Source organism: Uloborus diversus, chromosome 10 (assembly GCF_026930045.1).
Source record: "Uloborus diversus isolate 005 chromosome 10, Udiv.v.3.1, whole genome shotgun sequence".
Taxonomy (NCBI): domain Eukaryota; kingdom Metazoa; phylum Arthropoda; class Arachnida; order Araneae; family Uloboridae; genus Uloborus; species Uloborus diversus.
In genome coordinates, this window is record NC_072740.1 from 120,255,835 (window position 1) to 120,327,923 (window position 72,089).

Consider the following 72,089-nt stretch of genomic DNA (forward strand, 5'->3'; position numbering starts at 1 on the left):
GGACCCTACTCATTGGTTCCTACCCCATTCGCTTGTTTCTAGAAACGGTTCCTGTCCCTGCTCTTGGGCGGTTACGTGTGTATAGTTGTGTATGTGTAGGTTTGTGTGTGTGCGTAGACCTGCGTGTATGCACGCTGGCGTGTGTGTATGTGTGTAAAGGCATGTGTGTAAGGGCGCGCGTGTGTGTGTGTGTGTATGAGCGTGCGTGTGGGTAGGACATGGACGCCACCGACCAGGAGCAGCGGCTACCGGGAGGATTCGCACCTGCAGAGGACGGTGGGGTTGAAAAAGGAACCGGACATCAAGGACGGTCAAATGAAAACAATTAACAATCGTGATTGCTCAAAAATAGAAAAAAAAAATCTACATGCACATAAAATGAGAGGCGTCACGGAAACGTCATTCTGTAACTGCACTTGAAAACAATCGTGGAGACATGAACGTTCAACGGTATGTGAAATGAACGATGTCTTGCCGACGTCATTATATGTTTAAGGTTTAAAGTTATTGCAATATTATTGCAGCTGAAACCGACTTTATTAATATGTTCAATGGGTTAGCAACAAAATTAAAGGTCTATATAAAATTTTCAAATTCATGTGATATTCTAAATTTTCCCAGTTATGATTAAATGGGCTCCAACTAAATCAGAGAATCACAGAGATGTCATTCTCTAACGTCATTTGAAAAGGCTGAGGAGACATGAAAGTCTACAATGGCACACGAAATAAACGACATCTCACTGACGTCATTGCCGTTAAAGGGTTAACGTTATTGCAAGTTATCGTAACTGAAAGTGATTTTATTAGTATGCCAAAGGTTGATAACAAAATTAAAGATTCATATAAAATTTTCCCGACAAAAACATTGGTTCAATTTATGTATTTTAAAATGTCCTGGTTATAATTTAAAGGGCTTCAAGAAATGCAGGAGAAACACAGAAACAATGCCTCTGTGTCAATCAGAAAGTTCTAGCCGGAAACAATGTTCTCGATAAAGAATCTAAGAATAACATTAGATAATTCTTAGCTACTATACTACTTTAGTTGTGTGTTTCGAAGTTTCTTATCTGCATAACAGATACCGAATGAAATCTTCCGGCAGATGGCGCATCTAAGAGCAGTTTCAGAGGACATGACGCGTCGTACGTTTTACATCAAACACGTTAACTTGTTGGGTCATTTCACAGTATTTTGGACAAGTGTAGAGTCCGTAATATGACGCGCTTTTTTTGCCATTATTATTTAAATTACTGTTTGATTAGCATATTATTTTAATTTGAGTCTGTATGTTGGTAGGGCAAACTCAAAATAAAATAATATGCTAATTAAACAGTAAATTAAATAGTTGCGGAAAAAAAAGTCATGTTACGGACTCTACATAATTGTCCAAAATACTGTGAAATGACCCTATTGTAATTTTGTACATTGTATGAGTATAAATCGAAGAGTTTTGTTTCTTTGAATTCAAAGTACAAGAATCGTTTTGCATAATTTGCTTAATCTATTTACACAAGCATGACAGTTTTACACATATATTAACCGAAATTTTAAGCCTTAGCTTTTTGCTGTAATGTATTCGAATATAAGAAACGATTATGTACTCTCTTAAAAAATTCCAGCGATTTTAACTCAGACTGAGTAAATTTTCACTCCTTTCCAGTGTCTAAAACGCACTTTCCTTATAGGAGTGAATTTCATTCCTTTTGCGGAGCGGTTATTTTCACTCCTTTTGGATAAGCTAATTTCACTCCCTTTTGATAAGTGTTTTTCACTCTTTTTAAGACTAAATTAATATCCTAAATGAGTGGTTGCTTTCCGTTTTGGAAAGCCGCTATTTCACTCTTTTTTTAGAATAAAATAGGTAAAATCATTTCACTCTCCTTTGGTGAAATTGTTTTTTAAACGTGTTTTCATGTGCTTATGCTGTGTCTTTGAATTTAAAACTGTTTTTAAAACTTATTTCATTTGAAAAAAAAATTAGTTTTTCAATTTAAAAAATGAAAAAAAAAAAAATGTTTTTAGTGTTTCCGAAGAGGATGCACAAGAACTGTATGGTAAGTACGAAGAATTTTCTTTTTTATTAAAACTTTAACTGGTAATATTTCTTGAACTACTCATATATCGTTACAAATCACCCACGTGCAATATTACGTACATTTCCGAATCTAAAGATTAAAATGAAACTAAAAAACCCACACAGTTCCAAATAAATAGATTTAAAATTTTGAAACTCTATATTGATATTCTCGGTATGCCTTTTAACATTAATAATGTTTTAAAAGTTACATCAGTTCAAATTAATTTAAAAAGTCACTCATAAATTGTGACAAGATACGTTTGAATTCAATTTTGTTTCTTCGAGGCCATTCATTAATTACGTAAGGACAATTTTGGCAATTTTTGACCTTCCCTTCCCCCTATGTAAGGGTATGTTAGACTCCCCCCCCCCCATCTTACGTAAGATTCTTTTTTTTCTTCACAATAATAACAAATATTACATCACTGGGATTGTTCTTAAATTAACTATCATTTTTTTTTTTAAATTTTTTCAAAAACATTTTTGAGTAAAGAAATGTTTACTGTAAGGAATCTAGACCGAATGTTTTTCGACAAATAATTTTTGTATATGATGCGATAATAATTAAAAATAAGACATGCAAAACACAGTGCGATTCTTTTATTATATTTTACACGTTTCATTCTTTGAAACACAAGTAAAAAACAGCTCATCCTATAATACATACTTTTACCTTCCTGAAGCAAATGAAATATAATATTTGCCAAACCACTTGACCGCGGATTTCTAATATAAAATATCGGCTTGGAAAATATTACGTAAGAATGGATCCACCAACCCCCCTCTCCAAGCAAGGGTATGTAGAGAATTCCCCCCTCCCCCTCAGGACCCTGAATTAATGAATGGCCCGTTACACATATGAATGAGTGTATTATACAAAGTTTATGATACTCTTTAAAGTTTATTATACACAAAAACAATGTTTGATTAATTTAAAATATACGCAGTGGTTGGAGCTCCGACCATCGGGAGCGGATTCGGTATCCGACCTATAGATTTGCGCATGGTCGGGTCTGTAACACCTGCCTAAAATATATATACTGTACACATACACCAAAGATGGTAACGACTGTTTCAAATGTCATATTTTTTATTCGATGACCGAAATAAAATTGTTGATAACAGTTTCATTAATTTGGAAGAAAAAGTTACAAAAAGTTCGCCGTAGCATTGCACGTGGGTGATTTGTAACGATATAGCAGTTCAAGAAATATTAACAGTTACAAGTTTTAATAAAAAGGAAAATTCTTCGCACTTACCATTCAGTTTTTGTGCATTTCCTTCAGAATCCTCATTCGGCAACAAATAGTGTTTTAATTCATTAAATGAAGACATTCAAATAGCGACATCCACTTGGTATTCGCGACCAACGTTAGTTAAGCCTAACGTGGAGGTACAGAAGATTTTCTCTAAACAAAATCACGTGACAGAATCGAACCAATGAAAATGCTTTTGAGTCCTTCTTTTGAAGAATGTTTTTATTTTTCGCTCTTCAAAAGAGTGTTTCCGAATTTCACGCCAATAAGGAAAAGTTTTAGTCTTGGTTTTTTTCGCAAACCGTCTTTTTTCGATAAAGCTAGCACTCAGAAAGAATGAATGCACCCGCAATAGATTTCACTCTTTTTAAGAGTTATTTTTTCGTTCTTTTGAATTAAGAGTGTAGCATAATATGAAGTATCAACATTCAAAAAGAAAATATTTGTACTTAAAAACAATGTTGCGGGCGTGACCGTAATGTTACGTCCGCAAAACTTTCAAGTCATTTTTTCAGTGCTAGAAGATTTTTTAGGAAGTTTATTATCCAGATTATAATACAATATGGTTATAAAAAACAATTAAGAACCAAAGTTTAAAATTCCAGTAATAAAGTACATACACACAGGGACAAAGAGGTGCCCAGAACTAAAACTTTTGGGACGGAAGGAATTTTCGTTTGCCGAATGATACTCTGAATATCGTCGAATGATATATGAGCATAGCATCATTATAACGTTTTATTTAAATTGCAATTTTGGAACGTTGTCTCCAAATTTTTTCGAATCGTCTAAAAAAAGGATTGCCGAATAAGTACATTTTCAGTGACCTCCCATCGAAAAGCCCCCGCATACAAAATTAAGCCTCGTTAACGCGAACTCGATGGAGACGTCTAAGTTTTTCGCGTTAACCAATTCCCACATTCACCGGATTTGAGCAAACAGACAAAAATATTTGTTTCTGCGACATAGAAGATATAGGGACCAAAGTACATTCATACAGAAATGCGCACACAAGCATTTATATTTAGTTCAAAACTTATATCAAGTTTAATAAACTATAAGGTTTATTCAAATTAAACCCGGTCAGTGCGCCTAACTTCACATTAGACGCCAGAGGGTGTCACGTAACTGTGTGAATGGAGGCACCATCTATTGGTCGGCGCAGTATAGCACTCAAGGGCTCTTGCGCCATAAAAATCAAATAAACCAGCACCATCTAATATTGGTAGAGAGACTGACGCATGGCGCAACGTTTGATATTGAACAGCGACAGTGTGGTTTCACACCGAAGACAAGGAAGTTACACAAGTTATCGTCCACTACGGAACATGTCGTTGTTTTGACTACAAGGGCCCACTGCTTCTCGAGTTCTTGGAACGGGGAATCATCATCAATGCCCAGCGTTCTCAAGCCACTTTACAGAATCTTAGACTGTGTCCAAAGGTGCCCCACACACGGCCAATGAGGTGAAAATGACATTGCAGCAGTTTTGGTGGGAAAGGCTGGAAGATCCACAGTACAGTCCAAAACTTTCACTGTGTGACATTCATTGGTCAGATGTTTCAGAGCTCAGATGTTTTTGAACTTACAAGCTATTCTCGGACATCGATTCACAACGGACGACGAAGTGTGTGACTGGGTTCAGGCCTGGGTCCGATATCAGCCTACTATAGCTTCTATGGAATCGATCGACTAATGTCGCAAAGGGATAAATGTACCAACAGTGGCAACTATTTTTGAGCTAATAAAATCGTTACCGTTACTTTACACTAGTGACCGGGTTTCATTTAAATGCCCCTTATAGAATGAAACAAAATTGATCAGAATGGAAGAATCAGCCTTCTAAAGTTAGTAAGAAAATTTCATGTAAAAATATGGTCTCTTCTTTCCTTTTTTATTTTCTTTTCTTTTTGAAGCTATACTTCTTATCGCAAGTTGGCGTCAGGAGTGAACTGAAAACAAAAAATATAAAAAAGGGTCCCACACATGCTACCTCCCAAGTTAACTAGTTCAAAAATCCAACAGAAATGAATCCTCCGGGGCGCAGTTGGCGAACATGTTCGGCTGTTAACTGACGGGTTGGTGGTTCAAACCCCCTCGAGAAAGTGATACGATTATTAACTTTTTTACAAAGGCAGTCGCGAGACTGGCCAACAGAAGCTATGATTTTAATAGCATAAGTTTATGTGTTGAGTTAAGTTTGGACAATATAAGTTTATAACTCTTAAATTGATAATCTGGAATTGATAAATTTAACTGTATTACCAAAAACTGAATTCAAATTGTTGTTTCAATATTTTTATTTTATTTTTAGTCTTTCTTGATTTTTCTAATATTTTTACGTGTCCTATCTACTTAAAAATTTGTTTTTATGTATAATGTAAGCAACGTATACTTGAAACCTGTACAAAAATTTTTCACGGATATCTTTTAATTAAAAATGTCAGTTTTTATAATTTGTTTAAAATCTCGTTTTTACTTGAATGTAAAACAGGTGTTCCAGTTGAGGAATTTCCGGAACCCTTTCTGTTGTTGCAAGGTGTTTTGTTACAACGTAAGTATATTTAGGGGGAGTAGGTTTAAAATACCTTGCATTTTTCAGTCAAGTAGCTATGAACAAAAACCAAATCACAATTCGAAGTACATTTTATTACAAAAAATACAAAAACTGAAGATAACCATCGCATTCTAATATTTGATTGAAGTTGTTAAAATTTAATCCGTTTTTAGTTTTGACAACTCAATTTAAAATGGCTGCCAAAAGAAAAAAATAGTATATGGTTGATTACCCGAGTAACAAGAGAGCTAACATTTCTGAAAAAGGAAACAACTAAAAAAAAAAGACAGTCGCGGGACTATACGTCAGAAGCGATGGTTTTACTGAATAAGAAGCTTATGTTTTAGTTGATAATGTTGAATTAATAAATTTAACTGTATTAACTGAAAGCTGATTCAATTTGTTGTTTCAATATAACTTCAACCTTATCAGCTTACGTTATTTCTTACATTTAATCGCTGAACAGTTCATCTGCAGCGCAATCGGATGCTAACTGAAAGGTAGGATAGGTTCAGGTCCACCAGGGAGAGGAATGCGTTTTGTAATACCAAATAAAAAGGGGACATACGCGGGACTGGATGACAGAAGCTACACTTTTGTTGAATATCATAGGCTAATAATGTTGAAAAAACAAATAGAATTACGTTTCAGTTAAATTTATCTATTTAACATTATCAACTTCAATATTGTAAGCTTATTTTTAAAAAAAGCTTCCGTCGGCCAATCCTGTCAACTGTCATTTCTTTTTGTCTATTTCTTTTCTTTCTTTCCTTCTTGCATTTTTTTTTTCTTTTTTGCGTAATCACGATTATTATCTCCACTTAATTTATCATCTTCACTTGACCAAAGTTGATGTTGCTCTGATTTTATGCCTTAGATTATGTCCAATCTGTCTTTGTCTTAAACGACTGATGTAACCCTAATCCTAGCTTTATCTGATGAGGAATGGCATTTTTTTTGCGCACAAAATTGTTTCATTTCTGCGAATGGATTTAGCAGAGTGCCAATTGTTTTCTCATTCCTTTTTATACGTATTAGATATAATTTATTTATTTCAATTAAAAAAAATACGTCTTAGGCTCTTGATTTCATAGTCAAAATTGAAAAAAAAAAAGTTAGATGACTTGTCCACGAAAAGAAACTAATTTCAGAAGCGCAAGTAAGAAAAAAACAAATTGGGAATAAGAAAAGGATGGGAAGATCAAAAACATAGAAAATGTTACAGTGACTACTGTTGCTTTTAAATTTTTATTTAAGTAATCACATTATGTAGTTATAACTACATTGCTAAATATTTTGAAGAATGGTCCGTCTATCAACATTTAATTTCGATTTAACCATTAGTCTTTGAGAAAAGTATAATCATCCTAAGTAGATGCCTAGGAGTTAGGGATTAACTTTTACCAAAAGAAGTGTCCTATTCTGCCGTGGGTTGGTAAACGGCAGTACCTGCAAAATGAGTTTTTCAGACAACTGAAGAAACGTGTTTTTTATTCCCCAATATAACTGTTGACAAATGTTGGATGCTTTATTTTCAGCGGAAACCAAATGCAAAAGTTTTCACAACAAAACTGCAGTTCAAAAAAAAAAAAAAAAAATTGCATGCTCTTTACCTTTCTAAAGCAGTATAGTCCCCGTAACTTATTTTCAAGCGTAAATAGCCTAACTTTCGTCTAAAATGTTAAAATATTTATTGTATCGTACACAGTCATACAAGACAGAAAAAGATAGAGTTTTGAGCGGTCATTTCCCCACAAAGACCACAACACTTCCAGTACTTGCGAAGACGGAGTCGTACTTTTCTCTGCATTACCGTCCGGAGAGTCCGCGTAGTGGGCCTCCCGAACGGCTGGGATCTGCGGTAGGAAGTCGAAGTTATATTGATTTCGGGGTCAGTAAAGGAGTCGGAGTCGGAGGATCAAAACTCCCGGAGTCGGAGTCAGTCATTTTCCCTCCAACTTCACAGCCTTGGCTATATGTGCTCTAGTTTTTCATTCATTTCAAGGATTCACCATCCGGCGTTTTAACTGTTTTTCTTTTTTAATCTAATAAAAGAAAAGAACCAAGATAAGGCAAACATTTGAGATAATTCCGTTGGATATTTTACCGTCAAACCGTAGCTCATTGTTCTTTCGACAATAGTTTTGAAATAAACAATTCCTTTCATTCACATGAAAGCACACAATCAGCTCCTCTACGACCCATTTTAGATAAAGTTAGATCAAAGAGATATTTCAAGCAAGTTATCGATGGGGCATTTTACAACCGATACACCTCTCTTTTTAATACATCACGAAGAGCGAAAAATTGAAGAAAAAAAATGATAGATGTTAGATAGTTTTTTGAGAAAAAGATGGAACAAAACTCAAAACCAAGAGGAGTTTCGACGACCAGCTCCACCAGCTCCGTAACAGAATTTGTGAATGAAGCATTCGTTGATTCTGAATTGGAATTGAGTAAAGTAGTGAGTCTCGATGTATCGAATGACGACCAGTACATAAAAAGGCCACTTCCGGGCAGCAAGGAACTGGTTTCTCAGCCCGCCTCTAAAGATGACGCGGAAAAGGATCTACAAAAAGGCACAGGATTTAGGAAAATGTACATCGCAGCATTTACAGCTTTACTTTTTGCCGTTTGCATGGGATATACAGCGGCATATTCAGCAACAGCAACGGTTGATATGCTGGAACCACACAGCCGCATCGATCCAACGGATGATGATGTCTCATGGATTGCAAGTCTAGTAGCAGTCGGAGCCCTCTTAGGAGGAACCGCTGGCGGTAAGTTGACGAGAATGAAACAATTTCGAATGATTATCTTCGCAGTGACTAGTGATTGCAATTCTGGTAAGTCGGAAAACCAAATGCCAGTCTTCGTGCAATTTCAAAAAACTGGTATTAGCTAAGTTAAAATACCGGTATTTTCGGTATTGAGTGCAAGTAATATATTTTTTAAAAATTTAGATTTATAATGCATCTACTGTTGTTTAAACGTGTATTATTTTCATCGATGGGACAATACTAATAATTAATCATTTGATACTAAAATTCAGCTTTCAAAACACGAACTAATAGAGCATAAACGGAAACAAAAGCACAAGAAGAATGCAAAAAGACATTATCATCAATACGTATATAGCAATAGACAACAAACACATCAAGTTTTTTATATGCTACTCTGTTAACTCTTCTTCTCAATAATATTTTACCTTTATCTCCTTTATTGTAATACTAAAATGTGTAATTTTAATTTTTATTTTTTGCTTCTAATGTCATTAGATAATAATTCCTTTCCCTATAAAATTGTTGAACGTGGCAGAGAAGCAATCAATGTTTTTCTTCCTGTTTGAAAATTTTCTTACACCGGAATCAATAGTGGTATCCAGGTATCACGTTTTATAAAATACCAAGTACGGGCATTGCGTTTTAGGTCCAGTTTTGCAATCCCTCAGTACCTGTATACCGGAACACCGAATACCGGTATTTCACGCAGCTTTTCTATTTCGTAAACCGGTAATTGCTCCGGTAAAATACCCGTACTTTCGGTATCCGCTGAAAATAGTAGGTTAATTCCGGAAGAGATGAACCACGCATTTTCTTCGTTCTCTAAAATTTGTTCATTTATATATATTTTACTTTTCATTGTACATACATATAGTGTATGATATTTCTTACGAAAATTTTAATGTAGATGTTCATATCTTTAAAGGAATTCCTGTTATGATTTTTTGAAATTTTTGTTATACTGTCCATCTCACCCGAAGAGTCCGGGTCAGATGGACCATTTGAAAGGGAGGGACGGCCCACAGTAAAATTATGAAATAATTGCACATTTATTATACTTATAAGTGTTTATTTTCATTACATTTTTTTTAACCAATCCTAAAATGTATCAGAATTTACGTAAGCAGTCTGTGGCGATTTTTTTAATGTGTGCTCCAAGAGGCATTCCATCTAGCAACTCAGCTTTTAAATAATTGTTTCCTTTCAAACTACAATAAGGAGGAAAAAATGTTCAAAAAAATGCTAAAAGTGAAATTGTGTCTCCTTTTACTCCAAATATAATGAATACTTTTAGATTTTTTAATAACCACTATTTCTCCGGGCTTATTATCCAACTATAAAACAGTTTCATCCACATTGAAGAAACAAAGGAGCTTTTCAAAATAATAATATACCTTAAGTAAATCTTTAAACACCCATATTCGTTTCTTAAACCACTTTAACAGCATTTTTCAAATTAGCTATAGTCCATTCCCCGTGTATTTACGAACTTTTTCTAATATAAGTATCGGACATATTCGAAAAACAGAAAAATACTATCCTACAGTATTATCAATTCAGTTCTATGAAAATAATACTTAAACGAGCTGATGTGTGCATCACATGACTTCCTTTTACTCCAATTTTATGTCATTTCCCCATTATTCGCTATTTTAATGTGATTCAATATTTATTCTCTAAATATCACCAACAATGGCCAAATTGAAACCAAAAAAAAAAAAAAAAAACTCCGCCAAATTTGTCGCCAAGTTGGCGACAAAACTTGGCGACCAAAAGACTGGCGATATATCGCCAAGTGTCCGACAAATTATAACGCCACTTGAGTTTACATCGAAATTAGCAATGATTTCCCCCCAAAAAGGTGCAAAAGACCCCCTTAGGAACATCCGAAAGCAACCAAAAGGGGAGGTGCACAACTAGACCCCACTACGAGTCTATGTACCAAATTTCAACTTTCTAGGACATACCATTTTTGAGTTATGCGAGATACATACGCACATACGCACATACGCACATACACACATACGCACATACATACAGACGTCACGAGAAAAGTCGTTGTAATTACCTCGGTGATGGTCAAAATGGATATTTCGCGTGTCTATACATTCTTAGGCACTTTTCCGCATGTGGTCGAATCGAAAAAAAAAAACTCAACATTCATTTGGGGGTGAGCAAAATGGAAATTAAGGGCGATTTTTGAGTGAAAATTTTTTCGCGAATACAATACTTCCTTTTTTGTAAAAGGAAGTAAAAACTCAAGGTTGTATTCAAGGTCAATCTCTCCTGTATAGACGTGGTCCATCTGTCCCGTTTTAACGTGGTCCATCCTCCCGAGTGTCTGGGTGAGAAGTACAATCCCCCCTAATCTTTCACTGTGGATTTCACGTCGCCATTTTAGGTTATTAGGAAGTCGACATGTACCAAGGCATTACAGAATCAAAACATTTAAATTACATTTAATACAATATCTCAGATTTTGTAATTATAATTATGTAAAAAAAAATATCCGGCTTACAGAAAGAAACAATGATTTTTAGCTAAAAACATATTTTGTTTTTTGAGAAGCAAACAGCAGAATGTCATACAAAATGTCTTTATATACCTTTACTGAAATAGTGGTTTCATCTATAGAGAGGCGCAATAACGAAATTTTTGACTGGTCCATCTCACATGGTGGTCCATCGCTCCCGGAATTGCCCTAATCGTTTTTTAATTGAAGATTTTTTAGTTGAAATTAGTAGATGTCTACTGTTATTTAAAATGTTTTTTTCTTCACAATATGACTGCTTGTACCCATCAGTTGAAGCCAAAATTTGTTTCAAAAACATAAAATAATAGAGTAGTGAAGAAAAAAAAGGGAGAATATAAAAAGATATTTAAAATCTCACACAACTTCTTTATGTCTGAAAATAAACAAGGGGGCTCCCTTGTATCATGGAAAATAAAGTTTGATGTTATTACTGCCACGTGTTAATGAGGAATGCATTTTGTGTTTTAGGTAACGGAGGTGAGAGTTTATTGTGTGACATGACTCTCTATCCTACTCAAACAATTTAAAACACAATAATAAAAAATTAAATATACTTAAATAAATAGCATTAGAGACACTTGTGAAGGAATAATAATTAAATAAGTTTACACTTTTAATTAAACAAGTTAGTAAGCAACATAAACAGTCACACAAGGTGTGTGATATGCCACGGAGGTGAGAATTGACATGTTGTGAACCAAAAATATACTCAAATAAAAATTATTATTTAAAAGTTGTTGCCAGATTTAAACAGATATATTTTTGATAAAATTAAAAAGCATTGTTAAATGAATTGTTCCTTAAAGTTTTTTCTGTAAAAGGCGTGTGACAGAAAAGTTACTTTTTGAAGAATGACCCATGTATGACGTCTTTATGTACGTATGAACTTCGCATAACTCAAAACGGTAGGCCGTAGATGGTTGAAATTTCATGTGTAAGGCCTTTCCGGGGTCTAATTGTGCACTTTCCAATTTCGGTTGTATTTCGATGTCCCAAATGGGGTCTTGACAAGCGATTTTGCGGAATCGACGTTTATGTCAATTCAGATTTTGTCACCCAAGAAAACTTACTAATTTAATAGAGATTTAATTGATTTATCGGGTTTAAATGCCTTGTCAAAACGTGGCAAGTGGCTCGATAGCTTAGACCTTATCAATTTCGGCATAGTACTGAAAGGGATGGAAAGTCGGTAATACCTAGCTAATGACCGACACCAGGACTTTTGGTTCCACGGATTTCACAAGGACGTACACCGAGAGTCCTTGACAGGTATTTGGCGAAGTCAGGCTCCGAATCCGGAACCCTCCGATTCCGAGTCCCCTATTCAATTAGGCTACCTATGGCTCTGTCAAAATGCAGACAGAGGAATGCATGGTGACCACCGAGGCTGAAGAGTCGGAGGGAAAATGACTCACTAGTTTACCTCAAAATCTGTCTGACTCTGATTTTTACTGCGCGCAATCCTAGCAGAGTTGGAGTGAAAATGGACAATTCCAACTCCGACCCTTGCAATTTTAAAGCTTTTGACTCCTGACTCCGTTACCCTAAAATCAGTCCCACTCTGACTTCACGATCTGAATCCGTAGCCCTGGTGACCACTTGGCGATATACGTATATCCAGTGGCGGCTCATGGGAGGGGCCAGAGGGGGCCCGGGCCCCCTCACTTTTTTCAGACAATAATTTAAAACTTTATTTATTTTCCTTTTTTTTTTCCTTCGCCGAGACCGTTACCCAGCCTGTATGTTGTTTATTTTACATAGCTTGAATATGTTTCTCACACGATTCAGGTTATGTAAAATAAACAACATACAGTAAAGGAAGAAGCCTTCATTTGCACAAGATTAGACCGTTTGCTCCTTTCTTGACTCTTTATCTTCAAGTAATTAGCGTACTATAATGACAATTTAGAGAAGAAATCGTTATTTTTTCGATTGGGGAATAGTCCTCATACTATCATAGAATATTGTGCTTAAGTTTTTAGGATTTCAATTTTGGAAAACATTCCAGGGGAAAGCTCCAGAACCCCTTCACGTAACCCATCTTCAAAGTTTGTCTACACTTGCGTTTTTGGAACAGAAATTTCAAGCAATTGGAGGGGAGGCGGAATTGATTTCCATTTATTTTTCAAAAAAAGAAAAACAAAAAACAAAAAACGATTGGGGAGAGTCCCTGAGCTTCATTCCTTACCCTAACGTCAATAAATATGGCCTATATCCCCGTTTTAAAGCTTCAATCTCTACAAATTTCCGCGTAGTCCGCTGTACCATTCTTTCCCCTGACATCACCAAAGAATGATGTGTAAATTGCGTTTTTATAACTACAAATTTCCAAATTGAGAGGTTTGATGAGCAAATCAAAATCAAATTGATGAGATTTTTTTCGTATTGTGCCTCCCCCCTCCCCTTAAGAATTATTTTCTAGTTGCGCCACTGTTGTGCGTTGGGTTGTATGTACGTATGTGCATATATCGTTACAAGAGTATTTTTTTAATTCAAAAAATATCGCCCCATAGTTACACAGAAATTATTACTTGAGTTAAATTACTGCTCATGTAGCTTTAAAGAAAATGTGACAAGTTATCAATAATTTGAAGAAAATAAAAAAGAGTTAGATAATTTTTTTTCTTTATCTTTGGTTTTTTTTAAATTTAGTATATCTGTTTTTATTTTATTTATTATAAAGCGAATATATTGATATTTATTTTTATCTTTGTCAAATTGATTAATTTATAATTTTTACACATTTCTCTGATCTTAATATTTTTGCACTTTAGTAATTTGGTCTTGCTTAAAATAAAATTAATTTTACTCACTCAATATAATTAGTTATTAAAAGATTAAAAATACTATTACTATTAAAAATGCTACATTAATATTGCTTTAAAAAATTTATTTATTTATTTTGAAAAGCCAGAGGGTGAAAGTCTCCCTTGCAGCCCCTTTTACCGGTGCTGCTAGGGAGACGTACTGCAGCGCTGGAAAGCTTGCTGGATATAAACGTGAGATTAATAATTTTCGTGAAGTATTTTGTAGCTTTTCCCTAGCTGATTAATTATTAAATTTTATTTTTGAAAAACAGGGGGGGGGGGGGGAGTGCGCCACCCTGCCGGCAACCACGGACATAAACATGAGATTAATTTCTTTTGCTATTTACTTAGTAGTTTTAGTATTTTGCAGCTTGTCCTGTGTTTAAAATGAATTTAATTTTATTTATTATAATTATTTTAAGAAAGTTTAAGTATTAAAAGAATTAAAAAAAATTTAAACCAGAGGGGGGGGGGGGAGTTCGATTATACCCATGATCTGGCCCCCTCATTTTTTCAAGGCACGAGCCGCCACTTCGTATATCGCCAAAACTTTTGCCGACATTTTTTTTATCAACTTGGTGATGTGTCGCCAATTTTTTAGTCTCCAAGTTTTGGTCTCCATGTTCGCTAAGTTCCGAACTTGGCGGAGTATTACTAAGTTGGCGAGGAAAATGATATTCTAAACCGTCAGTTTGGCGGTATTGATGGTATTTAGCGAAATCCAAGCAGAATTAACGTTAAAACTCTAAGAGGCCAATTACATTAATTTTCAAACTTATTGTAACAGTTATTGGCCACTCAAAAATGCTTAGGTTATACAAAGATTTTAAGTAATTGCATCTCAAATCACTTTATTAGGCATCCCATCTGTATATTATATAGGATTTTAGTAACTGTACTACATTACGTTATTTTCGAAAGACTATATGAAAAAAATCGAGAGTATTACGTTTTCTTAAGAAACGACCTGTTTTTCTTTTCGTGCCAAGAACCCACAAATCACAAAACGACCAAACCACCGTGCGCAAATTCCTTGAAATAGTTTTAACACTTTGCAGCCATTAGCCATTATAGACGGTTTTTACCAAGCTTTAGATCAGACGGTTGCTAGCATCAAAGTCAAAAAACAGCAACGAATTAGGTCCTCGCACAGAAGGAAGGACATTTGATAAAAAAAATCTTTAGGTGAATCAACCAAAAAGGCACTTAATCGCCCGCCTAGTGATTATTTTCTTAGGTGCAGTCACAAAAACAAGTGCGGGAAAAGTTCATTTTTCTATAAGATAGAATCACTTACCAAAAAACAGCATAAGTGTGCATATTTGAATCTCGAAATGTCTCAACAGTAAAGCTTCACCGCGAAGAGAAGGCGGTTGACCTTGATGCATACACATCATTTGTATCGTTTGTAATAGATTGATTGTAATTATTTTGTGATAGATAGGATCAATGAAAACGACTCTCACTTTTAGGTGCTTTCTGGTTGATTCTACCTATTACAAATGATACAAAATGAGGTCATCCGCCTTCTCTTCGTAGTCAAGCTATAACTATAAATAGCGCTTGGTATAAACAATATGATCTCAAATTGTAAACCTGACAGTTATCAATAGGGACAATCATCACTTTCAGTTTTGGAATTCTTAGCAATCAGTTCGATTCTTGTACGCAACGAATTAAATTCACTTTCATTTTTGAATGAGTGATGTGACGAATTTCATACCAGATAGGTGATTCGGATGTGGTTTCGTGCATATGCCTAATCGAAAACGTGAGGCAAAGAGTTCGACTGGAGCGAGAATTCGAACTCAATATTTCTCGGAATTCTTGGTTGAACGTTTTAAGCAACATAAAATCAAAAATAAATCAGCAAGTTTTGTTTACAATAATAACTCAACTTGATTAAAGCAAAAATGTTGCGACACTTGTTTTTCGTTTACAAGAAACTATTCTTTTTTTTTTATTTTTTTTTTTTACCATACAGGAATAATTTTGAGCTTGTGACTAAGTATTAGTCACAGGAAGCTGAAGAAACCAAGTTTCTTTAGTTTCTTCTCTGTTAGGATGAGAATAAGTAAATGATTGAAGAAAACTTTTGATCTTTGTTGGGCATTCTCAAATTGCAGAATATAACTCCAAGTTTTACCTAATTATAAAATATGGGTATGCACACGCAAGTAAACCTAAAAAGGACAATCGGGGCTCTAAAAATTGCAATGTTCCAGTTAGGTCTTCAAATTTCCCGAATCGTCTGACAAATAAGAGCTTTTTGGGGAAATTACAGTGACATCCCATCGGTGCGCCCCTGCATACAGTTTGATGTCGTAATATTTTATTACTAGGGGAATGTGAGGCAAAGTAAAATGGTGAAATATTTACTCTGTCACATATATCATAATATTTTATTATTGGGGGAATGTGGGACAAAGTGAAATGGGGAAATATTTTTTCTCCCTATCTGGTAACATTTTAACTATGTAGTAACACATGTCGTCGATTCCAGTCTGGAAAAAGTTACCTCAGAAAATCAAAGTATGATATTACAAGCAGTTTTTAAAAAATGGGTACTGATATTGTAATATTTTGTTGTCAGTAAAAAAATATTTTTGTAATAATTAAATGATAATTTTCTTGTTATTAACATTTTAAGTAATAATTAAGATCTATTCGTATTCGGTGCAGTATTTATTTGAAATACACTGCTCGACATTGAAAATGCAACACCAAAGAAGGAGTGGTCAGAAAGTGATGAAATTTGAAAAAATGACGGAGACAGCAAGGAATAATAAATGATCTTGATTTCAAAATGATAGGCAGAATACAGAGCGAGAACGGCGTCGGCTCAGTAGGATGTAGGACCACCGGGGACAGCGATACACGAAGAATCACGTCTAGGCATAGAGCCAATAAGGGTGCGGATGGTGTCCAGAGGGATGGCTCTCCATTCCCTTTCAACCATTTGCCACAGTTCATCTTCTGGACGAGGCAGGGACAGAGTCTGCAAACGGCGCCCAATCACATCCCACACATATTCGATTGGTGACAGGTCAGGAGAGTATGGTGGCCAGGGAAGCATCTGTGTGCCTTGGAGAACATGTTGGCAGATGCGAGCACTTGTGTGGTCGGGCGTTATCCTGCTGAAAAACTGCATTAGGTAGCCCTTGAAGGTAAGGGATTGCCACCGGCAGCAGCACATTATCCAAGTGTCGTTGGACCGTCATAGTGCCCTGAATACGAACTAGAGGTGATATGGAATGGTACGCAATTGCGCCCCAAACCATTATGCCACGTTGTCGTGCAGTGGGACGTTCCACAGTTACTGCCGGATTAGATCTGCCTCCACGTCGACACCACACACGTATGCGGCGACTATCACTGGATAAACAGAAGCGGGATTCATCTGAGAACACGACATTTCGCCATTCTGTCATTCATGTCGCTCTAGTCCGGCACCATACTAAATGCTGCTGTCTATGTTGTGGGGTCAATGGCAGTCTTCTTAGCGGACGCCGTGATTGCAGACCACGTGCGACCAAGCAGCGGGAAATGGTTCTGGTTGACACGGGAACATTCAGGATATCTTGCACCAGCCGCAGAATCGAGGAACAAGTGACTTGTGGGTATGCTACAGCTTGTCGGTGGATGCGTCGATCCACGCGTTCTGACGTCACTCTGGCTCCCCTGCACCCCTCATCTTGCCACATTTCGTTGTTCCAACCATCTTCGGCACGGCCGATGCACCGTGCTCGCATCCATGTGGGTATCAGCTGCGATTTGACGTACGGACCAACCTCCCCTTCTCAGTCCGATCACCATACCCCTCGTAAAATCGTCTATCTGCTGGAAGTGCCTTCGTTGACGGCGGCCTGGCATTCTCTCGTGTTACACGTATCCTCCACAACAAAAACAAAATTTCTTCGATGATTCTCCAGTCAGAAATAACGAAACGAATATCGTCCATTCTGCAAGTTCATTCCCTTATATCTTACTTCACATGCGTCGGTGAGCTGCGCATTTCACATCATTTACATAACTCAGTGATACACGTTTACTGTAAAATTTGCATAAATTTCTGAACACTCCTTCTTGGTGTTGCATTTTCAATGTCGAGCAGTGTATATTAAGCTGATTTACATTTTAAATAATTGGGGCAAAGTGAAACAGCTCATTTCCTTTACTTATTCAGTCCTCCATCAAATCACTTACGTATTCATTTATTAATTATTTCATTAACATTCCTTCATTCAATAATCCCTAATTTATTTATTCATTCACCTGATTTCTTATTCATTCACTATTTTATTCACTCATTTATTTTTTCTCAGCTATAAATTAATTATTTTATTTAGTTACTTTTCATTTATTTATTCATTCGTTTATTCAGTCATTGATTTGATCAAAAATGTCTCGATTATACGAATCGAAGATACTTCGATAGGAAAATGTTTTACTTTTCACTTTGCCCCATGAAAATAAGGTGAAAAATTCCTACCTTTTTTTTAGGTAAAAATTTACTGCCAAAAATAAAAAATGAAGTTTCAATCGAAGTTTTATTTAAAAATATAAAGTTCTTTCTTTATGTACCGTAGTTTTCAAAACAAATTTCTATTTTGTTCATTTTTGAAAAAGTAAGTTATCTTAAATATTTCACTTTGCCCCACATTCCCCTACATTTTATCATTCTTTTCATTAAAAAAAAAAAAAAAAAAGATCACACAAATCCCCACAAAGTATTTCATTATCAACGTAAGCTCTTATCGTTTTCAAAATGATTTGAACTAGTTGGTATTTACTCTATTAGACATATACATTACACATCAATAGAAAATTAAAATCTTTAAAACTAAGTATAATAAAGTAATAGTTACTTTCTTTTCTTACCTTACTAAGTAGTAGGTTAGTTAGTAGTAATAGTTAGTAGTAATAGTTACTTTCTAATCTTACCTACTTATAATAAAGTAATAGTTACTTTCTTATTTATACTAAATATGTGTCGATGTATGTCAAAAAATATATATTTGGTTTGCACAATGTAATTGTCAGTAATTTTTGAGAAAACAATGTTAACCAAAACATACTTCAAGAGTAAATTGCTCAATCCATTTGCACTGGTGTCTCATTTGTAACCGACTTCAAAAAGGAGGCGGTTATCAGTTCATACCGTATTCATAATTGCCGTTTTCATAAAGCCCCGATTCATTCCTTTTTCTTTTTAAGCAAAAATGCATCTTTTATGTGTCACAAAAGAAAGGTTACATGCATCGTTTTCCCTTTCCCAAAAGTCGAAAAAATTCTGCTTCTTAGTCTTTTCTTGGTTTTTACTGAGGAAATAATCTTCTCAATCGTGGGCTGCAAAATTAAGGGTAGGAAAGCTTATTTTGTTTATCAAAACGTTTAATGAATGTAATTCAATTCATAATGCCCAAGTCGGTAGGCAAATGAAATCAACACGTAGGACGATTACTTTTTGTTTTTGTGAAACACTTGCCATGTACAATGTACAGACACCGAATAAAAATGATATAAATACATTAATACATATACATAAATCAGCATAGATTGTTGCAGAGAAACTATACTACATAGTAACTAAAATACTTTCTAAAGCATTGAAACTAATATCCGTAAGTTTGTATTAGTAGGGTTAAACCCTTAAAAATCTGCGTTGTTTGTTAATGCTTCCGCTGTACGTCTTTTTCATTAATGCGTTCTTTCAGGTCAGCTCATTGAAAGACGCATAAAAGGTGCTTTACTATATCTTTAAATTTTATTCTCGAAGTTTTAAACTTAAGGTTTACATATTTAAAACATTGAATATAAGTAACAATTATGTATCATAATATGAAGTACAATAACTTAACATAATAACTTGGATGGAAAGTCTTCTTCAGAACTGCTTAGATGGAGTTTAGCCAAGGAACCAAACACAAAGTAAAATAACCACAAAGTCTGGATTTTTGAATGGGATTCCCATTTTTTTATCACATAAAAATGATTTTTTGTGCCAAAAAGAAACCATGGTACAAACTTTCATTCAATTCCGACCTGCAGAACAAAAGATAGCTTTTCGAAAAACGATTCTGGGAGCACCACTACATATAAAACCATTTTTTCGAGATCAAAGTTTACCGATCAAAAGCAAAAGAATTGAACTTGAATTATGAGAAGAACAAAAGATAGCTTTTCGAAAAACGATTCTGGGAGCACCACTACATATAAAACCATTTTTTCGAGATCAAAGTTTACCGATCAAAAGCAAAAGAATTGAACTTGATTTATGAGAAGAACAAAAGATAGCTTTTCGAAAAACGATTCTGGGAGCACCACCACATATAAAACCATTTTTTCGAGATCAAAGTTTACCGATCAAAAGCAAAAGAATTGAACTTGATTTATGAGACTAATTTACTTGAAAAAGTGTTTCCTTTGTTTCATGTAAATGTACTTAGTATCATGATGCAGAAATAATAATACAGCAAGTATTTCAAGTATTGGATTTTAAGTATTTGGTGAAATAAGTGAATGGTATACAAAATAAAGGGGAAGGGAGCAGGAATTTAGTTTTTCTCCCTCTCATGGTACAGGTACCTTTACCTGTAGCGTGGCTTCATTGCTAGATTGCTGAGTAGTCGTGGAGTCAGGTATACAAAATAAAGGGGAAGGGAGCAGGAATTTAGTTTTTCTCCCTCTCATGGTACAGATTCCTTTACCTGTAGCGTGGCTTCATTGCTAGATTGCTGAGTAGTCGTGGAGTCAGGTATACAAAATAAAGGGGAAGGGAGCAGGAATTTAGTTTTTCTCCCTCTCATGGTACAGGTACCTTTACCTGTAGCGTGGCTTCATTGCTAGATTGCTGAGTAGTCGTGGAGTCAGGTATACAAAATAAAGGGGAAGGGAGCAGGAATTTAGTTTTTCTCCCTCTCATGGTACAGGTACCTTTACCTGTAGCGTGGCTTCATTGCTAGATTGCTGAGTAGTCGTGGAGTCAGGTATACAAAATAAAGGGGAAGGGAGCAGGAATTTAGTTTTTCTCCCTCTCATGGTACAGGTACCTTTACCTGTAGCGTGGCTTCATTGCTAGATTGCTGAGTAGTCGTGGAGTCAGGTATACAAAATAAAGGGGAAGGGAGCAGGAATTTAGTTTTTCTCCCTCTCATGGTACAGGTACCTTTACCTGTAGCGTGGCTTCATTGCTAGATTGCTGAGTAGTCGTGGAGTCAAAGTCGGACTGATTTAGGGGTAAAGGAGATGGAGTCAGAGGCTTTAAAATTCCGGAGTTTTTGTCGGTCATTTTCACTCCGACTCTGCAACAATAGTAGTTTTGTTAATTCGGTTGTATCTCCTGCACATAAAACTTGCACATAACACTATAGTGTAGCTCTGGTTAGCTGAGCTGTGACCTTGACTATGTTTACCTGTTTTAGGGGAGTTAAGTGAAAAATAGACGTGTTATTGACTAGGATTCTAGTTGGAATATTTTTGAAAAACTACTAAGAAATTTTCTCAACTGAACTAGTGCCAATTACCCCTCCCTATGTTGTATCTCCTGCACATAAAACTTGCACATAACACTATAGTGTAGCTCTGGTTAGCTGAGCTGTGACCTTGACTAGTTTACCTGTTTTAGGGGAGTTAAGTGAAAAACAGACGTGTTATTGACTAGGATTCTAGTTGGAATATTTTTGAAAAACTACTAAGAAATTTTCTCAACTGAACTTGTGCCAATTACCCCTCCCTATTTTCCGAAACAGAGAGGTAAACATTGTCAGAGTCGGAGCTCAACTTCTCAGAGCCTCACAATAATCTTTTTTTGTTGTTGTTGTTGTCGTGTGCCTGCCGGGCAGGCAATTTGGTGCGCGCTGCTTCACTTTTCCAACTCTACCGTAATTTGGTGTGAAGTTCGACTTCCACAGCACACACATACCACAAGGACCCGTTTATAGGAAAGGAAACCATTCACAGCATAACAACACATTCACACAAAGAATGGACAAAGACGGGAGAGAGAAAGTACATTCAGGCCCGAGCCAGGATTCGAGCCCGGACCTCCCCATCGAAGTCAAACTGCTCTGACCACTAGACAAGGCGGCCAGCACCAAATTTCTTTCGGAAAAAATATTTATTTTTTTTTTCTTTTAATTAGAAGGAATTGAGATTTTTTAAACAGTACTTATAAAAATGTTTTTGCTTCAGAAAAAGTGCAAGAAACCATTTAAACAGTTGAGAAAGATTTGCAATGGTATCACTTTTGGCAATGTTACTTTTTTAAAAGGTTTCCTTTATTAAAATGGGGATTTGTAATTTATTTATTATTATTATTATTATTATTATTATTATTATTATTATTATTATTATTATTATTTTGAAATAACTTTTGTGAGAGGTACACCTTTATCTATAAAAGCAAAAGAAAATCGTAACGTTAATCTAAATTAGTTTATTATATATACATTATAGAAGTAAGCACAGTAAATAAGCGGAGTCAACGGCACCCAAATAAGTCAATTGAACTAGATCTGAAGAAACAGTCTCCATATTAAAAGCTACCGTTGTAAGCGGCAAGCTTTTCCGGCAGTTCGTTTCGGCTATTACCAACTCGTCGAAGCCTTTTTAGGTGCTCCACCATATCTGAATTCGTATCTATGATGACTGACCAACCCGCAGCGAAGGAGTGTTCATGAAAAATGATAATGTAAGACCACACTGCTCAAGGTGAACCCTTAAAAAATTAATGAGCTGTGGTGGTCTGCTTCACTCGTCATACTACTTACCTGGCATTGCACCATTTGATTTCACTTTATTCCGATCTATATGTGACGAAAAAATTTGAAAAAAATTTCCGATTTCCAAAATGCCATCTCCAGATATTTTGTTCAAAAACCAGTTCATTTCTATTCATCTCGGGTTGAAAATTTGTTCACTACACGGCAAAGGGTTGTTGATAACGAAGGTATTTACATCGTCGGTTAAAAAACATTTTTTAAATGTTTTTTAACCGACACACATTTAAAAACATTTAAAAATTTGTTTGTCCCACAAATGTATGATTCTGTATTTTTTTGTTCTTTCAGGTTATTTAACGAACCGCTTGGGTCGCAAGGGTACGCTGGTCATGAACGTGGTGCCTTACGTCACTGGTTGGGTACTGATTGCATATGCTAACACAACCATACTTATCTTCATAGGAAGAGTTGTGACAGGTTTCAGCACGGGACTAGTATCCGTTGCCACGCCCATGTATCTAGTCGAAATTGCTACGCCCGATGTTCGTGGTTTGCTTGGTGCATCTTTCCAATTATTCGTCGTCCTTGGAGTCCTACTCATCTCTGGAGTAGGCTCTGCGCTGACTTGGCAGTGGTCGGCGGTGAGTGGTGCATGCCTCTGTCTCTTTGCAACATTTCTCATGCTGCTGGTCCCCGAATCACCGCGTTGGCTCATCGGACAAAAGCGGCAAAAAGAAGCTAAAGAAGCCATGAGGTTTTTACAAGGACCCATGCTGGACGTCGAAGCAGAATGCCACGCGCTCGAAGAAGACCTTCGACAACAGCCATCCGGGGGCGTGCATTATCAGGAGTTCACTGCTCCAACTGTCTACAAGCCGTTCTTGCTGTCGATTGCGCTCATGTTTTTCCAGCAGTTCAGCGGCATTAACGCAGTATTGTTTTACACGACGCAAATATTCAAATCTTCTGGTAGTTCTTTAGAACCAGCAGTTGCCACCATACTTGTTGCGGTAGTTCAGGTGGTAGCTACCTTGGTCAGTAGCTTGTTGATGGACAAGGCGGGCAGAAAGCCGTTGCTTCTTCTCTCGGGAGCATGGATGGCTATCAGTTTATTCTGTTTCGGTGGCTTTGATTTTGCTAAGACAAAGGACGCAAGTATTCTCAACACCTTTGGATGGGTTCCATTAGTGTGTCTTATGTCCTTCGTTGCAGCGTTTTCAATTGGCTACGGCCCAACTCCGTGGTTGATGGTAGCAGAAATGACCCCAATTCGTTTTCGTAGTGTTGTGAGCGGCGTTGCGACAGCTCTCAATTGGACTTTTGCTTTTATCGTCACGAAATCATTCAAGGCGATGGAGAAGGGTATAAAAGGATATGGAGTGTATTATTATTATGGATCTATATGTTTTGCGAGCCTTTTCTTGGCTATATTCTTCCTCCCAGAAACCAAAGGAAAGAAAGAATCAGAAATAAAAGAGTTCTTCGATAAGTGATATGATTTATGCATCTGAAGGTGGACCTAGTTTCATTTTTAACTCATACATCAATAAAAAGACATTCTGATGAATACGTATGCTATTTTTCCATTTACAATCATTTGCTTGCGTTGTACTGCGTGTTTCGAAAAATATGAAAAACCTTAGAAGCAAGAAGTACATGCGAAGCGTTTTTTTGTTTAAACAATATACCGAGTCAAAAATGAAACTGAATCTTATTAGTTAACGACTGATCATGAAAATTATGATATAAAGAGATAACAAAGGACCACTTTAAAGTCACGGAATGAATTTATTAAACAATAACTACTGTGTGTAGTAATGTTCATTAGAGTAACAGGAATATTTGAAAGAAAAGTTCACCACAGGTAATTTTGGTAATATACATATATCTTCCATATTTAAAAAATATGTACCGAGAGGTCGTTTGTATTTTAGTTTAATATCGACATGAATTGCTTTGTTCAAGCAACAGATAACAACTACGGTATAATCTGGTTCTGATAAGTCTACTTCTCCGATCCACTGAGGCTTAAATGCCCCCTTTAATTATAGGGGCAAGAAAATTATTATAGGGTCGGTTTAAGTAGTGATAACGATCATTGGCGTTGTACCAATCTAAAAATTCCTTCCTTTTCATCCTAAACATGAATGAGATCGTCCAAGGTCAAGTACCAAGCTACTAGAGCCGCACTATAAAGCTTTTAAAACTGTAGACTTTGTTTTGAAACGCATAAATGTCATTTTAATGTATTAACAATCTCAGTGAACAGAGTTTCACACTACTATCGGAGAAGAGCATGGTTCACTCGCTGATCACCTGACTTATGGGCTGCCAGAGAGCAACAGGAGCTTGGTTTGCTAAACGCCTTTTTTTAATCTATAATTACACCCCCCCCCCTTTTTTTTTAACTAGGCAGACAGTCATTAGAGACTTTTTTTTTTGTTAAAGTTAGTTATTGCTTTGAATTTTTATCATTAGCTCTGAAGAACATTTTCCATTTATAGTCTGACTCTGATAAGTTGACTTCCGATAGGTTGAGGTTTAATGATTTCATTTGTTGAAATAGGGGCGAGAGGAGCCGGTTTGAGTTGATCTTAACGATTGCTGACGTTGTGTCAATATAAAGTTTTCTCCTATTTCAAACCGCAGATAAATGAACTCGTCCAAAGTCGAATTTCTTTTTACCAAAACCAGATTATACTTTATTCTATTCATAAATAAACATTTAAAGGGAAAGGAAAAAATCTTTTGAATGCCATGCAAAAGAAGAAGTCCTAATTATGCGAATCAGCCTAACGTACAACATCATAGTTCAGTGGTGCACAATCGGTATTTTCCAGAAGGCCACATCTCTTAATAAGATCAATCTGGCGATCCTGAGCCCATATAAAAGTTAAATATACTAGTGGGCAGAAGTAGCTGAAAATTACGCCAAAATATTTCACAGCTGGCTACCAATACGCTCTTTTGGATTCAGATAGTACACGGGTAGACGAGTCCAAAAAGCCCGGGACACAAATTTTTCTAGCCCTCTGGCGGTAGATGCCGTCGTTAATATGGCCGCCGAGTTTAGCGATGCGAGTCTACATTTCTCTCTGTGACTCGGATTTGTATTTTGATATTAACATATAGTATTAGTGGTTCTTAATCAGGAGAAAACGTGCTCTTTGACGGTATATTTGACATTATCATTCATGTTGAAAAAAGAACAGAAATACTTGAAAGCTTTTTAAACAATCTGATTTTTTTTTTTTTTTTTTTTTTTTGAGACATTTTGCAAGATAACTTAGAATCCGGTAGATTAAACTGAAAAGTATTTTACTTTTTGTTCATCAAAAAATGACCTTTCGAATGGTACATATGAGTTTTATTATATTACAAAGAGTTGCTGTTTACAAAACGATAAAGCATAACACATAAAGTCAATATGGCAGGAATGAAATTAATAGTTTTCAAGAAGTAATAGAGTAACTTCAATAATGCTTAAGTAACAAATGTAATTATTGTAACTTTTGCTGTATATGTAAATAAATTCCAGCTTTTTTAGGGGTATTTGTAGGATTGGTTTCAAACTATTGGTGCAAGAATAAGAAACAAAAGAATGTACACTATTATCCAGAATCAACAATACATTATCAAAAACAGAAATGTAAGACATCCACATAAAATAACATCTTGCTGATACATGCAACAATAAAAGAAGTTAAAATAACGTACAAGGCACAAATTAACAGGAAAATTTTATACACGTGTGTTTCGGGGTTACAAGGAATGCTTTTCAACGCTAACGCCGGCTCTACACTCTCCAACGAGAGCACAAGACAAGACAAGGGGTAGAGTGTGGATGGGGAACTCGGCGCCTCTTGGTATCTCTCGCGAATGTCTCGCGTTGCCTCCAGTAAATGTCGGTAAATTGTTCCCGAGTCAAAGGAGCGCGAGAGGCTACTGCAGCGCCATCTGTCCGTCGCGCGGAATTTGCTTTGTTTTGGTTTTCAGAAAGCAAATCGCAGTTCGCCATGTCTAATAATTAGGTTTGGAACAACTCTTTGGAGTTGAAATTTTTGGAAAATTTTCAAACAGAGCCTATAATTTGGAACGCAAAGCACACGGATCATAAAAATAAGTAAAAGGTTTGATGCATGGAATCGCATTTCTTCTGGCTGCTTCTTATGTAAAATGACTCCTTGTTTCCAAATACGACCACCTTTCCCCCATCTCGCCCCCCTTTTAGATTTTCCCCCACCCCTTCTTTAAATCAGAGCCATTTTTTTAAAACTTGGAGTGGGAAAAGAGCATTACAATAACCGTAAACATTACCCTGAATGACTAGAGATGTGCAAAGCTCAAAATTTTGTGCATATGTAGCAACAAATAAAACTTGCTCCCCCCCCCCAAATTCAAAAAGGGGGGATTTTCTACAAAAATCTGTACGTGTAGGAGGAAAACGGAGATCATATTTGGATTCAGGGGGTCAATTAGCAGAAGAATCAGGCGGAATAGCCTCAGAATCATTTGAAAATTTTTTTTTGCTGCGCAGTGTGTTTTGGGGGGGGGGGAGGAGTGCCCCCATGTTTTCCTTTTTGCCACATATGCACAAGATTTTGAGCTTTGGACATCTCTTACGGTTAATGTTTATAGTTAATATAATGCTCTTTTCCCCTTCCAAATTAAAAAAAAAATGGCTCTGAATTAGAGGAGGGGTATGGGAAGTTCTAAAAAGGGGGGCGAGATGGGGGGAAAGTGGTCGTATTTGGAAACAAGGGGTCATTTTACCTTAGAATCAGCCAGAAGAATGTCTTTTCGAAAGAAAACCTGCGATTCAATCGTATGCAACGTGCCACATGCACAAGACACTTTTTTTTTTTAAATTTCTTTTACATCGCGAAAATTTTTTTGGATATAGGAGTCATTCATAGAAGAGTCTTATAACTCTCATTCTGCACCGAAATTTTTTTTACAAACATCTTTTTTAAAAAAGCAGAATAAAAAGATCGTTTTTCGTTATTTTTCTAATATTGGGGGGGGGGGGGTATACACCCCAAGTCCCCCTTTTTGCGATCGGTGTCCATAATCTTGAACTGTGAACTTCTCTTGCCCATCAAAACTATTATTAGCAGTTAATATAAAGCTCCTTTCACTTCCAAAAAAAAAAAAATACGGGACGTATAGGAGGAAAACGGAGGTCATATTCGGATTCAGGGAGGCATTTTACATAAGAATCAGCCGACAAAATGTCAGAAGCATTTCGAAGGTTTTTTTTTTTTTTTTTTTTTTTTTGCCGCACAGTGTAATTCAATGCTATGAAAATCATGAGTACAGATCTTTATATTTTATTTTTATAACTAAATTGTATAATATTGTGGCCATTTTTGGTTGTAATCTTAATTTTTTAATTCACATTTGTTGTCATAAAACAGTTTCATAAAAATAGCGGATAAACATATTTGTCAACCACCATCTCTTCTTCCTCGACTTCTTTTTTGCCTTCTTGGTGTTGTAAATGTGTAGGTAGTTGTATGTAAAAAGAATACAGGCACATCGCAAAATCTGCATCTACTTCGTGGTCCATTTTGTAAACAAACAAGCGGATTGACAGTTGAAACGCGCGCGAATGCTCGTGACATCACCGGCTTCTGCGTGCGCAAACACCTCGCCCGAGAGTGTGAACGGCTCTCTCGTTCAACGCTTCCCTCGCCATGACGTCACAGATCTCTCGGCAAAAAAAACCTCTCGTGCTTTTCAGGGAGAGTGTGGAGCAGGCATAATGATGTAAGCCTGTGGAAGAAAAGACATAGGACAAAAATTTTGTCGGATAGGATGAAAAAAGAGTTCCTTGTAACCCTGAAACATCTTTATATGGTTTTCCTACTAATTCATGCGCTCATACGCTGTTTTATATTCTTTTATTTTTCAAGCAGAGAAGTATTTGTTTAATTTTATATACAATAATAACTGAATGATGTGTGAAAATTTTCTTGTAATCACCAATCGCTTTCGGAACACTGGCCTTCACATACACAGAGTTTCGTACATTGTATGCATCGCTTACGGCAGACACAGGAAGTAAGTTGTAAAGAGTGTTTTGAGATCTCTGGAATTGTTGTCCACACAGGTTGGTATGAACCTTCTGAAGTTAGCCCAATTCATGCCCAGTTGATTGGCGAAGGTATTGTATAATGAGAATCGAGACTGTTGTTCCAAATTGCTTGGAGGGCAGCTCGTTTGATATGTTGTATCAAAGCATCTGAAGTGGAAGAAATATTTTCAATTTCTCTATTGTTTCTTGTAAATGAAACTCGTTTGCAGTCATCGATATTCTGAAGACTTGGTGTTTTATAGTAGAGTAGAATAACAAAACTCTGCAACAGATCATGGTATTCATCAACAATATCAGAAGTGCATGTTGAATGTCGATGCCATACGCAATCAATTTTGTGAAATGGCATCCAGACCTTCCAAGTAATCTTCTTTTCAATACCACAAAATGGGGAAACTGTGACACAACCAGTTACAGAATGAAAAGCCCACAAATTTCTGCAAATCTCCGGTGAGAGTGTAACACAAATCTCGTGAATTTTAATGAGTTTTCTGTATTTTTCCAAACCATACACTGTCCATAGTTCACCAATACCTTGTATTTGTGAGAACAGTGATATTGAAATAACCACCACATTTGAGTTCACCGTTCGTATTAGGACGCGAGTATGTCCACACTCTACTGCATGCTGAACATGGAAAAGTAGACGGTCATCTGCTTCTTCGTGTGAGGCGGGAGAAATGCTTGAAACATCAATAGTTGTTGACGTCAGGACTTATCATAAATACAGACAACAAGTTTTCCCGGATACTGGTCTAGCACCATTTTCTTTGCTAGCAACTGGAACAATTGTGTTTTGTTTTCATTGACACATGGGAATGGTTTAATTTGTTTTGGAAATGCAGTTGCGTCTGAGACTTTAATATTAATGCCACTTCCTCTACTGTCTCCGGTACCGGCCTTCAAACTATTACTAACATATCTGTTGAATACGATATCGGTTCTTTAACTTTTTTTCCAGCTTATTATTGAGTAATAAAATAATATCTATCTCTACGATCAAACATCAAGTCTTCAGAATATCAATGACTGCAGACGTGTTTTGTTTACAAGAAACAATACAGCAAATGAAAATATTACTCCCCCCACTGCAGATGCTTTGATATAACGTATCAAATGAACTACCCTCCAAGCAAGAATTTGGAACAACAGTCTCAATTCTCACTATACAAAACCTGCGCCAACCAACTGGGAAACTTCAGAAGGTTCATGCCAACCTGTGTGGACAACAATTCCAGAGCTCTCAAAACACTCTATGCAACTTACCTCCTGTATCTGCCGCAAGCGATGCACATCTTGTAAATGTATTAAAATGGGCGTACGATGTACGAAACTATGTCTACTATGTCTATGTGACGGCCAGTGCTTCGAGAGTGATTGGTGATTACAAGAAATTTTTCACAAATCATTTATTTATTATTGCATATAAAAGATTAAGAAATACTTCTTTGCCTGAAAAATAAAAAAAAATATAAAACAGCGTATAAAGGCATGAATTAGTAGGAAAACCACATTTGGTATGTTTTTTTTTTTTAATCATTGAAAATGCGTAGTTAAGAATTTGAAGAACGTCGTGATGGCTGTTAAAACTTACCCAACAATATCTCAAAATAAATAAATGAAAGTAACACTCTTTTACTTTATTTTCATTCGAAATTTTCTGAAACACACTTTATACACAAAATCTATAGCGTGAAATATACTAAAAAACAAAAGCTGCTTCGGCAGTATTAATTTTGTACCTTCTTTAGGGCTCGTTTGACATTATTTCTGCCATCATTGCCAACTGATAGGTGTGCCTCATGAATTACGGTAAACATTTATTCAAAATATACGTAAAATCTGACAGGTTATAGCTTTATCAGGTTGTAGCTGTCTTACTTACGGGATAGATTAGTTTTTCAACATTGATAAACTTTCATTGCGTCTAATCTCTCAAGTCTATGATAAACTTTCGATTTTTCCCACAAATTTTGTTTTTACTATTAATCATCTTTGTTAAAAAATTTCTTTCGCTCACAAACAGTTGTTTACTTTTTTGGAGTTCATAACATTTACTTACTTGAAATTGAAACGCTGAAACATATCGGCCATTATTAGAAACTCGATTAATGCGAGAAAGCAAACATCGCGAAAAAAAAGTTTTGTGAGAACGACATCAGAAAAAATACAGTAGAATCTCATTAATCCAGACAAATAGGGAATCCATGTTGTACGAATTGATGAAAGTACGGTTTAAACTAGAGATGTGTCGTTCATGAACGAACGGGTCAAAAAGAACGAATCCCTAAAATGAACGGATCCGTTCGTTCACTTAAAAAATGAACGAACGTTCTTTTGAACGATGAGCAGTTTGGAACATTGTATTGATGCACTTGTTATAAAATCGCATATTGTGGATTCCAGCGGTAACAGAAGGACAGTTTGTACAAAATAATCGATGTATTTTTGTTCGTGAGGCCATCAAAATACATATTTATTGAAAAACTGATGCATAGACTTTGATACAGATCATGGTAAGTTGCTGAAAAAGCCAAAGCCAGGAATATTTTGTTAGTAACTTTTTTTTTTTTTAATTCAAATTTAAAAAACGGTAACGGAAGGACATTTTTGGAATATGATTTTCACGCTATCATGTTCTCCCCAAATGTTCAGCCAAACTGTAAAAGGGAAAATTCTACAAAAATTAGGGCACATACTAGAGTGTTCAATCATTACAATTTCAGCTCTAGTTAAAAAAAATATTTTAATTAGAGAAATTATGTATTTGTTGAGGGTAACGGAAGGACAAGAAGTCGAAAGCGATTAAACTTGGTAAATTTCAATTTACAAACATATTCAGCTAATACAGCAGTCTGAAACGATGCTATCGAATGCCTGAGTCATCTGTTACAATTCTGAATTCTGAAAATACTCAATAATTTTATCAAGACCCATAGAACATTTATCTTCTCTCTCAGGGAGTACAAAGATTATTCCGACATTATTATGCATTCTCAAATAAGATATTTCTATGTCTTCACCTTCTATATGAAGTACCTGTCCAACATTGCTCTTTGTTAATTTCTTTCCCTTCCATTCAACTGATAAAACTTGTCCAAACGTTAATGAATCCCTTGGCATATTCTCACGACTTAATGCTTTTGATTCAGCTTTATCTTCATTTTTAACTTTATTTATAACTGTCAGTCTGTTGACTTTGAAGTGAAAATCCTTCAATTTGTTGGAGTACTCACTATATTCAATAACAGAACTTGTTGCAGGGTTCAAATAGTGCATATTTTGAGTGCCAGGATGAGATTGATGGATATTACTTTATCTTTTTAACCGACTTCAAAAAGGAGGCGGTTATCAGTTCATACCGTATGTATGTTTTTTTTTTTTTGTTTGTCCACTCATAGCGTCTCACCTAGTGATCCGATATTGATGATTCTTTTTTTAATGGATAGGGGATGGCTCAACTTAGGTCCCATTACTTTGTTTGACCATATTTGTTCTTTAGAAAAAAAGTTATGGGCAAAAAACAAAAAATTTCATGCAATTTCCCTATTAAATGATTAAAATGATATTGTAGCGAAGTTCGCCCTATTCATCCGTGGAAAACGGTGGCTCAGTGGTAAAATTCTCGCCTCCCACACGAGCGATCCGGGTTCAAATCCCGACTAGGACAAAGTGAATTTTACTAAATTTTCGTTTCTACTGTTTCCCGTATTTTCTCGAATGTTCTATTAATTTCTGTATCTTTCCAAGTCGGGAAAGTTCCAGCACTTTCTCAAGTTGTATATAAGGAGACGTAACGTTCATTCCTGGTTCTGAATAAAGATCTCGAGTTGAGACTAACGAGTATTCGCTTCATTTGGCTTTCACATTGTCTTCGCTATCTTCATCTACGCGACAGTATGAAACTCATTGTTATAAAAGTTTGGTGCCATATAACAGTAATATTAATAGTAATTGTAATGATAATTTTGAATGAAGGCTTCTCTGAAGCAAGCATTAAATTTCTTCAAGGGATACTTCGATAATGAGGAATCTGGCGCTGTCGCCTCATTTTTGGCGTAAATAATTTTATTTTAGTAACCCTGCTGATTTATAGTAACCCTATGTGAATTATCAAAATCTTCCTTTCTTCAGTGCTATTGCTCCATAGTAGGGGTAAACCTAACTTGGAAGCGAGGTGATGCAGTAATTAGGATCTGCTTAGCCTTCACAATGCTACTATTAGGTTTGCCTCAACTACTCTGCAGTATTTTTATCGTTATCGTCTATGCCGATAACAGATGATCGGGGCTAAGTAAGAAAAGACAGGATTGCATCATGAGCAACTTAGATGCTGTGGAACGTAAATTAGTTAGGAAAACAGCAATACTTAAATGGTTATAATTAAATTAACTACGCATGATTTCCAGAGATTAACAAAGATAAGTTTTTAGTGCTAACCGCTTAAAGTTTAACGCGTGTCAAGAGTTTTTTTTTTTTTTTAGTATGGAGCATTTTTAAGAAAAAAATGTGAAGTTTCGTGATGGTAACTTCTTACTATTTCTGAAATACCTACATTTACACTAAAAAGAATGAAATAAAAAAATTTTGAAAAAAAATAGAACCGACTTCAAAATTGCTCTAAAAAGTGAAAAATAATTTTATTCTTTAAACACCATCGATAATGCTTTTAAACATAATTTTTGAAGTTGGCGCAAAAACGATGGATAAAATCATTCACAGCCATAACTCAAATACAACTATAAATTTAACCAGGCCCAGTTTCTTCCCTATCACATACATTATGCATTGATGACAGCAAATTTGAATAACGATATAAATGTTTCGTTCGTAACTTTGGATGCTTTTCTGAAAAAAAATATGAACGAAGCATGGTTACCCTGGATTTTACGTTTTGTTTTTGCGCCAACTTCAAAAATTATGTTTAAAAGCATTATCGATGGTGTTTAAAGAATAAAATTATTTTTCACTTTTTAGAGCAATTTTGAAGTCGGTTCTATTTTTTTTCAAAATTTTTTTTTGAAAGTTGATTTTTAAATTTACTGATCTCTTCGCAATACGTTTAAAGGTCAAACCAATGCTCTCAACAATCCTTTCCTGTGACTTGTGGCAGCAAATCGGAAAACACTTTCAATATTGTATTGTTCCAACATAAATATTAAGTTTGTAAGCAGCTGTTTCTGCTTAAATTGGCTTTTCATTTCAAGCATTTCAAAGCAAAATGATTTTCATAGGGATTTTTAAGTGTTGTTTTCATGATTTTCATCACATACAATAGAAGAAATAAAAACATGAAACTTTTTTTTTTTAAATATTTTTTTTTAATGAAAGCACACTTAATTTTTGTACGAATATTACTTACGAGGGACATGAGTCTGCTTAGCATGAAAAAACATTAGTTTCTATACAGAATATGTTTTTGGTGAACTAACTGAGATGTAGTATTTTGGTAACGGAATGACATCAAATTGTCACCTTAGAAATAGGCCTAGTTCATGGTTGAAAAAAAAAAGACATTTTAAAATACTTAACAAAAAGTTTAACTACACATTCAAAATATAAAAGTTAACCTAAATATTATATTCTGATAACAAGTTTAGTGAAAATACAGCATGTAACAAAAAATCCCTTGGCATATTTTTGTTCTGTAAACACACAAAGAGAAAACTTGATTTTGCCCATAGTTTTCTGAAAGTCATCAAACTACAGTAAAACCTGTAAAGTTGACCACCTTTGTAAGTTGACCACCTGTCTATATTGACCGCTTTTGTCAGGAACGGAATTAGTCCTATCTTATATAATGAAGGAAAACCTCTGTAACTTGACCACCTCTCTATCTTGACCACCTGTCTATCTTGACCACTTAAGAACACCAAGTTTGGTTTGGAGTATTGTAAAAAACCCTTTGTAAGTTGACCACTTGGTTTATTTTTTTAAATTTTATTTAGCAAATTATTTTTTTATAGCTTTCCAAGAATATTTTTGATGCTAGACCAGCATTTTACCAACTAAATGAAACAGCAGCATAACTAAATCTCCTTTTGAGTTTAACCACCTGGGAAAACTACTAAGAACCCCTTTATTCTCCAAACTTGTTTTTCTTTTGTTGTTAAGCGAAAAATTTGTAATTTTTGATCAGCTATAATTTTTTAGGAACTATTAATATAAAATGAGTAACTTTTCATAAACAATAAGACTTTTTCTTTTTTGATCAATTTACTGAAATTTTAAATTTGCATGACACATTATACGTCATTCTGGGAAAATAATAATTTAAGATATTATTCAAATATTTTTAGAGATTATTTCTAAGTAATGCTAAACAATGAAAGTGAGTTGAACAGAAAGAGTAGGTGTCAATTAGTCAAGAAATGAATACATGGTGTAAGAATTACAAAAAAAAAAAAAAAACCTTTCCCACTTTATAAGTTGACCACCTGTCTAAGTTGACCACCAAAGTACTGCACCGCAAGTGGTCAACTTACACAGGTTTCACTGTATATGGGAAAAGCAGGGTAAGATTCAAGAAATTCATTTATTTCTGAAGAGAATATGGTATATGGCAAGTGGCAGAATATTAAATTTAAAATTCAAGCTCATGCTCCTTTTTCCTGGAATTCCCCATTGAAAAAAATTACATTCATCTTCAAATTTTTAACAATCAATCAATCTCAAATTTCCTTTTTCTCAGTACATTACACTAAATTCATTTGAACCTTTTCGCTTTCTGCTTTATTCACCATTTTTCTTGAATCGTTGCAGTTCATTTGCAATTTTCCAGTGTATCCATTAGTAATGTTTTGTGTAACTTGTTTGGGCTACTAACAACATATTTGGACATTCAATTTCCTGTCCCACGCACTTGCTAAAATCCTTCTCACACTGCCGCCAAATTTTTTTCTAAAACTACCTTTCTTTTTGTCTTCTAAAACTTCCCTATCTTACTACCATCTATATTGATTTTGCTTTATTTTTAACTTGCTTGGCGACTTCCAAGTCACTTATTTTACATTCAATATTCAGAAATTTTTAATAAGTATTATTGCTGTGTATTTTTCCCCCATTAAAAAAAGTGTTACGTTTTTTTTTTTTTTTTTTCTATTTTTCCCCAGTTTGCATCGGTACTGTATGGTATTATTTTGATGCTCCCTAATATTTTTAGGCGAGTCTTTTTTTTTTTTTGAAGTAAGTTATCCGGTATTCCGACTGAGGTACCGATATTTTGTTGTTACCTTTTTTCGTTATACATGGTCTATTGGTAGTAATGTATGTATATTGTATATATACCAGTGCTGTAGCTGGAAAATCTTGTTGAAATGGAACCTGCGATTTTTGGAATGGAAAACATATCTTACCATTCGGCAACTGAGAAATATCTTACAAAATTAACTATAATTGGCTTTTTATCTAAACCTGAATAAAGTTTTTTTTTAAATTCATTTTTCATAGGCATATTTTCTTACTTTTAAGATGATTTTAGTTATTGTTCCTTCAAAGAATATTACTGATCTTATAAAACATTTCGAATGTACGTGAGTATGTCGGGCAGCGAGATCACCTGACACTTTTTTTTTTTAATGAACGAATTCGTTCAAATGAACGACTTAAATGAACGGATCAAAAGAATGAACGAACCTCTAATGAATGGATCATTAAAAAGAACGACATCGCCCACCTCTAGTTTAAACAAAGTAACTGAAAAAAAAATATTATTAAATAAAAACAAAAAACTCGACTGCGTAAAAACCAAAAAAACTAAAAAGAAAAAAATGTATAAGCCCAGTAGTTTAGAATGTTGTTAAGTAATACTGAATAACTACACAATTGAAATAGTTTCATAATCGATACACACATAAGACAAATCATAAATTCAAAAGTAAAATAAAATGATCAACAGTCGGGGCCGATTCCTTTTGACCATATCCTGTTGTACTATGGGAAAGTCTTCATGATTCAGGAAACAGCTATATAGTTGAACCTATTTTACATCAAAAAAAAAAAAAACCATTTCATAGTAATTAATAAAATTATAACGAATTGAATAATGAATTATTATCTAATATTAAATGTGTTTAAAAGACTACATAAGATTAGAACATTGTTTTATGTTCCTAAAAATATCTTTATTAAAAACCATGAATATGTTGTACCTTGAAAACACGGTAAAATATTTTTGACTGTCCCAAGGTACAATCACCACGCGGTTTAAGAAAAACCAAATTAATGGTCAATCTAGATGCACTGTCATTATTTTCTCAAAACCAAAATATTTAAAGTACTTCTCTTTAATAACAAAATGAAATTCAGTTGATTAGTTTCACAAATACAAATACAGAAAATGGAAAACAAAAATGAAGAAAATGTTTTGGAGTCATGAAATGTTCTTTCTCTCATAAAATCGTCAATTTTACTCATTTGATGCTAGTTTTTGAAACTGAAACAGACCAACCAAAATGTATATAATTGATGCTCAGATTGCTGATAAACGTAAAAAGTAGACTGTAGCTGATATTTTGAATCTACAAATTATAAAATTTTAGTTTTTGAAGCTACAATTAATTTTAAATGAAAATTAAACACACACCACACGCCTCTCTCTCTCTCTCTCTCTCTCTCTCACACACACACACACGCGCGCGCGCGCGCACACACATAAACATACCAAATTTATTTTGAAGTTTTAAGTTTTCACTTCTGTCGGCAGTCCCATGACTGACTATTTTTTTTTTTTAAATTGTTGCATTAAAACGCATTTTTAAACTTTTTATTTATTTATTTTTTTGGAATGACACGTAGAGGAAATTATATTTTACTGAAGGTATTGTAATCTCCCCGGAAAAGAAAAAACTATTTCAATTTCATTGAAAAGGATCCAATGTGGTAGTTTTCAAAAAGTAGTTACTGTCGTCATTTTCCCCCCTATATGGAACAGGGGAATGACAGTGCTTATTACAGAATTAAATTAACTTTCAGAGACAAGGTAGTGACAGTCATTAAAAATACATAACGAGATTTAATTAAGGAACATTCAACTAAACTTGACTCTCTTTATTTTAGAAAAGAGAACCAATTAAGATTATTTCTATAAAGAGCCCACAGTTCAAGGACTAATTATGGATTAATATAACTATTGCCGCATGTGAGAATCATTAATTCCATTCTTCGACGAAATAAAAGCAAAATCAAAGGACATTTTTTTTTGTCAGACCAGTGCAAACTTTGAAAAGTCTTTATTTCCATATTCTACAATATTACACTGTAGTTGTTAATGGATTGAACAAGAATTTCTTTGCAAATATATATGGACTTCTGACATTTTAGAACTGATTTTGGGTGTTAGGGACACACAGGAGGAATAACATTTATCATGCAAAAAAAATTACTGAAATGAATAATAATAACAGAGTTTTGTTTTAGCCAATTTCACATACATCAAAACATTTTATTAAAGCATTCTACCTTCAGTTTGTTTTTTAAACAATTTGACGTTTTTGGAGCAAGGAGAAGACTGTCGCAGTTTAGAGAAAATGACCCCTACATACAATATATGTACAAGCATTACGTACTTAATGGCTATTATGCCTTAAAAATAGGGTGGTTACTTGGTGCTTTAGCGGATTTAACGCTTTTCGACAAAACTGCATAAAAGATGTTTAATGCAGATTCGTTTTACGGGATTACAAAAACGGAAAAATGAGAGCTTAAAGATGGAAAGTTAAATATTTACCTTTTTTCTATCTTTGTATTGACGAAGTATTTAGAACTAAACGTATAATCATCTTTTTAACACAATCAATAAATAAGGTAGCTATTCTTCTCAATTAAGATTACTGACTAGTTTTGAGTCTGGAAACTGAAGGACACGATGCAAAAGTTGAATTAAGTTAAACAGCTCCGAGAAAAACAGTATACAGATTTCCTTCAAAAGAAGCTACTCCAACACCTTTCGAAGTTCTAAGCACTGTACTTAGCATTGGGGGGCTCCAAACATTGCCATTGTAAGAATACTGATAGATTCTTCTATCCCCATTTGCTTTATCTGAAAACAAAGCTTTCAAAAGCCCATTGTGCACCACAAATCCATTTCACGACACCAAAAAGCCGTCACCTTACCAACACCGGAACACTGCATGCGCTGCTTCTCTCTGCTCCTTTACGTGCGATTTTTTCGTTGAAACTATTTTGCTCTGTGGCACGATCGGCAGCGTACCAGTCTCAAGAATCAAACAAGCTGCCCGTCGTGAGTTCGGTCCTCCCCCTCATATAATATTTCTGAAGTGAAAACTTCTTTAAGCGCTGGGTATTTTTTGAGATGAGAAAAAACAATTTTTCTGATATCGGTGAGACATTGTGTTTACTGTTGCCACTCTGAAAATGGACAGCAAACTGTTATGGTTGCGGTTTATATTTCACCTGATAAGTCTTCTAGTGCAATACGAGAATTTCTGAATGAAAATTTATTTATTTATTCTAAAGACGCTTTTGCATTACTTCAAGATAAAATTGGGCAGAGCTTTGATGATATGCCAATAATTTTGAGTGGGGATTTCGCCATCAACTTTGCAGATGATAAAAATCTGCCATTAATTGAATTTTTAAATGGAGAATTTAATTTAACGATGTTCGATGATTGTAATCTTAGCTCAACGAGATACAAAAGTGCAGTTGATGCAGTCTTTAAACCATGGGCGTCGAGGCCGAGGGAGGGGGTCCAAGGGGTCCGGACCCCCTCAATAATTGAGAGTCAGACCCCCATAAAAATTTGAATTTGTTAAGATAAAATCCGTCATTTTGCGGGAACCTGTCGTCCTGTTTTAGTTCCAAAAAAAGGACGATAATGCACAGTTACATAACACATAATTTATTCTGTGAAATACAGTTGTGAAAAGTTTAATTATTACATAATTGAATCAAAATGAACTTTGCTTGTACAAAAGGAAAGCAACTGTCTGCAACAAAAACTCAGAAGCAAAGAATTGCTGCTGAAACGCTGCTAATTGCAAATTAAAATCAGAGGCCTAAACTACCTCGCAGTAGGGAAAAAAAAGCAAGTTTTTTTTTTTCCAAATCCCATTTCTTCCCCTAACGTCAGCAACGATAGCCTACAACTGCATATTTACAATTTCAATGTCGAAAAACTTCCAGGAGAGGGCGCTCACCGTATCCCGAAAAAATGTCCACTCCACACTATCAAAGATCGTCTTAACTTATGTCTTCAGGGCTTCAACTGTGAAAATATTCCAAAGATCCCTGAACCCTCCCAACCCAAGAGCGTCTAAAACTTTGTGTTTAGACCTCCACTTTCGAAAAAAGTTTGGGAAAGAAGCCTTTAAATTCCTTTTCCCTACACCACCGAAAGTCATCTAAATTCAACTTTTTCGGAGCTTCAACTTCAAAAAACTGTTTGTTCCCAAACATGGCCTACAATCGTGTTTTTAAAACTTCGATTTCGAAAAAATTGCGGAGACGGTCCCCAAATCTCTCTTCTCTCAAACATCACCAAAAATCGTCTAAAACTGAGTTTATAAAAGAATAATTTCGAACATTTTCCGGGGGGTAAACCCCCGGACCCTTCCATTTCTGAGCCAAAATTATGCTTCAGTAGGTTAATTAAGCTCAAAACAAATACACAAAAATGATTAAATCCTGTTGTCTTGTGTTAACACTTCATTAGAAAAAAATCGCAAAGAGGAAAATAAACACAGTTATTTTTATCACACGTGTTGGTTAGGAAAAGTTTCTTTATTTTGTGTGAAATATGCTGACCAAGATGTTTCAGTTTTTAAGATTCATGTATTAAATGATAATGCTGATCCATTTTTACTATGTTTACATAAATACATTCTTTTTTTTTGAAGCAGCTTGAAAGTATCAGTGTTAAAGTTGGTCCCCCCTCCCCCCAATAAATTTTATCTGACGACGCCAATGCTTTAAACGATATTTAAACAGATTCAAATCAAAGTTTTTTATTTCCTATTTTGGTTACCAAAAGCTTATAATATCAGTTTTGGAATATAATAATGATGATGATGATGATAATGGCGTAAAAACATCATGATATTGAATATGAATGATATACATAAATTTGAAAAAATAAAAAAAAACAGGAATTTTTTTATTTAAATCGTATTTTTTAAAATTTGAACCTGATTTTTTTTTTTTTTTGAAATGAACCCCGAATTATCAGGCATGCCTCAAAATTCGAATTTTCCGGCATGCTGGTCAGTCTCACGGCATATCGGCTTTTCCGCCAAGTCAGCTAAAGAGAGTTAATGCAGTAAATTGATTGCGTGGAAAGTTCAGTATGTGTATTGTTTGTTATTTTTATGCATGGGAAACTGAATAACACATACAAAGAATTTCTTTTCTAATATTTCCTATATTTGCATCAATATTTACTTTATAAACGAACAGAAATAGACCAACCAAAATGTATATAATTGATGCTCGCATTGCTAATAAACGCCAAAACTAATCTGTAGCTGATATTTTGAATCTACAAATTATAAAACTTTCATTTTTGAAACTACATTCAGTTTTAAATAAAAATTAAACAAACACCACGCACACGCGTGCGCGCGCGTACAAACAGACCAAATTTCTTTTTGTAATCGTATTATAAAGTTTTCACTTCTGTCGGCAGTCCCATGACTGCCTATTTTTATTTCTTTAAGTTAAAATCTCTCTCTCTCTCTCTCTCGCCCATGCACGTGTGTTTGTGTGTGCATCAGGGGGGAATTGGTGTTAGAACCCACTGTGAAGTCGTTCTGAAACTGCTTTCCTGGATGTAATGACATCATTTAAAAAACAAATTCCTATAAAAAAATTAATTTTTGCTGAATTTATGTAACGTTGTATGTATACGTTTCGCTGAACTTATGAGTTTAACACACAAAAGTAATTTGAATCAAAATTTAATCTTTTAAAAAATTTTGAAAGATGAAAACCTTAGATGTTTTCATTTACCCCAAAGTATACGATGTATGGGTGTATGGGGTAGTTGGAAACACATAAATTGGACACTAAAATGGCAGGGAAGGTTAAACTCACAAGTAAATGTTTTTAGTTACCTTCCACGTGACAAGTAAACCTATTTGAAACCAGTTACTTTTCATTCGTAGACCTGCTGGAGATACAACACCACATAGGAACAAATATACATACATACATACATACACAAACTCATAAACACATTACCTTCCTTTGCGTCGCGCACGCGCAGTAGGGTAAAAATAAGTCAAGATACATAAACTACTGCACGCAGTAAAAATTGTATTTTTAATTCAAGAGAATAAAACATAAAACTGAAGCGAAAGTTTAAAAATGCATAACAAAATTACAAAATACGGCCTACAAAGATACATTATTACGCTAAATCGCACTTTATTTTACAGTGTACATTTAAATGGCTGTACGGATTAATCGAAATCCAGTTTAATAGTGTTCTGATTCGTAAGGGGTATTGTGTTGAATTAAAATTAAAATCTAACTAACATGGTCACTAAATACGCAGATGCAGATAACTGCATCCGACATGGAACTCTCGTCGCGTAGAGATACTATACATGTACGTCATAGAAAAAGCCAAGTAGCTGCGCAAAATGAACAAATTTTGGCTAAGTACCTTTATTACATGCCCCATGACGAGTCGGGGATTATATAAATTCACCAGTAAATGTAATAAATATGGTAAAATATTCAATTATTTATCACATTTACCCACTTCATTGGGGATTGTGAATAATCACCGGGGATTGTACAAAATCATCGGATTTATCTCATTTACCGTAAAATATATATTGCTCAATCCATTTGAACGGGTGCGACATTTTTACCCATATATTTGCACGAAATTCTCGGAGAAATGACCCATGAGGATTTTTTCCATGAAAAGGATATCTAGGGAAAACTTTAGTCATATTATTGGTTGATCAGTCACACAACAGTATTTTGAAGGGATAATCCATTTCAGAATTATCTGTGATTTTCAAGAAATTCATTGTTAAATGATACTGCATCTTAAAAGTAAAGTTTGAAATTTCTGGATTTTTTTAGATTTTAACTTCCAGTTTTGAGGGAAATGAATTTTAAAAGTATACACGTTTTAGTCACTTTTCTAGCTATCTATTGATTATGCAGTAGTTTTATATAACTTTAACCTAAGTTGTTAAAAATTTAAGGTTAACAAAAGAAAGCTAACTAGGGAGCTTTGACACAAGCTAACTAGGGAGACTTGACCCAAAGACTAATTTAAAGTTTTTGTTTAATTTGATGTTTTTTTCTATGAACTTTTTTTCTTTTTTGAATAGATAACATATTGTGATTTAGGCCGAATGATTTGATTTTATTGATCTAAGTTGCTAAAAATGCAAGGTAAAGCTACTTAAGGAGCTTTGACCCAAGCGAACTAGGAAGACTTCACTCAAAGAATAATTTGCTGTTTTTTCAATGAATTTTTGCTTATGAATAGCTTAAATATTGAAATTTATACCTTAATGATTCGCTTTTATTCAATAACTTTAATATTGTGAACATGAAGGGGTGATTTTTTTTTTTACTTAATGAATAACTAAAATATTTTGGTTTAATAAATTGTTACTAGTCGACCCGTGCGGAACTCCGCACTGTGCTTCGAATCGTTTCATAAGGCATTTCGCTCTTTAAAAATTTCAAAGAAAGAACATTATGAAGAAGAACCGAAAAAAGTAAACGGAGAAAAGTAAGCGCACAAGACATCAGTAACAAAACCTCGTAAAATACAACGTTGTGATAATTTGATCATCGCCCACCTTTTGGTTGTACGTATTTTCAATGCAAACATAAATATCATTAAAGGTGCGGCTAAGTGACTCGTGAAAAAGCAGTAATTGTGCATGTGAAAAAACAGGTTGTGGCAAATACAGTCCTGCCCATGTATCTGACGGAAAAAAAGAAACATTAAAGAGATATTTATTGGCACGGATTCGAACTGGCGCCATTCTGATTACCAGCTCGACACTCTAACAAACCAAGCAATTGCGCCTTCCTTTTCGAGTGCTATTCATTGAAGGAATGCGCAATAAAAAACAGCAAAAAAAGCTTTTTTCCGAAAAAAAAATAATAAGATCATGTTTTGTCATTAGCCAGCATGATACGATTTAAAATCATTCGTAAAACATGGAATTTGATTAAGGAATGCGGAAGATCTCACGTAGCGATTGAAACAAACATTCTAAAGAAGTAATAAATTAGATTGAAAATACGTGTTTTTATTTTGGAATACTGAACAATTTCCCATAGCAGGCTGCTTTAACCGTTACGGCTTAAATGACCGCACATGTTTTTCTTTTAATCGAACACTTAAAATTCAAAACCAAAAACAGTTGAACTGAGTGTGACTTTTAAGTGTAATTTTTCGAACGTAGACAAAATGTATTATTTTTTTTTTTTTTGGCCGAAAGCAGAGGAGTAGAAAATGATTTGTTACTAATAAAGTTGATAATAATTTTAATGTTTTATATCGTATTCGAATAAATAATTAAAGGTTTGCTGGGTGAAACTCGTAATTTCCATTTGGCGTAGTATTCTTTCATTTGTACAAAAGTTCGAACACTGCTGTTAGAAAAATCTACGTTTCAGTATACAATGAAAATGTTTTTCTGCATAAAAAGAATTCCCTTGAGGTAAATCTAACACTTTTTTTTATGCTTATATTATGCTTAGTGGTCTGGACGGAGTCAAAGCTTTAAAAAAAAGGAAGAACACCCTTCGATTAACAGTCGACTTATCTGAATGATAACTGTAGCCTGCATAAAGGAGTCTAAACACCAAGTAGCATTCCCATTGCATTAATTTTATTACGTGCGTTAGCTGTTGCATGTTATGAGGACATGTAATGCGTAATATTAATCTAAATTTGCTATTATGTCGGACAGCCCAAGTTCACATAGTTTATAGCCGAACACACTACCGAAAAAAACTTATCAATTTAAACGAACAACTAAGTCCAGTGCTTTTAAGCTTTGTTTAAAAAAAAAAAAAAAAAAAAAAAAAAAACACACACACACACAGGTTAATTTTATTTTTTTTTTCCTTGCCGAAAGCGAAGCAAAAAATTGGAAAATTGTATTAGTACTTTGCTTTAAAAAAAATCTGCATAAGAACTACAGGCTGCATCAAGGTTTTGCAACAGCAAGGGGCGTTTCCTAAAACTTGATTTTTCGACCGTAAGTCTATTTTTCGTTATTAGCCGGCCTGATAAGTTTTAAAATGAGGGGGGGGGGAGTTTCTTCAAGAGATAAGAAAGATCTCGCATACTGACAGAAAAAAAAAATCCACAGAAATAATATATAAGATAAGATATTGAAGAGAAGTGTTTTTATTTTTGAAAATTTTTACAATTTGTTATCGCAGGCTGCTTGAACCGTTATGGCTTAGATGGCAGCACGTGTTCTTCATTTAACAGCACGGTTAAAATACAGAATAATTTGAACTAAGTTCTTTTTTAAGCGTAGCTTTTCGAATGTATAAAAAATGTGATAGGCTATTTGTTTTTTGCAAAAAGAAGAAAAAAAATATATTTCACCCTTCAAATTGAGGTAGTAATTTATTTATTTGTAAGAAGAGTCAAAAACTCATTAGAAAAATCTATATTTCAATGTACGATTTAATATTTTTTTTCTGAACAAAAAACAATTCCATTGTAGTCTGAAATCTTAAACCTGATACTTATATTTTTGCTAACATTTGCTTTAATTTTCTGAACAGAGCCAAAGCTTTAAAAAAAAAGTCTTACAATTACGAATCAATTTAGCTCCATGTCGCATCAAGTTTTCATATCAGCAAGGAGCGTTTTCATATCATTTATTCTATTCCCTCATATTTGCTATTCATTGTTCATGTTATGCGTGATATTTCTCTATTTTGTTGATGCAGACTGTCCGGACATGAGCCCGAACACTCATTCTCCTGGTTACCAGTCGAACGCTCTGCCGATCGAGTTATTCAGCTCTGTCGGACACAGTGCAAGTTAAAGTTACAAATTTAACCGAAAACCTCATGCTGGTTCTTTATAAAACATATTTTTGTGACAGAAAAAAACAATTTTTAGGCCGTGGGTTTATTTTTCGTCATTAGCCTGCACGATAAGCTTTAAAATAATGTGTAAATCAAAGAAATCGATCAAGAATTGAGGAAAATCTCGCGTAGAAACAAAAAACAGGGTACAGAAATAATATATAAGGATTTTTTAAAAAAAAATGCGTCACACTTCACCTAAAGAGTGAGCATTCGTTCATTCACTTCAAATATCACTTATTGAGGCAAAATACACCATCAAATCTGCGTTTTAGATTTCAATATCTCTGAGTTTTCTTACATTCATGAGGTGGGTCATGTCTCCCTAGGTGTTGGGTAAAGTCTCTAGCTCTAGGGATACTTGACCCATTTGCAGACTTCATGAATATTGTTACAAATTCTGTAAATAGTAATTATTTTTATGATTAATTTTTTTGTAATCTGGCTGAATTTGGCGTTTATGCCATTACCTTTCACCTAAAATTATCTTAGTAATGTAACCTATAAATAGTTTCTTGTAATGACTATACAACCCCATTACATTCGAATGATGTATATGGTCCCTCCATTTCTGAAGGATAAGATTTTTGAATGAATAAAAAGAAAATGAAATGGAACTTCGGGAATTACGTGGAATGTTTGAGAGCTTTTTTCGAGATTTATAAATAGCCATGACGGCATGATCAGTCAGTCTCGTTTCAGTCGCTGCGCTGTAAAGTGTGTAATTAGCCTTTGCGCTGCGTTTGTGCGTATTTTGATGTAAATACGTGTGTGACCGTTGAGTTTACGGTGTTAATTGATATTTGCCTAATTGCTATGGTTAATTTATTTCTTGTACATAGTTGTAAATAAATCTCTTGTGTTTTCCCAAGAACTGTGTCGTCATTTAAAGAGTTTCTTGAAGTGGCTGGACTCGTAACAATATAAATTTCTTGTACCATTTCTATTTAGAATTATGCTATTATTTTAAGCTATAATAATGCGTAAAATGGCCAACTATTTATGTATATTTTTTATTTCGTTGTAAACATTCTGCAAAAAAAAAAAAAAAAAAAAATAGGAAAATCAAAAAAACCAAACACATTGGGTCAAGTCTCATTAGTTTCCCTTATTATTATAATCATTTTAATGCGAAAGACGTAATTAAACTGATATTTTATACTGTTTTTACATTTCAATATAATTTTCAATCACTTTCTAGAACCAGCTGATTTGAAACATGGACACTTATATTCTCTTTTTTGCTAAAAAACAAAATATTTTTAAGGTTTTAACAAATTACGTACGTACGAACCATTCGTACTTAATTATGCGCAATTGAAACGAAATGTTTAAGCCTATTAATAACAATGACTTACTTTTTGGAATTTTAGAAAATCCAAAAAGGTCTAAATTTAAATTTTTAGTCACGAAACTGCTTTTTTCTACACGTTGAAGGGAAATTTTCCTGCTTTTTTTTTTTACTTATTTACATCTAATTGTTGAACACTTGTCACTTGACACAACTTTTATTTTCGAGGGAGACCGTGATGTAGCTAGTAGAACTAGAAAAATGGCTGTGTGGGGGTGTGTATGTATGTTCCTTTTAATAATTTCACAGTGTTTAGGTCGGATCTTTTTCAAATTTGGCACGAGGGTTCGTTGATGCTCGCGAATTCGCATAGGGGGTGTTCCGCCAAAATAAAGGGGTGAACTCCTCATGCCCTCTATCAATGTTTTGCCAGAAAATACGTGAAATGGAACGTTTACGCCCATTAACAATGACTGAAAATTTTTGGAATTAAGGGGTCTAAGGTCTCTTAACCTACAAAATTTTCAATTTTCTGGAAAAAATTTATGTTATGCATAATTTAATTCTGAACAATTTGATACCTTATTTATTACCATACGCAAAAAACTTTTCATGTTATCGTGAAAATGCGTAAACTTTCCCCATAGAGATTTATGTTTACAGCAATTGTTTAAGCCTCTTTTTCTCAAGTGCCGGTTTCTCGCAAGATATCTTCGAAAGTTTCTTATGTATTTCCGTAAAACTTTTCATGCGTGTTTGTCTGGCTTATTTTTATGATCTGAACCTAAATTTTAACTAAAAATAAAAGTTAATATTAAAAAAAATAAATAAATATTTTCCCCCAAAATTTTGGAAAATTTTGACATTAACTTATAAAATTTCAAAAAAAATTTAAATCATTTAAAAAAAAACAAATAAATTTAGAAGTTCAGATCATAAAAATAAACCGGAAAAGCAGGCATAAAAATTTTTACTGAAATATATAAGAAATTTTTTGAGATATCATGCGCGCAAAATGAGAAACCCGAGAAAACGCAACCCGAGAAAAAGTGGCTTAAACAGCTGCTCTTAACATAAATCTCTATGGGGAAAGTATACGCATTTTCACGATAACTTGAAAAGTTTTTTGCGTATGGTAATAAATAAGGTATCAAATTGTTCAGAATTAAATTATGCATAACATATATTTTTTCCAGAAAATTGAAAATTTTGAAGGTTAAGAGACCTTAGACAAAAAATATATAAAAAAAAAAATAAACAGGTCTAAATTTAAATTCTGCGTCTTCAAAATGCTCATTTCTACACGTTGATGGGAAATTCTACACTATTTTTTTTTTTCCTTTTATTTAGACCTGATTGTTGAACACGCGTCACTTAACACAATTTTTATTTTCGAGGTAGACCGCGCAACGAAGCTAGTGTAAACATAAAATGCGACTTTAAGATTAAAAATAAGCATCCAATGTAAAACCCATACAAAATGCAGAGACTCATGTTCAAGTCACATAAATAAATGTTACGATTAGGTGCCACGTGGGAAGAACAATTGCCAAGACCTAAACTGTCGTGACATTAATTTAGTTTCTAGTTTAGGATGCAAGTTCTTTTAATCGTTTTATATCTGCTTCAATTAGGACATAAAGAGACGGCAAATAGGAGTTTGGATAAATGAAAAGTGCTAGTAAGTGGTTAATTCAATACCAATACGTAGATGTTTTGCGGTGGCTGGTATAAAAGGAATATCTTCGTTCATTTTTACTAGAATCCGGAAGGAACTAAAGAGGATCATTCAATTTCTGTAGTACAGTAAGTACAAGGATATTTTTTCTCATTTCAGTTGATATTTCATATCAGTTCTTTTATCGAATGGAACTAGTGGTTGGCAACCTTTATCAACGCCATTTTTGACAAGTTTAATTAATATTTGTGAAGTAGGACACTTGTTGGGAAAAGATAAGTACACCTTCTAAAATAGTTTTCTACTCTCTCAGTAGTTAGTGTTATTTTTTAATTATTTTTTCTTGCATAAATGATGAGGCATTGAATGCTTTAAAAATGAAAGAACTAAATAGGATCCTTCAATCTCTGTAGTACAGTTAGTACAAGGATATTATTTGAAATTTCACTTCATAGTTTATACTGTTCTTTCATCACAATGGAACTAGTGGTTGGCAACCGTTATCAACGCCATTTTGACAAGTTTAATAAATATTTATGAAGTAGGACGCTTGATGGGAAAAGAGAAGCACCTCTGCTAAAGTAGTTTTCTACTCTCTCGGTAGTTATCGTAATTTTTTTATATGTTTTTCTTTCCTTTTTTCTTTTTCTTTTTTTTTTCTTTCTTTCTTTTTTTTTTTTTTTTTTTTTTGCATAAATGATAAGGCATCGAATGCTTTTAATCAGGAAGGAAATAGATAGGATCCTTCAAAATCTATAATACAGTAAGTATAGGAAGATTATTTTCCATTTCACTTGATAATTATTCTTTCATCACAGTGGAACTAGTAGTTGGAAACTTTTATCAACGCCACTTTGACAAGTTTAATTAATATTTATGAAGAAGGATGCTTGTTGAGAAAATAGACGTACATCTGCTTAAGAAGTGTTTTTCTACGCTCACGGTAGTTAATGTATTTTTTTTTCTGCTTTCTTTCTTTCTTTTTATGATGGTGATAAATAGGAAAATATTTTAAACCCTTTAAGAGTTATGGCACATATGTGTGCTTGACATCAAAATTTATTTTAAAACGTATCGAATATAAATAATTTATATATGCTATTCTCACCTTGTTGTTGTGACATTATAATCTCAATATTAGCAAAAAAAAATCTGTATTCATTTTTAGAAAATACATTGTAATTTTATTTTGAAAACATGGCAAATGAAATACATCGCACTCATACTGTCATGCTTCTAATTTTATTCTTGCGTACTTTTTAATTGTAGATTAAGGTTAGATAGTGTCATTAGGTATCTAAATATTTCTGAGTTAGATAAAAATTATGAAAATTGCTATAGCTTTGCATCTCTAATTGATCATATAGTCACAAACTTCTCATGTTTTTGCACAAAATTTACTCAACCAATTTTCACAAATCTTGACATAAATGTCATTTACGTTACTATTTAATAGCTTTATGTGCAAAAAATACCCATTCCCTACAGCAAAAAAGTGTTAAAACATTACCAACCGTGATGATAGTAGGGTCTTTGGTATTGTCACTTAGAAGTAATGGACTATCCTTTGTTTATTGTAATCAGACAAGGACTTGATTATTTTGCCATGACTACGCGATTTATAACAACAAACGAACCGCGCACGCAATTTACCGACAGTCCGCTTATGACATCCAGAGATTGTAGTTTCGTCCTTGTTATGGACCCATCATCCTGGAATAATTAATAGATATAATCTCATAGAAGCTGAGAGTGCTAACTAAATGGTAGCTAAAACAAACAGAATAGCAGCGAGAGTCCGCAGCAATGGTGTTGATAATCCAGTTCGTCTGTTTTCTTTCCTATAGGATGCCTATTCGGATGAGGGGTGCTCTGCTCTTTTCAATAGGCCTGTTGATGGTGGGATGCTTCACTCCGTGTTCAACTGCCTTTAACGCTCTACAAGAAGACCCTCTCCGACTAGTAAGTGAAAACTTCAAAATTTCATTAAAGGTTGATATTTCCTTAATAGTAGATCGAAATAATAACTCATTCACCAGTGTGATTCCAGTTGGAGTAATCTTCAATTGGATTCACAAGATTCTACCATTGCCAAATGCAGTAAATTTAGCAATTCAAAATTAAAATGCGCTTAATTTTTAATAATACAGCGTGTCCAAGAAAGATCTTTACCATTCTAAACATTAATAACCGAGTCACGGGTAAAATTTATTGCTGTTTGCAGTAAAAGAGTAAAGAAATCTAAGTTTCTTGAGCAATCAACGATTGCTCATTATTTTTATTTGATTGTAGTTGATGTCCTATTATTTTTGAGGTTCACCGGCCTTCAAGCAGGTGCTCTTCCTGGGTAGTGGCACCAGTGACTCCTTGTCCTTGTCCATGTCCTCCAGAATCCACTTCGTTTAAACCCGACCTTCTCGACTTTACATAATTCTCTTTAAGCAAAAACAACATCCAGCACACAACATCTCGCATACAGCATCCAGACCCTGGCATTAATTTGAATTTTGACTCCTGAATTCAAATCATGTTTTTCAACAATCATGATTGCGATAGGAGCCATTTGTAAAAACATGAAACCCAACGAGTAGGTTCCGATTGAAATTCATGATTTCAAAAAACACAACTTGAATTCAAGATGTCAAAATCTATAATAATGCTAGGGGCTTTACGCCAGATGATGTGTGCAGGATTTTTTTTTTTTGTCAAGCCTTCAATGAAGCTATACCTGAACACCCCATCTATAGCATAAAAAAATTCAAGTCTGTACTCTCCAAAGTGTTTAACATTTTGCGGTGCTATAGTAAAGATAGCTAATTGTAGGAAATCGCTTATTCTTTTATTTTCAATGGATGTATAAGAAAAGTGGTGGTCAGAACTGTAAGGACAGCAGAAAATTTCACAGAAAAAGAATTATTTCTGAAATAGTTTAGTGAAATTTGTGCACAAAATGACTTTTTATGCTAGAAATCATTGTGGAATGCAGAATATTTGAAAATCAAAGATATAAATGTTTTGCCGTGATTAATAAAGCAATGTCATTGTTGAAACAGGACAAATTATAAGGACAACGAGCGCTTTGCAATTAAAAACCCTAGTAACTTATGATGGGGTTGTTTCCGAAATTTTAAAAGTATTTTGGAAATGACATGATTGATAGCAAGCGTGGAGCGCAATATTTAATTCGGTTCTGAATTATCATAAGCTGGAAACGCGGTAGACAGCTAGCGTCAGCATTCAGTGCGGCAGAAGAGTACGTGCCATAGTTAATCGCTTTTGACCACGCCTTGTTTAAAAACCGGACATTAAAAAAAAATAATTAAAAATTAAACGTTTTGAAAGTAGAAGATATCCCTCGCTCCATGTTATCAATTTTTTTTTTTGCTCATTCTATCAACTTCAGTGACTAAAAGTAGTACTTATGACTCATGGAAACACACACACGTTTCCCCCTTTTTTTTTTCAAACATTATCAGTTTTGATGTCATGGAAGTTAAAGAACGATCTTGGAAATTTGTATCCTGACTTTTTCGATGGAGAAAATGAGTTTTTGCTTGTTTCGATACAGAATACCATTTTTTCTGTCACCCCTCTTGCGGTGACAGAATGCCCCACAAAGTTTCCATTAAACTTAGATCGAGTCTTTTGTCTGGAGAGTTCAGTAATTTCACGAAATAAGCATCAAGCAATGATTTTGCAATCTGAGAAACATGTAATTAGGCATTATTCTGCTGGAACAAATTGTCTAAACTCGTAACTAACGGCTCGTAACACTTTCTAATGTCAATTTTGTTATTACGTGTGCAAAATTTAGCTTCATTCTGGCAATTTCTTCTTGGTGTAGCAATTTTAATGGCAATTAGTGTATATGTGTATATGCAGTGCCGGACAAAAAGCTCAACCACTTTTCGTAAAGTAAGGGACTGATTGTTCTGTAACTTTTACCACATATAAAAGGTATGCTTCACCTGATAAGTTTAAATAAAAATTCTATCACCTATGTATTTAGGAGACTAGTAACAAATTAAGGAAACCAAACGTTTTTGGATCACTCGTTGTCATAAAAAGCAGGGAGTAAGTTGGAAAATAAAGCAATTGGTTTTTTTTAATACTATGTACAGTAGTTTACAGATTTTCGTGGAATTATCACTAATTTTCACGAAACTATAAGTATTTCTTTCAAAAATATCAATTTTGTTCGCATGTTTTTCGATCATTACACATGGAGCTTTCCGTCCTGACTTCTAACCTGGCTCGGACTAAACTTTCAGTAAACTTGATAGTGTACAAGAGAAGCAGTATAAAAATTTTAGATAAAAATTTTGAGTACCGTAAACGCGGGCTACTTGGGTCCTAGGGTCCTTCTTTGGCCCAAATGGAGAAAAAGATACAACGTCCCCTGTCAACCTTCAGTGCGCAATTTTTCAACATATTTTGACAGAATCCACTAGACAGCATCCCCAAGCACTCAACTATGTATACCAAGCAGCTCTATAGCTCTGCTTAAATAGCAACACTAGTGGTTCTGCGTTCCTTGTGCTAACATGTGCCTTCATAGCCTCTCAAACTTCTCCACGTAGAAGCAGTTCTACATCAGCTAAGAGTTTTTTAAGTACCTATTTATGAGCACACTTTAATACTCTATGGTGTAGTATAATTGTACTTCTTATTTCTGTTTAGGTTTTTTGTTAAAAATTTGACAATGACAACATGTCTCTTAACCTAAAAATTACGACCTACTTTGGCCCAGCTTAAAAACTTGAAAGAATCCGCCAGAGAGATTTTGAAAAGTAAAGAATAGCTAAAATTAAGACTCTAAATAGGAAAAGCACAAGAACAAACCTGGAATTTTCGGCAACGGATAAAAAGAGAGATTGCAGACTCAGGACTCAGTTACATGGCTTTCATTATGGAAGGTGAAGAGGAATTAAAAGTTGCAGGAGGTTTAGAAAAAGGTTTACCCAGTTGCATCTACTTCTTACAAATATTGTTAAATTTGTTGGAAAGTTTAAGGAATTTTATTATTGTAGAACGGAATGAGCTCAGGGTTCCAAAAAGATAGCTGTTCATGCGAGAGAAGGAGGGGCGAATTTTGAGAGCATGGAACGCACCAAACAGTTTTCGAAGTGACCGAAAATTTTAGATCCTTTGTTTTACGAATGGATTTATCTTAATGAAATTATTCAACCTCCAAAACTGATGAAAAGATGATTATTCTCTGTCGGCAATTTCTGAAACAATAATTAGGTATGCACACACATTTTTAAAAATAATAATTTTTTTTAAAACAAATATGTGTGACTCAAACTTGGTGTTAAATGTATTTTTCTCTCAAATAAATAGTTTCCCCTTTAAGCACACGTCTTTGATTCTAGTTAGTTCTACAATGATTTTAAATAAGGAAAACCACTTTGGGCCAAAGTAACCCAAACGCAAGGGTAACATTGGCCCAAATAAGAAACAATAATAAAGGGTAAAAATACGTGGAAATAAACTGATCATTATCCAAAAATTAAATTAAGAGATCTCTAGATGTGTGAAAGAAGTTTCCACAGCTTGGAAATATAAATGGTTATAATATTATTGAGAAAAGAATGAGAAAAGTTCCAAAATCTGGGCCAAAGTAGCCTGCGTCTACGGTATTTGATGAAATAAGAACATTTTAAGCAACATAATTTCTCATTACGCATGCGCGAAAAATAAGAATTTATAATTTTAAAAATTTCATAACCAAATAGATTTGACATCTTATAAAAAAAATCTTCCACTTGCATATCATAAAAACGTAAAAAGATGTCGGCAACCTTATGAGCTCCATGTCATTTATTATCCGATAAAAGAGTTCTTCAGGGTCACTCATTGTCACGTTACAATCAAACAAAAACTTTTTTACGTAAGCAGCTGGGAAACTTTCCTAAGAGCAATAAAACTACAAAATTCTGCTTAAGTTTTTACCAGGTTGAGTCAAAAGTTTTTTCGTATTTTCCCTGTCCTGGATTGGCAGGCCTGAATGTAACATATGAAAATTACAGTTCCTGCGCAGCTGATCTAAAATGGTAGAGTGGAGTTTGACCTCGATAATCCTTATCAGTTGCTGTGATTTCTCGTACCTGTGTAGACGTTTCAGTCTCTTGAAATGGCAGATGATAAGCTGGCAATTCGTGTCATTATGCGTTTCCTCTGGAAAAAAAGGTCTTAACGCAAGGGCAGCGGCAAAAGAAATTAATGTTGTTGTGGGTCCAGGTTCTGTGAATGAGCGCACTGCTCAAATTGGTTTAAACGTTTCAATGACTGTGTTACAACCCTTGAAGAAAAACCAAGATCTGGACGGCCATCTGTTGTCGATAACGAAGTTTTGCTGGAAGCTATCCAGCACCATCCGAGTTCTAGCACCCGAGCATTATCAGCATAACTTGGTCCTTCCCAAAAAAAACATTAATCGACACCTCCACCAACTGGAGCTCGTGAACAGGCGCTATCGAGAAGTACTTTTGTAGGTGAAAATACGAAAAACTTTTGACTCAACCTAGTAGGAATCAAAAATATGCCAGTTGATCAAAAAAAAGGTCAATAAGCTCTTTTCCTTCAGACCTTTAGTGTCCTTTTCTCTTGCAGTTAATGTTCCAGTCGAGGAATTCTTTGCCGGTTAGCTTTCAACGCTTGCGGCTGAAGCGAGGACCCGGATATCTTGGCGTCCGGGGCAGAAAATCCGAGAAGGTCAAGACCAAAGAACCTTTTCCCGGATTCATGGGAGTCCGAGGCAAAAAAAGCTTTCTCACCTACTCAGAGTCCAATCTCCCAAGTCATCTAAAGCCAAAAGCAGCATCTTGTTCACACATCTTGTCAAGTGCGAAGCTCTAAGGACCGACTGGAATTAAGTTGCATCATCGACGGAAAACATTTATCCTTTGCAATCACATTGCATTGGAAATCTTATTTGCTAACATTTGCTGTGTTCACCTCTTTGGTGCTCTGTGTTAAAAGGAGTACAACAGAAAGTTTTTGTAATTAATATATTTTAAGTGCGGAATGGATGCTCATTGAAGGAGGAATTGAATTTTTTATAGAATAAAACCTTCTGGTGAAATTCCAGCTAAATACACTTGTACGTTTTCTAACCGTTTTAAGTCAAGATGATTTTATCTTTTGACCGTTATGTTTTACACGAAATCGATGCTGCTACGTGATGCCAAAGTTTTCCCAGTTTTTTGAAATAACAAGAAAAACGAAACGATGCAATCGAAAAATATTAAAAAACAAAATACAAATATACGATATTTTAGCAGTGGTGGCAGAGAATATTTAAAATAATAATCCGGGCAGTAAATAAAAGTTAGAGACAGTCCGATAAATTAGAATTTGTTAAAAAAGAGTCTTTTTTTTTTGCAAGGATAAAATGGAATTAGGTTTGTAATTTCAAATAAGAAAAGTATTCCTACGTTTTTCATGTCAATCGGCGTTTCAAACTGCTTCCGTGTGTGAACTATTTTTTTAAATTACTGATTGGATATTAATTGAGGAGGTGGCGTTCAAAGGGTGTTAATGAGAAAAAATTGAAAAGTGAACTAAAATAAACTAAAATGAAAAGCAAAACAACTCTTTCTTGCAGTCAACAAGCTGTCTGCGCTAGAGATGGGCAATATCGTTCTTTTAAATGATCCGTTAATCAGAAAATCATTCTTTTTTTTTTTGCCCGTACATTGAATTTGTTCATTTAAAAACGCTGAAGATGATATCTATGCGAGAATTACCCACCGTACATCGGAAATGTTTCATTCTATCAGTATTTTAATGGAAATCAACTAAAATTTGCCAACAGTAAAAAATATGCAGATAAAAATTTAATTTAAAAATATTTTATTTAGATTTAGATGCGTAAAGCAATTATAGTTCATTTTGTAAAATATTTCTATGTGACCGAGTAGCAAGGGGACTGTAATCCATTCCAAAATCCGCATTTTTATTCAGCATAGTAAAATTTAAATAAATAAATTTAATTTAGTAAAAAAATTAATTAAATTGACGTGACGTCAGAAAATTAGCAAAATTGATCTTTAAAAAAAATCATCGAATACTGTCCTCCGAAAATATTTTCAGTGTTGAAAAAATTGTTATAATAAAAAACAAAATATGAACTTAAGTGAAATAGTGCATTTATTCTAAATAGACAAATCGTATCTCTAAGTGTATTATGGTCACAGGTGAAAACAAAGCAAAAAGGATTTTGAGCGCAAAAAAATTAAAGTGATATCTAAAGATTATTTAAAAAATAATTAATTAAGAAATTAAATGATAGATAGAGAGAGAACTATAAAATACATATCATTGTTCAAAAGATCGGTCATTCATTTTTTAAGAGATCCTAATGCACCGTTGATTTCAAGCAGCCGGTCATATGCTCCTGTTAGTTCGCGAACAACACATCCCTAATAGTCTGCACTAATCTCAAAAGTGCAAACATTTTTTTTAAATGTTAAATTAATAAATAATAAATGCAGGAATGGCCTGTTTCAAAGGATCACGGTAGATAAAAAGCGTCTCTGTGATTGATGACAGCGTTTTGTTTAACAGCTGAAAAGGAATAAATTCGTTTTGAACAAAAGTCTTATTTTTTCTGCATGAGATTGTTTTTTTATTTTTCTATATAAACTGTACTATACTGCAGTTGTAATTGGTTGCAAAATAATTCACATTTAGTTCACTTCTTGATTTTTCGAACGTCACCACCTCATATTTTTCGCACAATAAAGAATTCTTAATTTTTCTTTGTGGTCAGATATGATGGAAATGGTCATGTCTATGGCCAGACAGTTTCCTTGCAATTAATTCATTTAATCTTGGCACAAAATAAGTCAAAGTTATATTTAATTTAACTAAAGAATTCTTTTGTCGATGTAGTAGAGTAGTCTAAAATACTATTTTAGTGCTTTACTACAACTTAGACTAATAAGACTAAATTGTACTAAAATAGTATTTAGACTAAAATACTATTTTGGTACTTTACTACAATTTACGCTACTACAGTTTTAGAGCATACACTTTTCAACGGAGTTTTTACAATATAATCACGAAGTACGAACCTTTGAATTATTTTTGTTCACATTTTATGACAACCTAAAATCCAGGAAAAAATTTCCCCACCGCACTTTTTCACGAGTTTACACACGTGCTGTAAAAAATATAATGAGCTCAAATTCACAAAAATAAATGAGTGTATTAGCAGCCAATTGTACTTTAAGCTCCAAAAATTTTAGGGTTCCATGGTGATAAATTTTTCTGCAAACTTTGGCTAAAGAAGCAAATTTGTCACAAAAAGCTCATCCGCCATTTTTTTTTGGGGGGGGGGGAGAGATTCTAGATCCTCAGGATTTGGATCTCGGAAGCTGAAAACTTGCATAGGCTAGTTTCAAAGGCATCTCTACACCTCTATAAAATTTCATCTAAATTGGAGATGGTCGAGTGGAGACCACTAGGTCACTTGACAAGGAAATTTTTTTCGTCCTATTTTTCAGTCATCAGAGTAAAAATAGAAGACAGAAAATGAATCGAAAAATGAATTACAAAGCCTTGTCAAAAGCAGTAAGAGTTATTTGAAAGAGACTTTTGTTTTTGTCTGATGCTACCCAGAAACTAATAATTATTTTACCAATAATAATTAAGTGGGCACAATAACTTAACAATTTTCAAACTGCTTGAATTTTTTACGGTCATTTTCAATACCGTCAAAAAAGAAAAATAAAGGAGACATTTTAACAATTCAATAAATTTAATAGTATCCCAAATGGTAGGATGAAAAAGGCGTACTTTTTATAAACTGAAAAGAATAGTTTTCACATTTGGTAAAATTTTATTTTTCATCCAGGTGTAACAAGTACAATTTAGAATTTTCAAATGTTTTTCTAAGTTTAATTAATATAAGAAAATAAATTTCAGGTCTTTTTGCAGGCAAAATATTTATGCATGTTTGCCTGAAGAATGTGATGTGAGTTTAGAAGGTGGTGAAATAAGTTCTGTTCTCGCTTGATATTTCTGTGGTTCTTCATATCCATTTAGAGACATTTTCATTTCTTTTGGAAAGATAATCTGCATTGGGTAAAGATCTTTTACCTCCCCAAGCATTAAAATTTCGTTTTCCACCCCAAGCATTAAAATTCCTTACGTTTCTAAGGTATTGCGATGAGCTTCCGATGCCAAGAAGTTTGCTTAGGTCGTCAGATTCAACAGACCTCTTTCCACCCCATGGACTGAACTGCTTTTTTCGGTAGCCTTCCAGTTCTTCGACTTGAGCGTTCTTTCCACCATAACCCTGGTTGAAAGAATCGGTATCTACTTTTGTTGCGCTTAGAAATGGTGGAAGCTTCAGAGTCAGCAGATAACTGGATGAATCTTTAGGGTCGTTCTGTTCACGGATCTTGGTATCGTCAAAATCCTTCGATGACACAGAGACATCAGGCATGCTCAACAATGGTTTCCAGAGGGAAGCGATGACAACCACTAGCAAGATAGCACTGATGGACATCATCTACAGAGGAGGAATTAACAAATTTAAAATCATACCATTGTGAAATGCTTCAGCAAAGAATTGAAGTTTTAAAGCTAGGGACGCCTGGTATTAAAAATACCCTTTGGCGAAGTTAGGATGACCTTCTGGTTTGAAGTTGGTCATAACTGATCTTACATGAATATAAACAACCGAAAAGTATTGGTAATTATGTTAAAATCTCTGGGAGTTTTGATATTGAACCTCCACCCGCCCCCCACTCCCTCGCTGAGCCACTGAAAAGTCAAAGATTGAAATTGCTGACCAGCAACAAGCTCTAGCAACATCTTGGTTAGCTATAGTCAATTTATGAATTATCAGTGACTATCAAAATCCTTCTTAAAACTGTTTTCTAAGCAGCCATTCTGGAACTCGCCAATCGTTTATCGGCACACAGAAAAGAGACTCATCGCTGAGGAAAACGCGGCCCCATTTCATAACCGACCAGGTTCATTGACTCTGTCTAAAAGTCAATTGTAATTGCTTAGATTGGGTGACATGAAAACTAACCTCCTTCAGTTAACCGTCATTAAACTGATGTTCCCAGACCGAGTTTAGAGCAGTAACTATTGGGTCTGCTCGGCTTGTTGCTTAATAAAGAGGTCCTATATTGTTATATCATTGGTAAATCTAGAGTGATTAGAGCTCATTTACCTAGTGTTGGAGTCTTCAGGCACCACTGTTCCCAACTTTTTCTTACAGCCCGGTCAGAATCCCCAAATTAATGTAGTATGCTCCCCATCCCGCTTCCCTCCATCTAAAAACGCAGTTCCAAGCTTCGGCATTTGCACGAAAGATTTTTGAATGCAATCAAAAAAAAAAAAAAAAAAAACATAGAAATAGGGTGAATTAGTCCCCCCTCCCCCCCCCCCCCCACACGCACACAGAAATTGTCGCCCGGGGTAAAGGCACCGGCTTGCTCTTTCCTAAGTCAGGCACTGCAGAAACACCTTCAACACTAAGTTAGTTCTTATTTTGCACAAAAAAAATTGACCACTTATGAAAACCAGTTTCTAGAGTTAAGTTTATGTAGCACTGCAACTATCCTATTTTTGATAAGCTTCGCCAATTCAATACTGCTTTTATAAATAATTAGTGAAATCCTGAACTAATTTCACGGAGAGGGGATGAACCAAGTTTTACGTTTTTCTCCAGTAAAAAGTAAATCTCAAAAATCAGCTCCAATCGAACGCGGGCTTTCAGATGTGCACATCGGGGCTTTTTACAGTGCACGGGCTTTCTGATTAGAAAGCCCGTGCACTGTAAAAACAATTCCGAAACGTTACTGGTAATTTAAATGGGACGCTTCGGGATTTCGCAGGTTTTCACCGATTTCCTGTGAAAATTAAGTATATTTGCAAAAATGTTTCCTGAATTACTCCAAGTTGCACGAGTGCAGATTTCTCACTGCTGGGAAAAATATTTTTAGCTACCAGTTTAAAGATTAACTGAACGTATTTATAAAATGTATCGGCTTAAGAGCGATTACGGCCCACCCAGATCGGCTAAGCTGTCTATACGAGCAAATAAGTTCCTGGATTCCACAGCTTTGTAAGAATTTCAAGCAAGTGAGATGCTTGATACTTGCATTTCTGTCCCAACGTTGGCCCTATTTGCAATAATGCTTTTGGAGCTTCTTGGCAAATCAGGAAGGCGCCAAGATGCTACTTAAAACCTACGTAAGTTTTCGCTGAAGGTTCTAGAAACATGACTGACTCGCATTATTTGGAAGGATATAAGGATGTTTTCAGGAAGACTACTGTTAGCGAAAACATTCCTGTTTTTTTTGCAAGATATGTTATTGGATATTGGGCAAATCAGCTGCTCATGATTATCCAGGAATAGTTTTGAATCGTTTTTACAGTGCGGGCTAACGATCCATCCAGCTCGTATTAGACAGAAATGTGCGTTTATTCATGTATTAATGTGTTTAAGAAAGTAAAATAATAAAAAATTGGAATTTCAAACTAAGGCGTTCCTTCTACAAATATAGTGCATTCTTGATAAGCCACTTTGAACCATGTATTTATGTGAAAGAAAATCAACAACGTTTTATCGATCAAAATTAGCAGAATACTTCAGAGACGTGTTTCGGGGCTACAAGAAACCTCTTTTTCAGTGCAAAATAGTGTTCTTAGATGTAAAGACATCCGGTTTACCTGTTTACCGGATGTCTTTCCATCCAAAAACTCCATATTTTGCATTGTAAAAAGGGTTTCTTGTAACCCCGAAACACGTGCTGCAGTATTCTGTTAATTTTGTGCGATAAAACTCTGTTGATTTACTTTTACTGCACAAGGTATTTATTTATTTCTCATACATCTATGGTTTGAACTTCATTGGGTAGTGGTTTTCAGTTAATGCTGTTGTTTAGAAGCTTAATTGCTTCTTGCAGACTTATTTCATTATTGCATTTTTTTACATATCTAAGAACCTAAGAAATAATAGTTTCTGAAAACTTTTTTTACTTAACTAGGTGTGAAAATTAATTTAAAAATAAATTAAGGTTAATTTCCAAAGATTTCTTTGTGCGAGCATAGGAATTATGTTATTTATTTTCCCCATGTTTTCCTGTATCTCGTAGTGATGAAAATACATAACTAACAATTAAAGCCTTGAAATAAATACGAGAAATTTGAGATAGATAGTCAGGTTTGCTGTTACTGCAGTGAAGACTTGGTGATTAATATCCTTGGCACTAAAAATCATGATATATGCCTACTGAATTGAATCATTTTCTGTGTTTTTATATTTGAATGCAAACGTAAAGAATTTATTAATTTTTACTCTAAGGAAAATGACTTAGTATACTGTAATAGAATTGAGTTTCTAATAGAGATGTTCGTGTTTGACCATCAAACATATTAGGTAAGAATTGGTGTTAACTCTTTTAAAACTAGTTTAAAAGCCAGTTTAAAACTAGTTCAAAAGCATCATATTCAGTCAAAATAAAGGCAACATATGAAGATCTGAAAATACTATTATCTGATACAATTTAGCACAAAAGGCTGTGGGATAACTATTTCGGATTTAAAATAAAGTCAAACCTAAAATGAAAAAAAAAAAATTAAAGGATTAACTGCTTAGTCTTGCAAAGACAATTGTGTCGATTCCTCTGCAAATGAGATAGCAATTGCATGACGAATAAAAAAAAGGAATGGCTCCATTATTCTACTGGAACTTGATATTAAGTTAGACTTTTTCAAAAATTTTATGAAAACTTGATAACACTAGTGGCGGATTTCAATACTTAAAACAGGTATTTTCACGTACTATTGATGTAATTTCTTTTTAAAGTCATCTGTGAAATGTTTCTCCCTATCTAAGTGAACAACAGCTTGTCGATTATTGCTGGGCATTTAAGAGGGATTATTCCTGATAACAGCCAAACACAGAAAGAAATGAACAATCGCAAAGTTTTTGACAATTTTTTAGTGGAAATCATGCATTCGTTCACATTCCTTTGAAATTTATATTGAGGCAGTGAAAGGCAAAGAGATGTAAGTGACAGAATTAAAAATTTGCACATAACCAGTACAAATGACAGAAGAATCTCTTTTGCATCGGTGCAAGAAATTGTACTAGTATCCCTGGTATGTTCTACTGTATATCAAGATTTAGAAAAAACTTTCAATGAAAACCTACCTAAGATGTGAAAACTTCAAACGCATTTTACTCAAAACTTTAAAACGTCCACTTACTTCTTTTGCTTCTCAATGCCTCAATTGTATGTCATAAAAAAAATGTGCTTGACGGAATTTGCAATTTCAATGTATTTACTTGAAATACCCAGAACAGTATAAAAACATTTTGATTATAAATAGTGTTAATGCTAATAGTTTCAATAACACTTTTTGAAAGCTCTCGACCTAAAAATTAAAGACCCATGCTTGCAGTAATTGAAAATGTTCGTCGTTTGAGCTGCTGTCTTATTTTTGAATTTAAGTGTAAAAAATAATATTGAAATGCGAGTTATTATCATAAGAACGTCTGAAATAATGTTTTCTATTTCTCCCATTCAGAAACAAGTGAAATAAAATAAAAAAGTTTTTAAGGAGAAAGTGATTTAAGAGTACATAATAATTTGACATGCAAACAAACAAACCCAGAAATATTTCGATATTCTGAACTCGGCTTTCAGGTGTCCTTAAAATTTACAGGAGACACTTTCAACTGCCATCAACTAGACATCATAAGAGGACACAGTTTGAAAAACTTAAGCTATAACGAAATCTAAGTGAAATACATTTTGGTGAGGCTTCGAATAGAATTAAAACAACTATTTAACGGGCTTTTAAATTTTGCAAAAAGTGGTTGTCAATATGAAAAACTGTTGGAAACCAATATGAAAAGAATAATATGTCAAATTTTACAAAATAAATAAATGAATAAATAAAAAGATAAAGAAAGAAAAAAATGCTTTGAGGCACACTTTACATGTTCTGGAGATATTTCTCAGTGATCTTTTGAATAATCGTAGCCTTACCAAAATACAGATCGAGAGAATGACGTAATTTTGATTACATTATTAGTAAAGGTATGTATAACATATGATGCGAAAATATATTTTTTAATCGATTGCCCACATAATTCTAAGTCCTGACGGTGAAAAGCATTTTATCAAGAAATGAAACAGGGAAAGTACAAGATTTGGCATTAGGTTTTCCAACCGAATTCACCTAATACATTTTGCACACATTAAAACAGTTACCACATAAAAAAAAAAAATCAACAAAAAAAAAAAAAAAAAAGGAGCACTAGTTTAACAGGGTTACGATAATTTCAAAAATGAGGCAGTGAGAAGCAAAGGGATGTAAGTGGACATTTTCAAGTTTTGAGTAAAATGCGTTTAAAGATAACATCCTAGGTAGGATTTCATTGATTTTTATTTTTCTAAATCATGCTGTCCGGCAGCACCTACCAGAGCTACTAATACTATCTCTTGCCCCGAGACAGTGGAAAGTTTCCCCTACTATTTGTAGTGGTTACTGCCAAATTTTTGATTTTGCCACTTAACTCCCTTTGCTTCTCGCTGCCTCCAATGTAATCGAATACTTTTCTAGTGTGTCTCTGATAAATCGAACCTTGACCTTGGCAATGGTTACTTCTTTTTTATGCAATAGAAAAGGATGATTTTCGCTGAGTTAAGCAGGGTTACTTTCGTAGTATTTTTGAAAAGATAATCTAACTCATGGATGTGTGAATAGCTATTCCTTCTTTCTCTGAACTCTCCAAAAAAAAAGTTTACATTGTCAAGGTCAAGCTTCAACCTATCTAAGCCACACTATAGCTGACTTTTGTCAAGAAACCAGAACTTATCCTGGAGTAGGCGGGTTTGCGAACTGGTTCGTTACACCCCTTGTTTTTAAATGCATTAACGTGCTATGATTGGCAATATAATCTGGCTCTATGACAAGGATTACGGTTGAATAAACCATATTCTACCCCTTCCCCCCCTCTTTTGGGCGTACCCCTGAATGGCTTCTCATAACTGACGTAGATATATTAGGCTGTCCAAAGTGTTCGAAAACTATGTTCATTCCGTTATTAGGGGAATCGCACTTATAACAGCACTTATAAACCGCAAGACTATCGTGTAGGAATGCAAGTAGTTCTGCAAATTTAACTTCCACTGATGACACAAAGATGGGTCATTCCATGCGAAATGAGCAAATCAGCTGTGCCTGACATGTCACAGATTTCAATGAAAATTTTTATTTAGGTAGACCATGCATATCTAGGAGGAAATGCAAAGTACGAAAGTTTAAAAACGGTTTGTTGCTTTGTTATTGAAACTAGAAGTGGATGCTTACGCTAAGCCTAAATTTTCAGAGTTCATTGCTGCCAGTTTGTGACTCAATAACTCCATAAGTTATAAACGTACATTTAAAAAATAAATATTTCTGCATTCTTTAAACAAATCTCTATTGAGAAAGAGCAAACTAAAATTTACTCGGATCTTTTTTTGAATCTGAGATTTTAACAAAGATTGAACTTTTGCCAATTTACTTCAGATTTTAAATCACTCTTCTAGCTCTTTTAATGAAAAAGTAACAGTAAAAATGATTCAGATTGAAAAACTATCTATAAGTAAATATCTGCTCTAATTTAGTAACTGTTTATGAATTTCTTGATGACGAAATTGTACTTAAAAAAATCGAAAATTTCCAAAAATTTCATTTTTTCCTCTATTTCAGATGTGTTTTTGAAGATGAGGGAATGCTCTAAATTTACTCAATTTTTTTTACATAATATATTTAAGTGTCTTTTAGATGCTACTAAATTTTAATCATTGGTATCAGCGTATTTTTGTTACTAGAGTAACTTGAACTAAGGTAAAATTTCATTAGTTACTTCTTTTTATTTTGTAAGTTTAGCAAAACTAACCATTTCTTTCGTGTTTCATTTTCTCAAAAGCATGTTTATGAAGTACATGCTGAAATGTACATTTTTTTTTTAAATTGAAATAAATGTCAATTTTACTTGCTTTTGTATCATTTAGTCGTTTATCTAGTACTTTGAATTCTCGTAATTTCACATAAGGGTCAATCCATACTACTCATTCATGTCCAAATATTTCTAAATTATCAAACTAAAATAATTATTTTGAAAATTACAATATGATTTTTCAGTATAATGTATTATATAGGGCACAATATACGTAATTTAAGAAGGTGCCATAAAGTTTTCACACTTTTTATTTCTGTTTTAGTGTGTGAATTGACTAGCAAAATTAATTAATTTCAAAGACCTGTATCTTTTTTACAAACCAAATGCAAAAAACAATGTGTATAACATGTATACTGCCGTGTTAAGCGCAAAAGTCATATCTGCAGCTGAGGTCAAACCGAAAAACTGCTATTTAAAGTTTTACGCCTCCATGTATTTTATCCAGATTTCACTTTTTTAGATTTTTTTTTAAAAAATAGTTCCAATTCACAAATGAAAATAAAACATTGCATAGGGGTAAAACATGTTGTAAAGAACCACCTCGTGACAATAACTCAATTTTGACAAAAAGTGTAGATATCACTTTTGTGCTTAGCACGGCAGTATAGTACTTGAATGGAATATTCAATTGGCCAGGAAATTTTACTTTTAATTCAATCACCTTTTGGTTTATAGGGGTCTAAAAATGTCATTTTTGTCATTTTTCCGATTTTTGAGGGGCTGTAATCTATAAAGGGTACACAAACATACAGCAACAGTTACATATTCTTTTTAGCATGGTTCCAGTGATTAGTTTTTGCCGTATTTCATTTTGTGTTTCCGTTCCCTACGTGAGTTATCCCCCTTTGAAATGAGTAAACTTTTTACATTTGTTCTTGAACTTTAACCTATTGCCATTATTTTAATTATTAACTTACAGCTACGTAACTCAGCATGTAAGACTATCAACTTATGCACTTTAACATCAAAGCGTTAAATTAACTGTCATAAATGTAATTCAAATAGATTTTGGCCAAAATGCAAAGGTCTAAAAGTCCCATTTTTGACTACGAAAATCACTTTTGATGACCTCTAAAAAATCAAAGGTCCAGTTGAGAGAAAAAATAAAAGTGGTTTTAAACATCTTTCATATGCAGCTTTTAGGGATATGAATTTCAAAAAAATTAAAAATGGTCGAACGCAACCATCCGTCGAACCTGTATGGATTAAGCCATAAAACAAAAAGAAAATGCTATTTTTCCGAATTTTATTTTACGTTTGGAAATCAAAAACCAATTTCGAATTTCTTCAAGCAAATAGTAGAAACACAGCTCTATATTCTTGAAAAATTTTAAAGCTGCCTGAATTTTCCCTCATTTGAATTTTTGTGTGTACGTGAAGGGGAAAATCATCATTTTACAAAATGTCTCTAAGTTTAAAACTGATTTTGAAGACAAATGAGTTAAAATACAACTTCAAAAGTAAGGTATTTCTTCTCATGATACTTATCATATTGTTGGGTATTAATTTCATCAAAGCTAATGCAATCCTTAAAGATTGAGATTAAAATATAAAATGCTTAATTATGAGAAAATTGAAATATTTTCAGTTTTTGAAACTCGGTTAAAAGTTAACTATAATAACTTTGAAAATTTTACTCATATCAGATTAATTATCCTACTCCATAGATTGCAAAAACATATAACTTTTGTGTTTTCATTAAATAGTTAATACAATACAAGCCTTCAAAAGTGCAACATTTAGTATTTATGAGAATGCTGTTCAATTTGACCAATTTTCAATCGCATGTAACTATTTAAATAAAAAATTTTAAGCAAAAATATTTTAGATATTTTTATATAGGCATAAAAGGAACCTGTATACCAAATTTCATAAAAATCTGTTACCATGCGGCCACCACTTTTTTGCGAATTTTGCTCATTTCGCATGGAATGACCCAGATATCTTAAGATCACTATGAATCATATCATCACTTTAATTGAAATTGTTTAGCTAAGAAACTTTACAGCCGGCAACTTTCTCATTTTGAGAAAACGAAAACAAATCTTCAAAAGTAATGCAAACTTTTGGCAATAAAAAATGCTTTTTTTGGTAATAAGTAAAGTAGCCGTAAAAATCCGAATTTTCGGGGGACTCTATTAAACAATGAAAATAAAACAAAGATAATTTAAATATGAGTCGCTTTGTCAGTCTTATCATAGTTTGCCTTGTTTTTAAAAGAAACAACTGAATTAAGTTTGATATTCATTTTATATGACTGTCTGTACTAGATATCAGATAGAAAACAACTTTGCGTTTGGTATTTAAAAAATTAAGGACAGAATTCAAAGTCGCAGTAAAATTTAAGAAGGTAAAACTTAATTAGAAGCATAGGTAAATTTAAAGTGGACATAATAAATTATGACCAGTAGATAAAATGTTATAATATAATGAAAATCACTTGCCTCCTCCGTCGTTTGGAAGAATAAGGGGCTGGAAGAATATGGAGTACTGCACCTCTAGGAGCTCCGCAGGAGGTTTTATAAGGCAGGTTCCATGTTATTTGCTATTCAGTGAGAGACTGGAAAGAAAAAGCATCGGCTGACATTTCGTTAAATAGATTTTTGGTGATTTTATGGGAGAAAGAATACGGAGGAGGTCTAACGCAGTGGAACGCTAGAGAAAAGGTATCTTTATCCATTCCCAGGGCAAAATAGGTTTCGACGGACAAAGAAAACCGCCAAATGGATCCAGATCAGGTTAGTCTGAGCCAGAGATCACGAATACGTAATGGAGCCCGATCCTTTATGCCTTTGCTGATTTCAAATTGGGTTACAAGAATGGAAATACGTAAAAACAATCTCTTGATATGGGCACCTGCTCTTTTTGAGTACACACTGTCAGACGCATATTATCTCATACATAATGTTATATACATAACGTGCATATATATATATATATATATATATATATATATATATATATATATATATATATATATATATATATATATATACATATACATATACATATATACATATATACATATATATATATATATATATATATATATATATATATATATATATATATATATATATATATATATATATATATATATATGTATGTATATATATATATATATATATATATATATATATATATATATATATATATATATATATATATATAACCATAGAGCTTAGAAATTTAGAGAGAAAACAAGAAAAACTTAACAATACTGTTTTAAAACCTGCTGCAATCTTTGACTGCAATGACTAATAATTTGCAAGAAACAATTTGTTTCCCTTTTCCTTTCCTTTTTTTATATTTTATTACTATTTTTTTTCTGCTTCCTAAGTATGATATGGACGCATACAACCGTCTATTAACTTTGCATTCTTCCTCATGGCATTGAAATGTTAGTTTTGGTACTTAATTTATTAATTTATCTTTTCTTTTAGAAAAAATTAAACACCGGCGTTATTTTACCAATATAAGCACATGAAATTAGAAAGAAAGTTCTTGTTAATAATTCTATGGTCAACACACACAAAGAAAAAAAAAAGGATAAATATTTTATCAAAAAGAAAACATTCTTTGCAAGTTGAAATTACCCTTGATAAATCCCTCCTTTTTCCTTAAAATAGGCCTATGAAACCATTCCAAAAGCAGAACTATTTTTAAATGGTATTATGGGGCCGTGGTAGCCTGATCGGTAAGGCATTGGACTCGGGACCGGAGGGTCTCGGGTTCGATCCTCGCTGGTCGAAGACCCACCGTCGTCATTAATGGGGACTGGGCGACGTTAAATATGCTCGTGGTCTCAATGTCCTCCAAGTGAAACGATACCTCTGGGGGTGCTAGTACTAGGTAGCTATTAGCTCCTGGACTAGTTCAAAATTCTCACTAACTGTTCGATCCGGTGATGGTGCTGCCATCTATCGGTATATGAAATAATGGAGGCAAGGCACTTAGTATGCAGTCCTCGACATAAATACAGTTGAAGTCAGTTGTGACTCTGAATCGAATCGAAATGGTATTATTTATTTTGTCATCGCTGCCAAACTATCACCGAGTTGAGCCTGTACCCTGAAATCCCCATTATAATATAGTGCAGAAGTCTTCAACCCAAAGCCCGATTAAAATATCGGGAGGCCCTAGTCCAAACACTTTTTCGGAGGCGCCCTGTAGTCAAATCTAACAATTTGCACAGCATTGTCTTTTTTGAAAAACTTACGAGAAAGTGAAAAATAAAATACTCTGGAAGTAAAAGACGATTCTCGGTCTAGCGAAAAATGATTTGCCTCCCCCCCCCCCTTGAATTGTGAAAAAAAAAAAAAAAATGAATACATAAGTTCTTGTGCTTTCTGAAAATTTAATTAAGCATCTGTTACTATTAAATTAATGCTAATTTATTTATTCAATAATTTATTTTTTTAATGCTTTCCTCCCCTTGAATGGTGAAAAAAGTAAATACATAAGTTCTTGTGTTTTGTTTAAATTCAATTAAGCATTTGTTATTAATAATTTATTTTTGAATTAATGCTAATTTATTTACTTACTCAATAATATATTTTTAAAGCTTTTTCTTTCCTTGAATTGTGAAAAAAGTAAGTACATAAGTGCTATCTGCAAATTTAACTAAGCATTTGTTATTAATAATTCATTTTTTAATTAATGCTAATTTATTGACTCAATAATTTATTCTTTAATGCTTTTTCTTCACAACAATCGATTAAATCCAAAGAATATGTTTGGCGGCGTATTGAGGTATGTTACGAGAATGGTCGACTTTCGACCCCCTCCTTGAAAAATTCCTGCGTGCGCCACTACCCACAGGTGAGCTCTACAACGCTCACATCGACTGACATCACCGAAGTGAGCATGTATCAAAGCGTTGCTCCATTTTTAGGACTGGACAGTGAGAGAGGAAACTTCAACAAACAGTTCGGGCGAAGCCGCGAGAGTCAACAGTTCCGGGAAGGCCAAAAGGGTCGTGTCTCGCAGACGAGGTGCTATTTAAGCGATCGCTGTCGCTGCTCCGTCCATCGTTGATCTGATACAGGAGCAGCCATGAGCGTGAAAGAGAAGCAGCAGCGCATCTGCAGCCTGTTCGAACATCTCACCTCTGTGAGCAGAGGCGCTGTCCCCGTCGAACAGCGTGATCCTCGTCTCCATGGCGTGGGGAAGCTGGCACAGGGAGAACTCTTCTCTTGTTTCCACGAGAAAGTCCTCGCGGAAGCCACCAAGCTCTATGAGACCCTTTACGGTAAGTTCGATTGGTCAATTCATTTATAACCTTTAAATGGGCGATTCCACCAACAATTTTGACTAAGTTTTCTCAAAATTTCTATTTATATACAAATTAATAACGACTGAAAAAAAATGTTGACCAAATGAAAATACTTGACGCGTAGTTGTTAAGTATTTCTTTTCAAATTAATTTTTTAATGAAATTTACCTATCACGTATGGGACATACTTTTAGGAATAAGTCTTACAGTTCTCAATTCTAGCAATATCTCCTCCGATTCTTTTCACTTCAATTCTCACAAATATTTTTTTGTGCAAGTTTTAAAAAGAAATAAATAGTGGGCTTTAAATAGAAAATCAGAAATTTTGACCCACACGTCTGTATTTCGTGTTGAAAGTTATATTGTGAAAATGTAGTGAACAAATAATTTTTGCCTTAGAAACCTCCCATACATGTGTGATTTCTTAGGCAAAAAAATTTTGCCGTATTGAAATAAAATATACCTGTCAGGTGCGGGACAAAATGTCTGCTTTTTTGTGGAATGGTCTAAAAACATGACTTTTTTATTTATTTATTTATTTTTAATTTTTTTAAGTGTTTTTAGCATTTTTTTTCTTGTTTAAAGCATCGGAGGAAATTAATTAAATTATATTTTAATTCAAGTATTTTTCATAACAAAAAACAATTTCGCAGCATTAGGTTTTAACTGAAAAATAATAAAATGCTTTAGTGTCAGGTATTGTAACATAGTGATACATATTGTGAAAGTACTTTAAAGTTCAAGGAGTAAATATTTTTTTGTCAAGAACAAAAATTAGGCATCCTTAAGCGAACAAATCTAGGCAAAACTTAGTACTTTATACAAATTCTGAAAAATAAATCCATTTTTATTTTGCATCAGCACTATCGCTACTATTATTAAGTTAAAAATTTATTTCATAGCACTTTTTCTGTACTTTAAGGGTAGGAATTTTAGCTCTCTCTTTTTTTTTTCTCATAGTATTT

General features: G+C 34.2%; 2 protein-coding genes and 1 long non-coding RNA gene across 3 annotated transcripts in view; all 3 read left to right on the forward strand.

The window, feature by feature from the left end:
- Positions 1-8,227: 8,227 nt before the first annotated feature.
- LOC129231369 (facilitated trehalose transporter Tret1-2 homolog) lies at positions 8,228-24,264 on the forward strand. The gene is made up of 2 exons (XM_054865665.1): positions 8,228-8,672; positions 23,087-24,264. Exons 1-2 carry the CDS (start codon positions 8,246-8,248, stop codon positions 24,229-24,231), a joined length of 1,572 nt encoding a protein of 523 aa, XP_054721640.1. The 5' UTR covers positions 8,228-8,245; the 3' UTR covers positions 24,232-24,264.
- A 24,692-nt stretch (positions 24,265-48,956) lies between these two features.
- LOC129231831 (uncharacterized) lies at positions 48,957-55,946 on the forward strand. The gene is made up of 3 exons (XR_008581302.1): positions 48,957-48,987; positions 50,707-50,821; positions 55,475-55,946. It is a non-coding gene; the product is annotated as an uncharacterized LOC129231831 (long non-coding RNA).
- A 14,922-nt stretch (positions 55,947-70,868) lies between these two features.
- The window catches only part of LOC129231152 (uncharacterized), a 52,971-nt gene continuing 51,750 nt past the window's right edge, over positions 70,869-72,089 (forward strand). The window contains exon 1 of the mRNA XM_054865400.1: positions 70,869-71,100. Within this exon, the coding sequence (XP_054721375.1) occupies positions 70,905-71,100 (196 nt within the window). The 5' untranslated portion in view covers positions 70,869-70,904. The remainder of the gene's footprint in view (positions 71,101-72,089) is intronic.

Coding starts and splice junctions, on each gene's coding strand:
- LOC129231369 (XM_054865665.1), top strand. CDS start 8,246: ATGGAACAAAACTCAAAACCAAGAGGAGTTTCGACGACCAGCTCCACC. Junction 8,673..23,086: donor CTTAGGAGGAACCGCTGGCG/GTAAGTTGACGA, acceptor TTGTTCTTTCAG/GTTATTTAACGAACCGCTTG.